This window comes from Apium graveolens, chromosome 2 (genome assembly GCF_009905375.1).
Source record: "Apium graveolens cultivar Ventura chromosome 2, ASM990537v1, whole genome shotgun sequence".
In the NCBI taxonomy this organism is placed as follows: domain Eukaryota; kingdom Viridiplantae; phylum Streptophyta; class Magnoliopsida; order Apiales; family Apiaceae; genus Apium; species Apium graveolens.
Window position 1 is genome coordinate 109,264,871 of NC_133648.1, and position 72,089 is coordinate 109,336,959.

Sequence of the window (72,089 nt, forward strand, 5' to 3'; positions counted from 1 at the left end):
CAAAAGATTAGAAGAAAGCTTGAAGTCTGTTTACAGGTCACTGAAAGAAGCTCATTAATATGTTCATGCCTCAGTGAAGAATAAAGCTTAAAGACTTTCAAGGTTTCAGAAATGTTGAAGATTCAGTGTATAAGTGCTACTAGAAGATTTCAGTGTGTTGGCATTGATTGAAGATAGACAGTGTATGAAGCATAGGAATCTGAAGAATTGAAGACAGGGTATAGACAGAGGTTAAAGAAGATAGCTACAGTATTGAAGTTATACTCACTGACAGGAGTTCATTTATATGTTCAAGCGTCGGTGAAGAACAGTGAATAAACTATTCAAGATTGTAGTAGCAATGAAGACATTGTCTAAAGTACCAGAAAGGATTTCAGTGAAAGTACAGCTGTTTATTGACAGTCAGTGTTTGAAGCGATAAAGTTGTTGCAAGCTTAACAATTAAATCAAGGCTATAATACAAAGACCTGAATCGGGGTTAGTCGTCTATGAACCAGACCGGTTGCACTAGGCGTCAATAGCTCGTGAAAGAAATCTGGGTATTATTTATAGAAGAATTGTTAAGTTGAGGAATGTACTTGGATTGAACGTTTATCTTTTAAAGTACGAGAAGAGATGTGCGGGGTATACAGCTAAGCGGCTCGAGGGACTAGCGAAGCTCAAAGTTTAATTGTTAATTAAATAAATTTATTTAATGGACTTTAATAAAATTTATTTAATAAACTTAAAATAATTTATTTTATAAACTTTAAATAAGTTTATTTTATAAATCTAAATCAGTTTATTTATATAAGTTATATTTAAGTTTATTTTATAAATTAATTTAGTTACAATTTAAACTTAATGAAGAAAGAAGAGAAAACAAAAAGAAAACAAAAAGAAAAAAAAGAAAAAGAAAAAAAGAAAAGAAAAGAAAAAAAGAAAAAAAGAAAAGAAAAAACAAATAAACAAAATAAAAAGTAACAGGCAACCTTCAAGGTCGCAGGTTAACTTAGTTTGTTTTGTTTTGTGTTGATGGTCGTAAGTTAGTTAATAAAGAAAGAAATCCATCTAGTCGCAAGTTATGGAATAAAAGAAAGAAATCAAAGTCCAAGTCGCCAGTTGAGTATTTGTAGTCGCAGGTTGCAAACTCTAGTCACATGTTACAATTTGTACTTGATCCAAACTCTCTCCTCAGCCACATATTTATTGGATATAAGACTACACAAACAGCAGATCAGATTGAGGAATTAAGATTTGTTCTGTTCATCTTCTCTCCCAAAGAGCTGGTGAAAATAGAAGCAAAGATTTTCAAAGGAGATCAAGCACATTGATTATCCGTTTAACTTCTCACCGGAGTAAAGTTATAATGCCCGATTTAACTCTTGTATATTCTTAAGGGCATTATAATCGTTACCCGGTAATAAAATCCTTAGACAAATAAAAGCTAGAACATTGCATAGGATTTAATTTGTTGATTTTTGTAGAAACTAGGAACTTCGTTGTTCTTAGATTGTAGTTGGTAAATTTATTTACCGGAATGTAGCAACACCCCTCGAGGATTTATATACAAATATATATTTCCCCGAATATCTTGTGTTCCTCATTTTATTGTTCCAAACACTATTCCTCTCAAGAACACGAAACCAATAACCGAGCACTGTAGCAAAAGTTAATTTTTGGGGGAACCAATTTCTGGATCGTTTATATATCACAGAACCCTAAAGAGGGAAGGCGCATTAAAATACATATTCATATCGATTAATATTTGCATGTAGTAAGCAGTAGACAAAAACGAATTCATTATTTTAAATGAAATCATCCCTATAACCTCATACTAATTAAACATCATAATCTTAGAGAACATTATTTTATAATACTATCATACACAATCAGAATTTTTACCTCTTACAATAGCTTTCTGGTCACCGGAAGTCTCAACTCACCCTTGCCCTATTATCCTCAACGCTCTCCAAGCTCCTTTGGATATTCTTGGCTGGATGCAGGAGTCCTCACACGGTCTCTTCCATATTGCTATTTCCCAAGGTATTATTTTCCTGATTGTATATGATACATATAAAATAATCTTTTCTATTATTATGATGTATTCTTAGTAGAGTTTATAGAGAGTGAAGAAGTTTAGCCAGACATATTCAAAGAGAGAATTGAACTTCAGAAAATTTTTTGATATCCTTTACATTTTATGTATGGACTTATTTATAGTAGTCTTTCTATATGGTTACAGATTACCGGGATAACCGGTTTCTTTTACATAATTACTAATAATTCTCTTTTGCAGGTTTTTTCCACGAATCTTTAATTTTCTTTGTCTGCCATTTCTTTGTCTGCCATTTCTTCTTTTATCGTCTCTTCATATTTTCTTCATCTTTATCTTCTGTGTCTGCCATGATATCTTGCAGGATCTGTCATCTTTTCCAGGGAATCTGCTTTTCCTTTTCTTCTTTTTCCATTTTTATCATTTTGCCTTGATATTTTGTTGTTGAAAGGAATCTTTTATCTTCTGATAATATAGCTCTTTCATATTTTTTGGTTTTCACCATTCAATTTACAGTGTTTTGGTGTATCACACCATTTTTGTATCATGCAAAGGGATCAGAATTCCCTTTATCATTATCTTTTAGACTGATAATAGGTCTCTTTCTAGGACCTGTTATTCTTTGATAATATTCAGTAGTATGTTTTGCATGATTATATTTCAGGTTTTCTATTTTATCAAGCATTATCTCTAATGTCATAGTACCTGAATTTTGTATAGTATTATCATAATATAAGGTTATTATGCTTTCGGTGAAACCTCCACCATGGCTTTCAGAAATGATTATAACTTTCCGAGCTCGTAGTATATCTTGTATTTTGGACCTGAGGGTAGCTAGACCAATGGCTCGTTTTTTACATAACCATTCTTGGAATTTGTTAATATCACAGGGATTTGGCAATTTCAAGCTTTTGGTTTCTCCCACAATATCTGCCATATTCCTTCCTAATTTGAATGTTGGCATATTACTATGGGTTTTCCAACCAGATCAGTTGATGCATCAAAAACTTGTATTCCGTATGAGCCTGCTCCCATTTCCCGTACCATAGCTTCCATGGATTTGACAATTATACTTGGTAGTTTTGATATACAATACATGGTTTCATTTGTTAAGATCTTGTCAACAAAACCCTGTATAAACAGGTTATAGACTATGTCAGGTTTTGCATTTTCACAACAAATATATCTGCGATATTTTGTAGATTTTGTCAGTCTGCAAACATCAGGGTTAGATTTATAATCATAATATTTCATCATTTGCTCATATGTTTTCACTATCTCAGGTGAGTGTTTCAGCCTATCACTCATTGATAAATTTGACAGAGTAGTTGATATGTTGGTTGAAGGTGATGGCATGGTTGCAAGCTTTGATGAAAATGTCATAGGTTTTATTGTAGGGATTGCAACTGAAGCTTGTAGAGTTGTTTTGTCTTTTATAGCTTCCATAATTTGTTTCAGAAAATGTTGGTTCTCCTGAACCAGGGTTTCTATCTCCTTTTGGAGTTTGGTGATTTTTTCATTATTGGTTGATATATGAGAAGTGACATCAGTGATATATTTCTCAAAATTTTCCATATCCTGCTAAGAACAACAAACAATTAAATTTTCCCTTTACAAAAACAAAATGCATGACATTCAATGGCATTTAATTTTCTAATAATTGATATTAATAAATCATCAATATACCTTCTATTAGGAGTGAAATAATAACCAATGTGTTTTTCTATTACTAGAAATCCTTTATATGCTTCTTCTAGTTTTTCTGTATTATTTTCATCTAATCCTTCGAGAGCAAAATTTTTTATGAATTCTACAGCTTCTAAAGTAGTAGTCCATATTATTAAAGATCCCGATATTATTTTCCATGGTTGAGCTTGTCTGCTAGTATATTCTATTTTCATTGTTTGTTTTCTCTACTAAGATAGTCAGCTAACACATTTTTTGTTCCTGATATATTTTTTATTACAAAATCATAACAACAGAAAAAAGATTGCCATTTTCTTCTTTTATTTAATTCTGGTAATAATTCTATTTTATTAGTAATAAAGGCTTTTACTTGAGTATTATCTGTTCTTACTACAAATTTAACAGGCAATAAATGATAATGAAACTTCTTAATCCCATATTTTACAGCTAATAGTTCTTTTTCATTTATGTGGTAGTTTGATTCATTAGGTTTCCAAGTTCCTCCTGCATATCCACATATATGTGGCTTTTCTTTATCTATGTCATCCTTCTCATATGCTATTAGGACTGCTCCCCATCCTATATCGCTAGCATCAGTATATAATTCTAAATGATCTGTTTCTATGGGTATTCTATGTTTTGGTAAATCTTTCACCTTTTCCTTAAGAATTTTTATACAATTTTCATGTTCTTTTGTCCATTCAAAAGGTTTATTTTTTGTTAGTTCCTGTAATGGTTTTCTTAATTTAGGTAAGTCTTTAATATGATCTGAGGCATAATTTACTATTCCTAAAAACTGTTGTACCTCTTTTTTGTTTTCTAATTTATCCTTAAAATTTACAATCTTTGTTACTATATGATCTTGTAATTGTATACCTTCTTTATCTATTTTGTATCCTAAATATTCTATCTTATTCTTAAAGATTTCAGATTTCTTTTCAGACAATAATATTCCATGCTGGTTTATTGTTTTTATAAATTGCTCTAAATGTTTTATATGCTCTTCTAGAGTTTCACTATATATTAATATATCGTCTACATAGACTATGCAGAAATCTTTTAATTTTCTAAAGATTTGGTCCATTCTTCTTTGAAATATTTGTGGCGCATTTTTTAATCCAAAGGGTAATACTATCCATTCATAATGTCCTTGCGGAGCACTAAAGGCTGTTAAAGGTCTTGATTCTTTGGTTAATTTTATTTGCCAAAATCCACTTTTACAATCGAATTTACTAAACCATTTCTTATTTCCTAGTCTATTTATAAGATTTCTTTTATATGGTAAGAAATATCCATCAAATATAGTTTTCTTATTTAATTCTCTATAGTCTATTACCATACGGGCTTTTCCCCTTTTCTGTTCATTATGTTTTCTTACAAGGAAAGTCGGACTGCTATGTGGACTTTTACTTTCTTGTATTAATTTTAGTTTTAATAATTCATTGGTTTGATTATCAAATTCTTTTTGGTCTGAAGGGCTATACCTTATAGGTTTAGATCTTATTATATCATTAGGGTTTAATAATTTTATTTCAGCATATATCTTTTCCTTATCCCATAAACTCATAGGATTTTCTCCGAAGTTGGATTTTAATAAATTATTATATTTTTCAGTTAATTCTTGTAGATTATTATTTCTTTCTATTCTTAGATTGTTTATTCTTATAGTATTTATAGTACTTATTGGCATAATTCTTTTTAATACTATCCACTTATTACACGGAGTTTGTAATGATAGGGTATTTGAAGTTACTATATGTGTTTTAAAATAATCTAAGAAGTTATTTCCTAATAATATAGATTGCTTCATCTTATTCTGATATACAATAGGTAGACTGAATAATGTTTTATTTAGCTTTATTCTCATGTTCTTTGCTATTACATCTAATTCCTTCTTTTGTTCATTAAATCCTGATACCCTAGTTCTATGTGCATTAGATTTTTCCCATCTATATGAAGCTAAAACTTCCTTTTTTACTAGACATAGATCTATCTATAAATATTTTTTATTTTAGGAATTTATATTTTTTATATTCTACATCTGCTTCTATGTATATTGCTACCATTCCTCCCAATTGCTTTCACTAGATGATTCATAATTTATAAAGTTTATTTCATTATCCGTTTCACTAATATAAAACTCTTCATATGCATACCATCTATTGTCATCTTCTTTAATTTGTTCTATTTCCATTATAAATTGTGATGTATTTATATATTTTACTTTCTTTTCTTTCAGTTTAGGACATTTATTAGCATAATGTCCTTTTTCATTACAATTCCAACATTTACATTCACTTATATCTTTCTTTTTAAAAGGTTTTCTTCTAAACTTTCTCTTATTTTTATATCTTCTCCTATTTTCTGGTGTATTTCTAAATTTCCTAAATCTTTTTCTCTTATATCTGTTATATTTATAGGGATAATTATTTCTATTTTGTTTGCTTCTGTACTTATCATATGATTTTTTCTTATTATACCTCTTCTTATAGTTCCTATAGGGTTTTTTATCTTCACATCCAAATACTAGTCTTCTTTCAGTGAATCCGCATATTTCTCTTAATCCTAGTTTTTTATCCTTTTTAACCTTCTGTTGTACCCTATATTCTTCACATTTTCTCATTAGATATCCTCTTAGTACTCTTATTCTTTCACCCAGAGTGTTCTCACGGGGTTCTAACTTATTATATTCCTTAGTTATCTCAGTATTATAAGGTTCTGGTAAATGATCATAATATAATTGTTGGTATATATGTCCTTCTTCGGGTAAGAATCTAGCTTCATAAAAGAATTTAGTAAAACTTATAGTATATTCTGGTAATTTGTTAATTTTACAGCATTTCATGTTATTTAGATTCATTATTATTTCTATTTTTCTTTCTATTAGAACTTGGTCTCTAGCTACTATCCAAGGTTCTCCTAAGAATTCTCTTTTTAATATCATATCAAATATTTGTAACATTGATTTCCAATCCGTTGCATACCTTAGTACTTCAGTTTTTAACTGATATTCTATGGATTCTATCCAATATGCTACCTTTCCAATTAACGTTTTTGAGATCAAGTTATAAGTATATTCTAACTCATCTGTATGAGTGGAATTCATTAATGCTATATACATTCCTAAATTCCAATCAGTTATTCTCCTGCTAATTTCTTGTTCTTCATATACATTATCTAAGTCTAAAAAGTATCCATTTAAGTTTACGCCTTGTGACATTGATCCTATGAATTCTTTAAATTCATTATGTTGTCCTATTGGTATGTGTTTTGGTATCGTGTTCCTATATCTTGTTATAACTTCCATATTATGGTCGGTTACTTCTTCTTCTGGATAGTTATCCATCTCCTCATTTTTTATTCCTTCAGTTTCTATATCAGTATAATTATTTTTATCTTCTTGGTCACTATTCAATTCTTGTTTTATTACTGCATTTACATTTTTCATTCTTTCTAAAGCTTCTATTATATTTTTATTTTCTATTTCCATTTCAGAATTTTCCTCATAACTACTGTTATATTCTTCTATTATATTCACCGTTTTTCCTAAATTATCTTGTTCCGATTCACTAGTGCTTGTATTATTATTTGTAGATACAGTACTAGAAACTTCACTTGTATCCTTTTTTTTGTCTTTTAACTTATTTAATTGCCTTTTCAATATTTCTATTTCTTTTTTATTTTCTTCTGTTTTTTCATTTAATTCCTTTTTTGTTTGTCTTAAATCTCTTTTTACCTCTTTTAGTTCCTTTTTAGTTTCTTTATATTTATTTTTATATTTTTTATATTTTTCTAACCATTCTTCATTAGTATTTAATCGTAGTTTTTTATTCTCTGTCCTTATTTCTTCTACTTCCTTTTGTTGTTCTAATTTTGACTTTAAATATTCTATCACAGTTGTATCAATCTTAAACTCAGCTTTGTTTTCACTAGTTGTTTCCTTTTTTAATGGTTCATACTTATATTTTTCTCTTTCTAAAATTTCTTTTCCATGATTCTTTAAAAATGTTATCACGTTATATTCTTTTTGTTCTTTAGTTTCCATTAGAACTTTCCTTTTTTACTAAGTTGTCCCAAATTATCTAATACCTTTCCTATTGGTTCAGATATATTAGGTTTCATTTTACTTATATCTATCATCATTGGCTCATTAACTCTTCTCCATGCATTTATGGCTTTTAGTTCTGGCTTATTTGTAATTTCTTTTTCTGGTATAATTTTTTGTTTTCCTTCTTCTAATTTTATTAACTTGTCTAGTATCATTTTTAAAGTAGGTATTTCAGAATTATTCCATAAGCTTGTTAATTCTTCTCTTATTATTTTGTCTCAAATTTTCTTGATTATCTTGTTTTTCTACCAATCTCATTATTGCATTTAGTTTTTCCTTAACTATTATTTCTTCCCATAAATTTTTTATAAATTCTGAGTCTGACATTTTATTATTTGGTGATTCGCTTCTTCCAACCATTTCCAACATCTATCCAATATTTACTAGTATTTTTACTCTGTTCTTCTAATTTCTTAATATCATTTTCTAACTTTGTTTGTCTTTCCTTATATTCTAAGTATTTTATTTGTGAATCTATTTCGCTTTCTAACATACTCTGTATTTTCTTTAACTTTTCTTTCTTATTCTTTAATTTTCCTTGTATATTCATAGTTTTTCTATAAATCTTCCTTTTCCTTGATCTACTATCTTTATTCCATTATTATTAATTTTATAATTTATCATTTTTAAGAAATCGCTTCCTAATAATAATTCACTCGAACTATCATATTCTATTACTCCTATATTTATATTGTATTCCAAGTCTAATATTTTAAACTTTAAATTAGTACATTTAGTAATAAATATTTCTCTATCATTTTCTGCATATCTGTAAGTCTGAGGTTCTATCCATTTACAATTTTCTTCATTTACCTTGCTTATATGAATAAAACTTTTGGTAGCTCCGGTATTAATTTCTGCTATACAGTCTCTTGTTATTGTTTCGTCAAATATTATTATTTTTATTTTCAAACTATCAGTATCTATTTTTATTAAATCTATCTTTCTACTCGTCATACTCATTGATCTAATTAATCTTATAGGATTTTGTTCTTTTCTAAAACTTAATCTAGATCCTTCTAATATTGGTTTAATTCTTTGCCTTGGAATCATTTGTCTATTACTAAAATCTATTGTAATTTCTTCTGGGATTGTTATTTGAGATTCTTCTTTATGTTCAATTTTTTCTAATATATCATTATATAACTTTGGTACTATTATTCCTAATTCCGTTTGTTTCTTTACGTGATGGTTTCCAGTCATAGCATAAACCATTTTGGTTTCTATACTAATAACTTTACTTCCTTTTTGCATTTTTATTCCATCTAACTTATAGTATAATGTTAAAGATCTTTCTTTATTTTCATCCCTTAGTGATATACTGAAATCGGGTTGTATTATAAATTTTAATTTCTGATATATCAAGTTTCCTTTTATTACCGCTATTAATGAATCTTGTATATTTCCTATTATTCTATCATCCAATACATATATCTGTATAGGAGTATCGATATTTTTCTGAAAATATGCTTTTATTGTAAATTCTATTGCTCCAAAATATATTTTTTAGTTTATTTGCTTCCTTTTGTTTTAATTTGGATAATTCTCTTTTTATTAATCCATCTGTTATTAAATTTATTCTTGTTTTTCCATTTATTGTATCTATATCTATTACATTCTCATGTTTTTGGGCTATATACCTAACTTCCTTATTTCTTTCAAAATATGATGTCTTGAATATCTTTTTTATTGTTAATTCTTCTGTTTCACTTTGAATTTGATTATATATATCTGGTTTAAAACTTAGGGTTTGTGATGTTCCTCCTTCGTATTCATCCATTTGATAATATATATCTTGTTTTTCACTTATTTCTTCTAATGACATTTTATCCATCTATATTTTATCCAGTTATATTATTTGTTAAAATTATTCTTTTAAGTCCTTGTATTCTTAGTTTATCATTTCTAAATGTTATTATCATATTTCCAAGTTGTTGGTAAATTCTCATAATTTCTTCGTTATTCTCTCTTATCCATGTTATTTTATTTTTTCTTTCTAGTAATTTTTCCAGATCTATTTCTAATTTTTCTTGATTTTTTATTAATTGCTTTAGTTTTCTATTATTTCTAGTTATTGCATTTGGATCTGTCCAATTCATTTTTTAATTTTTTGTCTTAAATCGTCTATTAGTCTATATTGTTCAGTTAATACTTCTTTTAAATCTTTTATTTCGATTTCTAAATTAGTTTCTTTAATAAATTTTTCTCGTTTTAATAAAAACTTTTCTTCCTCTAGTCTCCTAATTTTTTCATCTCTTTCTTCCAACATTGTTTATAATATAGCTATAATATCTAATTTTTCATTTATTATTTGCATGCTTATTTTACAACTTTCAATATGTTGATTTATTAGCCTATTATATGTTGGTTCTTTATCAGCTATATACTGAATTGATCGTATCCTTAAATCTTCCATAAGTCAGATTAATTGTCTGTATAAAATTTTCTTACACATCTGTTGTGTTACTTTGTTTTCTACTATAAATAAAATTAATAGAGTTGCTATTATTTTAGATTTATATCTTTTATTCCTTTCTCTATTTATTCTTGTCGGAGGTCTCATTTAACCTTCAAATTTTATTTCATTTTTACTATTCATGTACCTTCTACTATTCATTAGTTACTATTCACGACTACTTTTGCTACAGTGTTTTACTGTTCATTTTCCGCCTATTACTGGCTCTGATACCAATTTTTGGGGGAACCAATTTCTGGATACAGCAACCGCCCGTCGAGGTAGACGCGGCGGTGCACGAGCTGCTGCTGGTAGACGAGCTAGAGTTCTGGTTGACGATGATCTTGTTGCTACGGACCTTGTAGATGATCATCTTCTATTATATACTGATTCTCATGATGTGCCCGAGTCATCTACTCATGCTCGTACTGATCTTATGGCTACATATCTTGGGGATGATCGGGATCTTCCTATACGTGATCATGTTGCTGATACTATTTATGTTCATGTGTCGGGATCATCTAGTCACGTCCAGCACGATCCTCAGATTCTGGATAGGTATGGATATGTTCCCCTTTTTTATCTTGGCTTGACTCCTACTCCCGAGCCTCATATTGAGCAGCCTCGTACCGATGACCCTTCCACTGAGCAGCCTCCTCCTCTACATCATTCTCATCAGCCTATTAAGTGGCTACCTATGGATCTTTCTATTCCATCATTCAGTCTGCATGTTACACCTACACCTCCTACTGATCCTGATATCGGTACGGATGTCACTTCTTCACAGAGTACCCATGACCAGAGTTCCCAGGACCATAGTTCACAGGACCGTCCCGAGAAGTATGGACATCAGGGTAAACGACATTCAAAGAGAACTTGTAATCCTATAAATTATGGAATAGATGGGCAGAAGTGCGTGAATAAATTAGGGAAAGTGTAACTTTAAGTTTTTAAGTGTATGTGTTTAATTGTGTATGGTTAGTATGCATCTTAATTATAACTTTAAGTGTTTAAGTGTGTGTGACTAGTCAAATGTAATTCCTAATTCATACTATATTTTTATAAAAGTTATTTTTAATGCAGATGGTGGAGTGGATTGGATTATAAGCACTATGCAGATATTCGAAAATGCAGATGATAGAGTCGCTTCTGCTTAGTTTCTCTATTTTTAGGATTTTACTTTTGAAATCTTAAGTTTTTAGAATAAAAGACTTGGAGATATTGTGTTGCTTATTTGGATTCAAACTTTTTATTCATTTTCGTGGTTGTATTGTATTTCATTGTATTATATTTTGTTGGTTGTTTATTTGTATTTGTTGGTTGTATTCTTATTTGTTGGTTGTATCAAGTTTATGCTATTTGGGGATGATTTACATTTTAAGAAATTTATTTTTTTACAAAACAGGGGATAACAGAGTTAATGAAATGAACATGTGAAGACAAATGTAGAAAAACGGTATATTAAATAACGTTCTGACAAAAATGTTGTACCGTCTTCCGTTTTACAAGTTTTTAAAAAATAAATAACTAAATGGTATCTCGTCTTCTGTTTTACAGGTTTTTAAAAAATAAATAAAATTCAACGTTATCTCGTCTTCTATTTTATGTGTTTTAACAAAAATTAGTACTTGACGGTCTATCGTGTACCGTTTTACTTGTTTTTAGAATTTTATTAAAAAACAAACATAACAGCATAACCGTTAGTTCATGTTCCGTTTTACATTTTAATAAAAAAAATTATATAGTCCACAAAACGGTGGACGAAGTGACGTTTTTGTTATTTCTGTAAGTATCACCAGACGAACACAAACTCGGTCTTCTGCTTCTCAGTTTACAAACCTAAAAATCCCAATATCTAGAAAAAAATTACATTAATATTTATTAAAATTCTTAAATATTTAGTAATGGCTTCGGGTTCGGGATCGAGAGCACAATCGGTTACGGTGATTGCGTGGATTTATACCGATGGTAATATACGACAAACTCATTTAGAGGGTTACGTGTATGATAAACCGGATTCTAAGCAAGTAAGACTCGATTCTAGTATGAATTTTAATAATTTACGCGATGTATTATTTTTAAAATTGAAACTTGATAGGAGTTTGTATGATTTTAAGTTGTGTTATCGATGGAAAATTTTCAATGATATGAAATTTGGTATTATTCCGGTTGTTGTTGATGATGATGATGATGATGTTGAGATGATGTTTGGAATTATTGTTTCAAATGGACCTCCTTTCTTTGTTGAAATTTATTGACAAAAAATTTCAACTTGTGCATTGATTGAAACAAGTTCGAGAGTTGTGGAAACTAGGTCGAGAGTTTCTGAGAGGAGTGGTAGTTGGGGTTTTGATTGTCAAACTACTAGTAGTATGTATATTGGTGGTGATACGGTTAGTAGTAGAGGTTTGGATGCTTATGATGTTGTTGAGTCAGCTTTGATTACACGGGAGGAGACATTGGGGCCAATGGAGTTAAGGGAGGGGATGATATTTGACTCAAAAAAAGTGTTAATGCATACGGTTAGAGATTTTCAAATCCGGAATCATCAAGAGATTAAGGTGGTTAGATCAAGTGAGATGTATTGGAATGTGGTTTGTAAGAATAAGGATCGTGGTTGTGAATGGAGTTTAAAAGTTAGGTTGCAAAAATTACTTGGGAAATTCCAAATTATGGGAACTTCGGGACCACACACATGTTTGTGCACTACCGTTACCCAAGACCATCCTAATTTGACATCTCATGATATTCTTGAACTAGTTAGGGATCAAATCGTAGTCGATCCCACGGTTAAGGAAAAAGTGTTAATGGCCACGGTGAAAAGTATTTTGGTTACCAACCAGGAAGAAAGAAGATTAGAGATGCCAAAAAGCTAGCAATGGATGAAGAACATGGAACTTGGGAAGGATCATATGAAGACCTCCCTTTTTTTATGGAAGTGTTACAATGTTTTAATGTGGGAACCAAGGTTGATTGGATTTTTAAGGAGGATGAGATAGAAGATCGTGGGAGCTTAGAGGTATTCTATTTTTTTTAGACTAGTATCGTATACATTTTTATATGATTTTTCATATTTATATAATGTTTTGTAGTTAACGAGTATATTATGTCTTTATTTGGAACAGGAAATGACATTCAAGAGACTATTATGGGCTTTCAACCATGCATTGATGGATTTGATCATTGTAAGCCTGTCATACATATAGATGGGACTTACCTATACGACCATATCCGGGTGTACTATTGTTAGGAATATGTTGTGAACTTGATGATAAATTAATCAAAACACCTTAGTAGATTTAACTTAGTAAATTTGTAGCACTCGACGGATGATCAGATATAGTCCCGATGGATGATTCAATATAGTCCCGACAGATGATGATTTGACATCCATCGAGTGAGTAGCTTATGTAATAATAAGTATTATAGAACATTTCTGCAAACAACTTTGTGTAGATTCTGTAGGAGCATATGAGTCATGTTGACTACTAGTAGATATGCAGAATTGGTTGATTAATTGTAAATATGAGATGTCTTGTAATTCTGCATAAGTGAAATGAAGTCAAGTGACAAATAGCTACCCGACGGATAATCAACAAAGCTACCCGACGGATGATCAACAAAGCCACCTGACGGATGACAAGCATGTACCCGACGGATGATTAAATTCAAATATCTGTTGACAGTGACAACACAATCACATGCGTCGAGTGTTTGCAAAAAGAATGTGGCAGCCTGTTTAGCGGGGATTTGAGAACAAAGAAGCATTACAATTTCCATGCTATTATGAAGATATTCAAAGATGCTGGAATAGAGTAGTGAAGTAGCATGGAGTTAGACTAGATATGTTTTGTTTTATTATCTTGTCTTATCGTCATGTAAACTTGGTGATATATAAACCAAGTGTAGCAAGTAGAACAATTATCAAACTAAGCACACACATTTTCAGAGAAACATTTTGAAGCTGTATTTTGTAGCATTTCTCTGTAAGTTTAGTTATTCATACTTGTAAGTAGTTGTGAGCCATTCGAGCTTCACAGGGTTCTCACTCGATATATATATATATATATATATATCTGGTGGATAATGCATATACATATATACATCACAACAACAGTATAACGGGTAGAAAACTTGCCTGAGCGACTTGGGGTGGTAAAGGTCTTGGGATGAGTCTGGTAACCTATAAACCACATATAAGTTGGAATTAAACCAAAGTCGCTTATGAATCTATACTTTAACCAAATAGACTCCAACGTTCACTTTGCGCTCAACGATTCTCTTAAGTCGCTCGAGTACCCTCGGCTCCACCATTTTTAATAAATTAACCATTAAGAGTTTTAAGGCTATTCTTTCGCGAGTACCTTACCAACTGCCTAATACACTTAACATAATTGTTTCATACCCCAATTAGTCATTTAAAGTCCTTAACCAAGGTTTCAAAGTAAGGCGAGGGGTAATGGTTCGGTCGCGAAACACCGTTACTTAAAACGGTCTTTTCTCCTAAACCGTACATCGGATTCAAGCGAACCACATATCAAAACGAAGCTCGTAACATGAACTATCTAATCATGGCAATGGTCAAAACCTAACAGTGAGTTCATGGGTCCTGATGTTAAGAACAAAACAGTCTAAAGTAAATCGGGCATTACGACTGCTATGTTTACGCGATTACCAAATTTTATCCTACTCCAAATCAACCACAAATCGATCACAATTCAACCATACAACCAAACTCCATCCATACATCACTAAACATCCCCAACACCTCAAGTTTTCCAATTTATATTATTATCAAACATGAACTAAAACTATTCTTAAGTTCATTAACTAATAACCAAGATTTACAACTCCAAAAACATCACAAAATCAACTAATCTCTACATATTCAATCACCATGCTTCTCATGAACTATCCTACTCATAATAAGCTCTTAATATTCAATAACAATGCTAGGTTAAGAGATTATACCTTCCTTGGTGAGTAAGAGTGACTAAGGAGCTTGGAATCACCCTTGAAAGTCCTTACCAAAGCTTAATCTAACCAAAAACACAAGATCAAACAATTTAAATTTCTTGAAAACACTATTCACTCTCTTCTTAAATGATTTATTGAAAGAGATTGTGAAGTAATTTGGAGCTTAAACTCCTAGGATAGCCATAACTAATCATAAGGAACCTTGGATAATTACCTTGCAATTTAACAATGGTTGGATCTTGGATTTTGAAATTTTTCCCTTTGAAAAACCAGAAAAGCCGAGAGCTCTTGCTTGGAAATGAAAATTCAAGTTTGTGTTTATGATTTTCTTGGCTTAGTTGATGTTGTTTTGTTAATTGGATTATTACCATGGTAAATTTTGTGTGGTTCACAATCAACCAACAACACACTTCTCTTTTGGTCATGCTTAGGTCATCATGCTATGTCATCCTCCCATACTTGTCCTCTTCTTGTTGGTGAGATGACATCACTCCCCACTAACCCTTTGATTAACTCCTAATCACTTGGCTAATGACCGCTGATCTATTATACGGTTCGCTTAACTTTCGTTTTCGTTTATCGTTTGAGGGATCATACCCGGGATCTTATTACTTGGGTTCCCTTAACCTTTCTCAATACATTATATTCCTTTTATGATCCTCTCTTATAATCCTTGAATTTAAATCCTTTTTATCATGTTCCCTTATACTCAATTCTTTCGGTATCTGGTGGATTTTCGGAAAAAATCAAAGTGTTCGAATTTGGATTCTGACGATCTTTACATACACTTATATCCCATATAAAGTACTAATAAGATCTCAGAATAACAATAGAAGAACCCCTACATGGTGTGGCATGGAAATTTTTCTTATTCAGCATAATCAGCAAAACACTATTCATAAGAGTTATTAAAAGTTCAAAAATTTTGGGGTTATTACAAAATTGGACTTCAGTGATGAGGAAATGGAAGACTATATTCCCAAAAATCCTAAAACTTCAACTCATACATCAAAACCCTCAGTGGTATTTGAAGAATTCAAAGTGGTGGATCCAACTAGGAATATTCATGGTGAACCCATTATTCCTAAGGATGAGCCAGTAGACTGGGATAGTTTGCCAATTCCTGAGCTAAATTTTCCTATCTTCAACAAGCCAAGAAGACAAAGACTAGAGCAAGCAAGAAAGTGAAGCCTGTACTCTCTGATCCAAGACCCTAACCAAATCTCAATCTACAGTCAACAAAGGAGATTTGTTATACATCTGTGACATTAAGGAGTTCACTGACATAAACCTCTACTTAGATGAATTGTAAGAAGTAAGAGGAATTGATGCTCACAAACATCTTCCTGAAAGGCTGGTGTTTAAATATAAGGGAGGAAAAGAGATAATATGGCCACTTCAAAGGATTCTTCTAGAAAGCCAAGTTATTCTAATATAGATCTACTCATCTTTCAAAAAGAACTTTGGATACAATGTGACTGCAAGAAGATTAGTTCTAAAGAAGATTGAGGAGATGAGGATTAATAGAGCCAAAGATGCACTACCAAAAACTCTGCCAATTCCCTTCACAGGAAAGAGAGTGCATTTGAGGCCCTATTGGCTGATGGAATTCAGGGATGAAAAGGGAATAAGAAGATTCTTCAAATTGGAGGACCAGTTGAGTATCTCTAGCAATGAGACTCTATTGGAAATGCAAGAAATGCTGGATCTCTCAGAAGCTGATGAACTTGAGTTCCACAGAAAACTCCAAAATCAAATAGAAGAGAACAACAGGAGGCTTGGGAAGAAATCCAGACAATCAAGGAAATAGACTTATCTGCTCAGACTAGAGGAGCATCTTGATAATGATTGTGAGCAACTTCTTTGTATACTTTGCATTGTTCAATTTTCAGTAAATATTGTAGCACTTGTCAGTTTTATCTACTATTTCTATTCTGTATCTTTTGGATGTTTTGTTATCATCAAGTTTCTCTTAATTTATGGCTACAATTCCAGTAGACAAAAATTGGGGGAGATTGTTAGGAATATGTTGTGAACTTGATGATAAATTAATCAAAACACATTAGTAGATTTAACTTAATGAATTTGTAGCACTCAACGGATGATCAAATATAGTCCCGACGGATGATTCAATATAGTCCCGACGGATGATGATATGACATCCATCGAGTGAGTAGCTTATGTAATAATAAGTATTGTAGCACATTTCTGTAAACAACTTTGTGTAGATTCTGTAGGATCATATGAGTCATGTTGACTACTAGTAGATATACATAATAGGTTAATTAATTATAATTATGAGATGTCTTGTAATTCTGCATAACTGAAATGGAGTCAACTGACAAATAGATACTCTACGGATGATCAACAAAGCTACCCGACGGATGATCAACAAAGCCACCCGACGGATGACAAGCATGTACCCGACGGATGATCAAATTCAAATATATGTTGACAGTGACAACACGGTCACATGCGTCAAGTGTTTGCAAAAGGAATGTGGCAGCCAGTTTAACAGGGATTTGAGAACAAAGAAGCATTACCATTTTCATGCTATTATGAAGATATTCAAAGATGCTGGAATAGAGTAGTGAAGTAGCATGGAGTTAGACTAGATATGTTTTGTTTTATTATCCTGTCTTATTGTCATCTAAACTTGGTGATATTTAAACCAAGTGTAGCAAGTAGAACAATTATCAAACTAAGCACACACACTTTCAGAGAAATATTTTGAAGCTATATTCTGTAGCATTTCTCTGTAAGTTTAGTTGTTCATACTTGTAAGCAGCTGTGAGCCTTTCGAGCTTCACAGGTTCTCACTCGATATATATATATATATATATATATATATATATATATATATATATATATATATATAGTGGATACTTTCAAATCCACCAGAAAGTTTTGAAAACTTGTGTTTTTATTACTTTGTGTTTTGATTCATAAAAATCATTTATTATGCACTCTGCAAATCAAACACATATATATTATCAAGTAAGAACAGTTTTTAAAATCTTGAAAAAGAAGCCAGAATTATATTTAACCCCCCTTCTGTAATTCTTGTTGTATTGTTAGGGAATAACAACTATTGACTGTTGTGGAAGTGGATGACTTTAGCCATATTCTTCCACTTACATTTGCTATTGTTGAATCCGAGAATGTTTCTAGTTGGGGGTGGTTCATGGATAGATTGAGGAGATTTGTGGCAGGTAGGAGATATGGGATTTGTGTCATTTCTGATAGACATGCTGGGATTATTGCTGCTATGCAACAGATAGGATGGTGCGAGCCCCTTGACCATCATAGATTCTGCATTAGACACTTGGCTACAAATTTTGCTACTGCACATAGGAGAAAAGGATTGAAAAATAGGTTAGTTGAGTTGGCTTCTCAGGTGCAAGAGAAGAAGTTTGATTTTATATGGGAACAATTGTTGATTGAGGAGTCTAGGACGGCGAAATGGTTTGAGGATAAACCATTAAGTAAATGGTCTTTAGCATATGATGGAGGGAAACGTTTTGGCACGATGACCACCAACCATGCGAAAAGTTGGAACAACATGATCCTTGATGCTAGAAAGCTCCTGATTAGTTCATTGGTTAGAGCACTATTTTTTAAGACGGTTGAGTATATCGATGAAAGGCGTTTGAAAATTGCAACTGAATTAGCTAAAGGTCGATTGTTTACTAATCATGCAAGCAAGAGGTTGAGTCGGTCAATTGTGCGTGATAGGGGTCTTAGTGTTAAATTTTATGATCAAAATTCTTTGTTATTTAAAGTAGTCACTAGGAAAGTTGACCAAAAGGGGGGTAATAGGCATACCGGTAGGATTCCCGAGTACTTGTGTTCTTGTGGGAAATGGCAAATGTATCGTATTCCTTTTTCTCATGTTATTGCCTGTTGCGCGCATTTGAAATTGAGCCATGAATCGCAGGTTGATGATATCTATAAATTAGAGAATGTATCGATGGTTTACAATGGTGTTTTTGAACCCATTCCGAGAAAAGAAGATTCTCATTGGCTGACGGGTATTAACTTTCCAAACGTGATCCATGACAAAGATGTTGAGAAAAAGAAGGGAAGAAGGAAGTTGACGAGGTATCAAAATGCGATGGATTTTCAAGCACCCAAGGGGAAAAAATGAGTTTAGTGAAATTTGTGTAGTGATAACATTGGATAAAAAAATGTATTGAATTGGAAGATTTATATTGATCATTTTTATGTATATGTGCATTTTGTTGTTGTATACTGTAATTTCGGTAATTAGAAATATTTCATAGTGTTTTTCAGTATTTTAGCAAAAAATTAAAGAAATTCCAGTAGATAAGAAAAACAACAGAAACTTCTTAATCATAGAACAAAACGGAACTTCATTCCCCGTTTTGAGCAAAATTCGTGATATTTAATGTACAAAAAGGATCTTAAAACAACGTTTTGAGCCAAACGTATATTCGTCTGCCATTTTTTTAATTATTATTTTAAAAAACCGACAAAACGGTTTACTATCCTCGGTTTTACAAGTTAACACGTTTATTAATGTAACATTTTATTTGTTCAACAAATAACTAAATTTATTTTATTTTAATATAAAAATAACGGATTATTGTGTAGCGTTTTAATTTTTTTATTATTTGGAAAAACAGAAAAATGATTTACTCTTCTCCTTTTTGTTGAACAAGTTTCTTATTATACCGTTTATGTTCTTAATTTATTTTAATAAAATAAGTATAACGGTTTATAATGTACCGTTTTACCTATTTATATATATATATATATTTAAAGTAAAACGGTTTACGATCCAGCGTTTTCATGTTTCCTTGTGGCTCAAACATTTCACGAAGTCACATTTTAGTTTTTTAAAAAAAACGCTACACGAACTTCTGTTATGAGGTGACATATGGGGCCTTTATTTTCAAAAGCGATAATTTGAACCATAATTTGCAGTGAAGTGATACTTAAGGTCACCACCCATCACCTTTGCACGTCATTTTGTGAAAGTTTTTGTATCCTATTTTGTGGACGTAACTTTAGTCTATCCAAAATCATAATACAAGTGTACTTGAGCAAAAAGGCAATGTCACTATTGTCAAAAGCCACCACAACAATGCTACCATTGTTATGTTATATCATTATCTTGATAATAATGGATTGGTAATTTAACTGTAAATACCATACAATATTATTGAATTTACAATTACACTTAAGTGCGATCTAAATAAATTATTCAATGTAACATATGAACTAAAGAAGAAAGGGTTTTTTCCATAATCAAGCACACTAAAAATAACCCTTAATTTTAGGATTGAAATACAAGTATCAAAGGGTTTTAGCCCACGAGCATGCAGAACTAGAAAAAAGAGTATAATTAGTTTACGAGTGAGATAAACGAATCCAAGGGTTTCAGCCCACCATCACGCAAAAAAAAAAGGAAACTCTAATTCGTAAATGACAACACGTACACGTGATTTGCATACACAGACGTAACATAATATATAATTGTATTAGATAGAGAAGTTCGTTGCATGATCATACCTTAATTTGGTCCCAACTTCCCCATACTGCAATATTTCCAAGCATTCCAAGTAACCGGGAAATTAACAATTACCAGGAGGAGGCTTCCTGAAACACCAGAAACCATAATAAGTACCAAGTAAAAATTGCAAGTATATATGGCCAACAATGGAAATTACACCCAACCCACTTACTAGATGATCGTAATAAGCTTCTATATTGTGTTTAAATGATACCATTAGTTCAAGTACTTGCAATCTGGCAAGAGTTAAATCTTCCTGTCAACAATTTATAGTTGTCTATCAATGCATGGGGTTCTTATAAATGGCTCTATAGAAGATAAACACTCAAACAGATTAATTAATAACTAACAATCAAGTAACCTTATGGTCCTTGTCAAGATGAGAAAGATATCTAGTACGACAAATAGCTACCCAAAGCATGGATGTATATTCCACAATTTGAACTGTACGAGGTGCCAAAAGAACCCTTTTTTACACATTCTAAAACTTCGATCTTTAGTATATCTAGTATCTACTACTTGGGCAGAGCCTTCACTATATTCGTAAACGTGCACACATCCTGCAAATTTGAATTGAATCACCTATTAACTAACTACATATGCATGCTTTAATTGACCGATATGAGAAAACTGAGTATCTAATTTAATAATTATTACCGGAGGCGCCATTTCATTGCTATAAATACCAAAAACCTTCTTATTGTTAAAATATTTAAATAAATATAAAGTGATTGTCAAAGCGTATCGAGGAAGTCTCTCAAATCTTATTGAGGAAGACTTGCACAACTTCTTAAGAAAGAAACTTAATCAGGAAGGCTTGTAAAGCTTATCGAGGAAGACTTGTAAAGCTTATCGAGGAAGTTTTGTAATACTTAATGAAGAAGATTTGAATAGCTTACTTAGTAAGGCTTGTAAACCAACTACTATAAATAACTCATTTAGCTAATGAAATGAGATACAACTTTATCTCCATATCTTCTATCCTCCTATACTTCCTCTACATTAAACATAACTGAAGCTTTATTTTCGAAAGAGCTACGACTTATTCTCCCACGAGTCTCTGCCAACTAAAGCTTTATTCTCGAAAGAGCTACGACTTATTCTGACCCACGAGTCTCTATCAACTAAAACTATTTCATAAAAGAGGTACGATTTCTTTTACTTATTTTATTCTAATTATTATTACATATTTATTTATGTTACTGATTGAAATCTATAAAGATGGTTATACCGTCAAATAATATTATAAAGATGGCTTTGCTGTCATTTCTCAAGTAATACTACTATAAAGATGGCATTGTCGTCAAGTAATAATCAAAAGTTTTCTGGCCGGCTAGGACGTCGTAACTTTTGTATAAAGTTATTATTTCAACTTGTCTGTTTAAATATTATGTGACATATTATATCTTATTTAAAATTTATTCAGAATAACGAATCTTGCAAAATTAGAGTTTGTTGTCTTGGATGTTTCGGGGAATAATTATTTATCATGGGTCCTTGATGCGGAATTACACCTTAGTGCTAATGGCCTAAAAGATACTATTGACCCAGAAAAATTCCAACTGTTGAACAAAATATAAAAGCAATTATCTTTCTTAGGCATCACATCCACGAAGATCTAAAATCTGAATACCTCACTATCAAAAATCCACTCACCCTTTGGAATAATCTCAAGGATAGATTTGATCACCAGAAACTTGTTCACTTGCCATCTGCCCGATATAATTTGAGGTTACAAGATTTCAAATCTGTAGTTGAATATAATTCTTCTCTTTTCAAAATAAGCTCAAAATTAATTTTATGTGGTGAAAATATTACTGATGCTGAAATGATTGAAAAGACCCTCTCAACCTTTCACCCCAACACTATGATCCTGACTCAACAATATAGGGAGCGGAACTTTCAGAAATATGGTGAGCTGATATCTCTCCTTCTTGTGGCTGAAAAAAATAATGAGTTGCTACTGAAAAATCATCAGATACGTCCCACGGGCTCTGCCCAGTTACCTGAAGTACATAACATGTCATTCCTGAAGAATGAACGTGGAAAAGGGCATAGAGGAGAACAGGGTTATGGACGAAACCGTGGACGTGGAAATTTTTGTGGTCGGTTTCGCAATCAATATAATTCTGGCCACCTGAAGTGGAAATGTGATGGTTACAACTCTGGCCACCAGAAATGGCAACGTAAAGTGCCAAATAAAAGAAAGGCACCCCAAGAAGGAGAGAACCGAGGCATTTGTCATAGGTGCGGATCTGAGGGGCACTGGCAACGTACTTGTCGCACATCCAAACATCTTGTTGACCTCTACGAGTCATCCAAAAGGAATAATGGAAAGAGAGTAGAAACCAACTTCGCCAATTATAATCTAGTTAATGAACCAATCAATAAGGTCTCAAATGAAATAGACACTGGTGCTAATCTTTATTATGGTTTAGATGACTAAACTTCATATGTATTGTCTTGTTTTACTTATTTCCTTTGTGTTTTACTTATTTCCATTATATACTCATTTTATGTACTTGTTTCATGTTGTTGTTCTATGTACTCGGTGTGTTTTTAATAAAGATTTTTTTTCATTTATATATGTATAAAGATGGAAGATATATGCATTGTTGACTGCGCAACCACACACACTATTTTACAAAGACAGAAATACTTCTCACAGTTGACTAAAACCAACTCACATGTCTGGACGGTATCGGGTACATCAAATATAATAGAAGGTTTTGGGAAACCTAGTTTTCTTCTACCAAATAAGACACACACACACATACAAGAGGCTCTATACTCTAGCAAGTCAACTAGAAACCTACTGAGTTTTAAAGATATCCGTCTTAATGGGTTTCACGTTGAAATTACTAATGAGAATGAAAAAAGAATACCTTCTCATCACCTCAAACACCGTTGACAATAAAAGGGTCTTGGAAAAATTCCACTCGGTTTCTTCAGGATTATATGTTACGAGTATACGAGTTCTTGAATCTCATAGTCAACATCCCCAAAGTCATAGACCCAAAACTACTTTCCCTTTGACACAAAAGACTAGGTCATCCAGGATTATCTATGATGCGTCGTATTGTTGAAAATTCTGTGGGATATCCTCTTAAAACTCAAAAGATAATATCCCAAGATGAACTTCATTATTCAGCATGTTCCTTGGGAAAACTGATTGTCCGACCATCCCCAGTTAAGCTTCATACTGAGTCCCCGAAAATCTTAGAAAGAATTCAAGGTGACATTTGTGGTCTTATTCATCCATCTTCTAGCCCATTTAGGTATTTTATGGTTTTAATTGATGCGTCAGCTCGATGGTCTCAGGTATGTCTACTTACAACCCGAAATACAGGCTTTGCCAAATTACTTGCCCAAATAATTAAACTCCAAGCTCAATTTCCTGACCATCCCATTAAATCAATCCGACTAGATAATGCTGCTGAATTTACATCTGCAACTTTTAATGATTATTGTATGTCAGTAGGAATCTCGTCGAACACCCGGTAGCTCACGTACATACACAAAATGGTTTAGCAGAATCCTTAATTAAAAGACTTCAACTTATTTCCCATCCCTTACTCCTAAGAGCAAAGTTACCTATATCTATTTGGGGTCATGCAATACTTCATGCTGCAAATATAATTAGAATAAGGCCTTTTGCTTACCACAAACAATCCCCTCAAGAATTGGTTTTTGGTCAAGTACCTAATATATATCATTTAAAAGTATTTGGTTGTGCTGTGTATGATCCTATATCACCACCACAAAGAATTAAAATGGGACCTCAAAGAAGAATTGGTTTATATGTTGGTTTTGATTCTCCGTCTATTATAAGGTATCTGAAATCATTAACCGGTGATATTTTTACTGCTCGGTATGTTGATTGTCGTTTTGATGAATCTATGTTCCCTAAATTAATGGGAGATAAAATTTTGCATAAATTAAGTTCAGAAATATCATGAAATGCCTCAGGACTAAATTAGTGGATTACAAAGTATCCATTGCTTGAAGATTCCAGACTTTTATTAAATGAGAGAGAAATCCACCAGGGCAAAAATAATGTTATTGATCCGCGTACTAAACAATGTGAATCTGAGGTTCAAAGAATTATACATAGGAAAAATATTGCTAATGAAATGCCAGATGTATTTAATGATTCTAGAAATATTGTGAAATCATATATACCTGTTGTTAATGCTCTGGCCAGGATTGAAATCCCTGGCAATAAATCAATTTCAGCGGAATTGATTGGTGATTCAAAGCCACGCCAAAAGCGTGGTAGACCTATTGGTGCAAACGATATTGTACCACGAAAACGAAAATTGATTGGAATTGCCCCATAAGTGGCAAAAGTTTCAGAAAATACCCTAGAAATGGTATTGCCTCCTGAAGAGGTTCAAGCCCCTGAAGTGGCTGTAACAAAACTCCCAGACGTGGGATTGCCTCCAGAAGAGAATGTTGCCCCAGAAATGGCACATGCCCCAGAAGTGGAAAATGCTTCCATAGAAGCAAAGGTACCTGAAAACTATGAGATCTCAATAAATTATGTCCATAACGCGAAATTACTGGATCGTGGGAGTATTGAGGTTGATGATGTATATGCTTTTTTCGTGGCATCTGATATTATTATGAACTCCGATCCTGAACCACAAAGTGTGGAAGAGTGTCGACACCGAGATGATTGGCCAAAATGGAAAATTGTGATTCAAGAAGAATTGCAATCCTTGCGCAAGAGAAATGTATTTGAACCTGCAGTCCAAACACCAGTTGGTGTAGTACCCGTCGGGAATAGATGGGTATTTGTACGAAAATGAAATGAGAAAAATGAAATTGTGAGATATAAAGCCCGGCTTGTAGCCCAGGGATTCTCTCAAAGACCTGGTTTTGATTACCAGGAAACATAATCTCCTGTGATGGATGGAGTTACTTTTCGTTTTCTAATGGGTATGACTTGTATGGAAAAACTGGAAACACGTTTGATGGACGTTGTGACAGCATACCTATATGGATTACTTGATAGTGATATTTATATGAAAATTCCCTAAGGATTAAATATTGAGGACACTAAGCCTCGACATTTATATTCTGTTAAATTACAACGATCATTGTATGGTTTGAAACAATCTGGTCGTATGTGGTACAACAGACTTAGTGAATACTTATTGAATGATGGATATGTTAATAATCAAGTGTGTCCTTGCATTTTCATTAAACGATCATCAACTGGTTTTGTTATTATTGATGTATATGTGGATGATTTGAATATTATCGGTACTACTGAAAGATATTACTAATGCTGCTAACTATTTGAGAAATGAATTTGAAATGAAAGAGTTTGGAAGGATAAGATTTTGTTTAGGTATACAGGTGGAGAACTTATCTTCAGGAATATATGTTCATCAATCAAACTACACTGAAAAGATTCTTGATCGGTTCTACATGGACTAAGCTCATCCATTCCCCATACCAATGGTTGTTCGATCACTCGAGGTTGAAAATGATCCTTTCCGTCCTAGAAAACAAGATGAAAAGGTTCTTGAACCTGAAGTTCCAAATCTCAGTGCAATTGGCGCTCTCATGTATCTTACAAACAACACACGGCCTGATATTGCATTTGCAGTGAACCTGTTGGCAAGATTTAGTTCTGACCCAACTAAAAGGCATTGGGATGGAATCAAACATATATACAGATATCTTCGAGGGACAATCGATCTTGGACTATTCTTCCCAAACAATTCAAGATTACGGCTAGTTGGATATGCAGATGTTGGATACATGTCAGATCCTCACTTTGGGCGATCACAAACAGGTTACCTATTTACATATTGTGATACTGCTATCTCTTGGAAGTCTACAAAACAGACTATGGCTGCAACTTCATCAAACCACGCAGAGTTACTACCAATTCATGAAGCAAGCAGGGAATGTATTTGGTTAAGGTCGGTCATTCAACATATTCGAGAATCATGTGGATTATCAAGTATTTCAGACAGTCCTACAGTTTTATTTGAGGATAAATCGGCCTGCATCAAACAACTTGCGGAAGGATATATTAAAGGGGATCGAACAAAACGCATATTTTCAAAAAAATTCTACACTCATGAACTTCAAGAAAATGGTGATATTGATGTACAACAAGTTCGTTCATGCGATAATATGGCGGATATGCTTACAAAGTCACTACCTACATCGACATTTGAGAAACTGAGAAATAATATGGGTATACGCAGGTTAAAAAGTTTGCTACATCAAAATGTCAAAATGTGAGACATTTTATTCAGGGGGAGGTTGTACTCTTTTTCCTTCTTCAAGGTTTTTATCCCACTAGGTTTTTCCTTGCAAGGTTTTAATGAGGTAATCAATCTTTGCAATAACTCGCATTTGACAATCAAGGGGGAGTGTTAAAATATTTGAATAAATATAAACTAATTGTCAAAGCATATCGAGGAAGTCTTTCAAATCTTACTGAGAAAGACTTGCACAGCTTCTTAAGAAAGAAACTTAATCACGAAGACTTGTAAAGTTTATCGAGTAAGACTTGTAAAGCTTATCAAGGAAATTTTATAATACTTAATGAAAAAGATTAGAATAGCTTATTTAATAGGACTTGTAAACCAACTACTATAAATAACTCATTTTACTAATGAAATGAGATACAACTTTCTCTCCATATCTTCTATTCTCCTATACTTCGTCTACATTAAACATAACTAATATTTTTAGTTAAGGTTTATAACACTTATCAATAACCCTCGCATGTAGTTGAAAAATACCTCTTTTCAAGTTGGCTTTTAAAACCAAGTCTCTTTTTGGTTTTTACTAATTACACAAAAAATATTTTTAAAATTGGTCAAAAATCACTTTAAGCCGGTGCTCCAAACCCCAAACACCCTCCAACAATAACTCTTACAGATGATCGATCAGAAAAAGAACAGCATCTTCCTATGGCTTTGTCTAGATAAAAATTAAAATGAGGGGATCATAGTCCTTGCAAACCCAAGGAATAAATTATATGTAATCAAGAGAGAGTTGGATAATCCAGCCGGATAATTACAGAAGCTGCTTACAAATACAAATCACGAAAAAAATGAATAAAGGTCAAAAACCCATGACAAGTTTGAAAATTGTGATATAAATATATTACAACACATCTTTATTGCCAAAATTTAACCATTGCTGGCCAGGATCTCTTCAGTCAAGCTCAGCCTTTCTCTTCGGCCAAATACTTTTTCTCACCCCTATCACTGCCTCCTGTCAAAATTTTAATTTTTCGAAAACCAGCTGTGCTGGCTGGCTCGCTTAGATTTTCTCGTGTATCAAGAATTGGTGCTCTCCACATATTCCATTGCCTTTCTCTTCACATATTCAATACGTTCTTCATCACCAAAAGATTTTTCATACTCTAGATACTTTTTGAACAAAAACTGCATCAAAAAGATAAATGTAATTACTAAAGCAAAGTATAGATAGTAGCCATCATATTAGTTGATAAACATATCAAGAGGTTATGTAAAATGATAATTATACAAACCTTCATCTTTTTTGGGGGAAGGCTCAAACTTATCGCCCTCTCGAATAATGAACGAGTAACATCCACGTCACCCAGTCGAATTTCCTGTTAAGAAAAAACAAATTAGATGCTAGGTGGAGACAGTTTCAGCCAACCCGGAAAGAGCTAGCTTACTTGATCAAGATAAATGCTCCACAAGTCTGTCCTTTTCGGGTACTCCCTTAGCATTCCCTCAAACATGGAACGTCCTCTATCAGGTACACCACTTTTGAATTCAAGTATTGCTGCCTGTGAGATGAACTTTATATGCTTATGCTTAGGAAGACTCAAAAGAGCACGGTTTACAAGGGGCTGAACACCATCCTGTTTTTTCTTTAAGAGTATCTGAATTCGCCTTAGCCAAACCTATATTTCAAAAAAAGAAGTGAATATTCGATATTCTTTAAAGGCGGTCTACAGCAGTTGCTAAATAGCACTTACCTTGCAAGAATGTTTAAACTTCTTCACCATTTTGTCAATAAGTTCGTCAGCCAACTTCTGCTGCTCCGGTCTTTCAGTTCTCTCGTACATTCCAAGCAAAGCAAGATGCACTTTTTTAGGATCACAATACTGCAATGCTCTCTGGAAAATTTTTGCAACAGCATCCTAGGGACAATATAAAACCCAGTGAGTGTGTAGAAATATATGGTCTTGATAGTGGAATCAAGAAAGAATTATATAGCATACCTCTGGTGGATTTCCATACTCATTCTCAAGATTAAAAAAAGCTACCCAGATATTTAGCTTTTCAGATTCTTCACGGATGTTAATTGTTCTCAGGGCCCTTTAGAGTTATATTCCAAAAAGAAAAAAAAAGTTAGAACTCACATCCTGAAAGGTCACAAACTACAACAGTTCCTGTTGCAATCTTTGTATCAATGCATCTGGAAGTTTGCACCAAAGATTCTCATGTAATTGTTCTCAACAGATAGAGCTATAGAGGCTAAGGCCCAAAAATTAAGAATATAAATAAACTGAACATAATATACATAATAACAGAAAAGATATAAAGATATTTTACATATTTACATTCCATTAGCTAAGCTAAACAAGGACATTCCACTAAGTAAGCTAGACAAGGATTAATTTGTTTTAAAAACTTACGTATACAGGAAAATCCAACTATGGTAATTTTCATTAAAAATAGTTCCGGACCATAAATCCAGGGTTTAAGAGGAATAAAAAATTACATTTTTAAGAGCTGTGGACAACTGAATTTCATAATTTAGTTTTAATTTACAGATGTGTGTGTGTGTAGAGAGAGAGAGGGGCAGCAATCCAATTCTTTTAAAATCCGTTGTACATTAACGCCACACTTGGTAAGTTGGTGACAGAAAATAACAGAAGAAAGAAGTGAGCATTCATTTGTTAACGGAAAGAATAAACCCTTGTTATACAGAATTAGGAATAGAAATTATATTTATATGTTCATAAAACATATCATTTTAACTTTTGATTTAATGATTTAATCCACCCGCGATTCATTCCAATTAAGCAGACACAACAAAAGTTCATGTAGCTGTAAAACAAAACTGCTTGTGAATCAAAACTTTGTACCTCTCAGCTATTGACCGGGCCTTCTCAACATCAGATAGAGAAATCATAAACTCCATATATTTTATCCAAAGAAAGCTGTTATTGGGGGAATTTCTAATAAGCTTTTCAAATTCATCAGCAGTCCTCGGTATATCTTCCTCAATCAGTCTTTCCTCAGCAGCACTGATTTCTAGTTCCCTGCAAAACAGTTCGGTGTGAGAAATACTTGAAGCTTCGAAAGCTACATATCTAGTTAAAACTGATCAAACTCCGTGGATGATAGTAATACCTCTCCTTTGCTTTTTTCTTTGCTAGTTTTTTTCTTTGATCCATGGTGTCGGTTTTATCAACATGCTCAAGCCTTTGACCATCTGCATTGATACTTACAGGGGAGTTCTCTGCATCATCTAGGGTAACCTCAAGCGGAAGTACAGAAGCCCTTGATTCCACTTTAGAAAGGACTGATGCCCTGGGTTCCACTTCAGATAGAACAAGAGCTTTCCCAGAAGCATCGTCGGACATTATATGCTCACCTTCTACAATAAAGTTCTCCTCGGAAGCATCATCAGACATTTGGTCTAATGGTGTTTGGATATGTGTATCATCACTCAAGTCTGAATCTTTCATCCCAAGAGAAATCCTATCTCTATCCCCGTCCACCTGGTAATAAGATGTAAATATACAAAATTTAAGGTGTCATGGCCGAAATTTGGAGCCTAATCAAACAGCATATAAGACAATGCACCTAAAATTTAACAGCTTAGGTACTGTCAAAAAAGAGTTTATTATTTATGTGATTTACAGCATACCTTCAATATTTTCGCTGTGACTCTATCTCCAGCTTTGTACTTGGCTTCAATATTCTTAGTATGCTCCTCAGGAAGCTGCGAAAGGTGGCATAGTCCAACCTACGCAAGGGAAATAGTCAAGCATTACTTAAAAGGAAGGATGTGCGCATACATCTGAGTATTTTAAGCATGATGGAGAGAAAAATGTTAAACAATAAGGCTGACTTCAGAAGAAGACGATTAAAAATAATTGAATACGAAAAATATTTAATCCACTTTACACAAATTACAGTGTTAGATACATGCCAAGTAGCTGTTAAAAATAAGAAGGTAATAGTTACTTACAATGTTTGACTGATCGATAGAGATAAACAAGCCGTACGCCACAACACGCCTTATATTTCCAGAAATGATATCTCCAACTCTAAGACTACTCAAATTAGCTACGCCATTATTTGAGGCTTTCGGTGTGCTTGTTGTCCTAAGAGTGACTTCAATTCGCATTGACAGGGGCTCAACAGATATTACCCTGAAATGAATTGCTTTGGTAAATGATATAAAACAGTGTTGTACTTGCAAAAATAAGGTCATGCGGAAACTTACTTCCCATTCACAAGCTTCCCAATTGGGAACTGACGATCGGGGTTTTCAACAAATCCATCAGACAAATTCGAGAGAAGTATCCGTGCATCAAACTTTCGTGATAGCATGATGAAACATCCTCTGGGAGTTACATTCTTGACATACCCCTAATAACAATTGCATAGGCACAAACAGATAATAGTTGGGACATTATACTGCAGAAGGTACTGATTGAAGCTAAGCCCTTAGTCAAAACAACGGCGAGACATAATTAACCTAATAAAGTTAGGACCAATATGTAGAGTGAAATTGTTGATTTTACCACAAATAATCTTAACATCTCCGTAGATTTAAACCTTTTTTCCGTGATTGTTTTGCATGTTGACTATCCATTATTTTAGTGCATGATATCATCTAATTTAATATATAGTGTATGTCGTCTTTTATTGGGTTCTCTTATATCTGTGTTTTCTTACTGTTATTTTCTTGCGTTATATTATTTTACACCGTTTAAGATGGGATCATTGCAGAAAAAGCCTCTCCACTCTTACCAAGTATAGCGAAGATAAGCATACATTATAACCTTTCCGGAACCTGCTCTATGAGCAGAATACACTCAGTAATGGAAAACAAACTTAAATTTTGCCATTCAACATCAACCAAATATATCATAATGGCAATAATAGGCATTGATAGAACTGGTTTAACTGGATGGAGCACAACATAAAAGGTAAAACCCAACAAATTTGAAATGCATCAAGTCTGTGTAAGGTCAGAAGCAGAAGTAGATTTTTATATGCATGCATATCAAGTACTGGGATTAATTAGTTTTAATAGATGCATGAAAAACAATTTAACAGATATATACAGGACATCAGGAATAAAGATAGATTCCATATACATCAGCTCAAAACCTATAAATAAAGTGTCCATTTATAAAGTACCTGTACAACTTTATTAGGATGAAGATCCTCCAATTTCTCCACACGTCTAGATAGAGATGGCCTGAAATTTTTTTAGCTTATCATTCTCTCTTGGAGAATATTCCTCAATGACAAGTATACTTTTAAAAAGAAAAAAAAATACACTGATAAGATATTTAACTAAATAAAATAAGCCTATACTGCACGCGCTGCTCTTACTTGCCTTCTTGCTAAGCGGCTTTACTTTTCTCAGGGCCCTACATAATATTGGTTTTATATTTTAAATTTGAATTAAGTGGATTTACCCTTCAACTATTGTGGAACATGTACTCCTACACATAAGCATAATTGTTAATTACTACTCAATCATAAAGATGGGCCCTACAGAGTAAATGAAGCGCCAGAGAAAATATTGGTACTGGATTTTCTGTTGTTCATCCACCAGAGTTCTAACTTATTATCATTTTAGTTCATTAATCCACATTCTATCCTATCATCATTATAGTTCATAAATTCATTTTTCTATTGCGTGTCGTGCATTAAGAAGCTTAACTATTCCGTAATTAATGTAAACAAGAGCAAATTTCAGGTAATGACTTTAAAAGTTGGATCCTAAAACATAGGCCAAACATACAACTGCATTTCAGATTACGGCCAAATACATACGAAAATACACAATAAAGTAGACAGGATACCAAATAAGTAGTATACCCAATTTCGGCCGGTTGTTGACTCTGTGAGGCGGCTGAAGCTAGGCGTAGTGACAAATCGATGTGGGTAGTACCCGTAACTGAGCGGCTAACTTCTAGGACTTTGCATGTAACAAATTGCCCTTCGCGATACCCAGATAGTGGATCTGGTACCCAATCATCTGTCAGTTCTGTGTAATGAACCTTACCATATAGGTGAGGATCGACCTGCACAAGCAGGCCCCCAATACCCGGTAAAATTTTGAAAATCCTGCCTCCAACAGCCTGACCTTCACGTAAATGAGCTGTTGTAATCTCCTTCGAAATATGGTTTGACACATCCCCATTTTCACTCACAGGAAAAATAGCCAATTCTTGCAGCACCACACGTAACAGCTTCTTCTCCTTATTACTACTCAGAATGTAGCCAGTGAGAGCTTGACCCACATGAAAACGCTTTTGAAATTCCTCAAGTTCCTTTTGTTCATATGCACTGTCAAGAACATACAGTTGAGCCCTTGCATCACGAGATATTGATAACCAAACCCAGTCTGTATCCACCCTATACACAAATCCCTTGACACTTTGGCCAATCACATAATTGAATTCTTCAGCTGTAATTTGGGCCACTGTGTCAGCTGGTTCTGGATAGCCAAAAAAGACTCATGTTAAAATTTGTACTATGACTGTAATAATTTGACATAAGAAGTTCCTTAAAGAAAGTTCATCCTTTTGATATGTCCGTATTTCACTTATACTTTACACTTAAAATCATACCAAGTCATTTTTTTTACAAATGAATGTGCAAAATAATAGTACAACTTTGCAGGATATACTATAGAGGGAACAATTAATTACCTTTTATCAAGTTAAAAACGATGTAAAATACACCATCATAAAAAACTGTGTTCAAAACAAGTATCTTACAACACTTATAGAGGCATATACTAGCACCCAAAAAGTGAAACTTAAGGCAGATATAGTATTGAAAAAAGCTTTATAAAATGATGATATTACCCAAATGGTACAGGGGCATTCCGAAATTCTTGTGAACTTAAGATAGGTATGCATCTAATGGTTAGTTATCTAGCTTAGGCAAACCAATCACATATTTTACCTGCAAGTAATGAAGGTTTGATAGAGAGCTCCCAATTATGGAGTTTTTTAGAATTTTCCAACTTCTTAGGCTTGGAGACAATCTTTGTAGCCAGCATCTGCCCGATGCGAAAGTTACTGAAGGGATCTTCAACATTATCATCACTTGCCTGAAAATGAACTGCCCAAAATTACACACGACAAATGACAAGAAAATATAATTTCTTAACAAAATTAACCATGTAACGGCCAATATAACAATTTAACAACTCGTCTAGCCTATGATTACCTCGGTTATATGTACTCTCCCATGCCAACTAGGTCCAAATTTGACTCTTAACTCAAGAGGCTTTATCTCAGTAATCTGGAAACAATTAAAAATGAAGTCAGAAAAGTGCATCCTGACAAGAGAACTAACAGGTGTGCAAATGATAACTTTTACCTCTGCCTGAATAAGGGATCCAACATCATAACTCAACTTTTTTTTTGCCCTCTTTGAACTAGAAGTCTCCTTCAGTTGACATAGAGAGTTAAGAAGCAGGAGCAATCTTCCTGCTGTTGATTGACTTGGAAGAGCCACTACTGTAGCACTTAAACTACACCAAAAAACAAATATATTTTCAAGGCTAAAAAATAGTTACTACTGATTGAAAATTGTGTCTGCCAACCAATGCATGTTAGTGATCAAGCATTTTATTATTAGTATTCTTCCTTAACATACAAAAATGCAGATGAGAAAAAGAAAGGGTAAAAGCCAAAAACTAACAATTGCGAATGTTCTTACCTTTGTCCAGGAACAAAGTGTTTAGGAGGCAACAACTGAGTGTTGTAGTCCATTAGTGATGCATAACCTAGGGTAAAGTTATACTTAGGTATTGAAAGAACCTGAATCAAATAAAGTAAACAAAAGATTATTAAAAACAATCTGGACCATCCTTGCATTCAAAAGGGTATAGCCAGGTCATATTATTACAACAAAATAGAAGGAGACACGTACCAAATAATTCTCTTTTACAAGCTCAACTATGGCAGTTACAGCTTCTTGCACCTCCATGTCTGTATGTGCTTCCCTTTTGCGTTTCTGAAATCAGGAAAGATATAAGGGTTATGCATGATTCTCTGTACCAAGATGGAATGTTAATATACATTCACAACTATGTGTAACTCTCTAACCTGACCAATATAGAGATCATTATCACAAGAAAACTAAATTAACCAATGTAGAAATTACCTTCTTCTGAGACTTGATGCTAGAAGTGCCCTCTTTTAATCTATTAACAATATCTGGCTTTAAAGTTAGATCCACAAGGCGTTCCATCTTGGAGACATCAAGAACCACAGCTTGAATGATTGAACCAGTCTCCACGGACTGTCCACCCACTGCATAAGTTTGCCAAACCAAATATTATAAAAAGAAAAAAAACACTTGTGTACCTGATAATTTCCACACTTAAACAAGCGACTTACATTGATAAGGAGTTATAAAGCCAAGAACATCATCACAATTCTTAAAGCGGATAACAGCTCCAATGTTTTTTGTCTCTTGCACCTCCCCCTCAATAAGTCTACCAATACCAAATTCTTCGACCCATTTTAACTCCGAACCAGTTGAGCTCGATAATTGCAGCTTTGCAATCTGGGCCACAGAATCAAAAAAATGAATGTAAAAAGGATACAACTATTCAGAGAGGAACTGTAAAATTTAGATTGTGTGTATGCCCTTACGTACAACAAAAGACCAGGAAGAACACAATCTACGATATAATAGAAAGGTGTAAACACAGACAATGTGACATGTACAAAAGGTCTCATCTCTTTTTCAAAAATGAAAATCTCTTTTTCAAAGTTGGTTTAGTACTCTACACCCCCATCTTCACCCTCTCATACACAGCTCATGTATGAAGACGTTTTATCTGTCGGGGCTGATTCACATAGAATCAGAACAATATCGGAACCATGAGAACCACATACAACACAATCGTGCATTGAACTTTAGTCACATTCGTGTCAAGCCTTAGCGGTTTATATACTTTTATGGTTCCCAAAGGACAGTTGCATATTTTTTTACTTTTCTGTTTAATTCATAGACTAGAAAGGTGAACAGAAAGAACCTGGTGTCAGTCATTTGAAAATTCTTGGGAAGCAAATACTTTATTACCAACATAACGAATGACAAATATTACCTTTTCTTCCAAGATAAAATACTCCTGAATAAAGGACGCATCTGTCGACGAGCATATCGATTGCTTCAGAGATAGTGTCACTCTACCAGTTTCGCTATTTACCTGGATAGAAAACGGAAGTAAAACTGAATTTCTCAAACATAACTTAAGCCAACATTACACTGTCAGCCTTGTCACCTACCTCAAGTATGTTACTCCGTACAGATTGTCCAATGTAAAATACTTTCGACAAATCAACCCTCCAATCATCAGTGGACTACAAACAGGAGAATGAGTCAATGAATTAAGCATATATCTAAATGATATTGAACCTTTGTGTGTTCATACAAGATACAAAGAGATTAGCTCAATGAATTTTACCTTGCTTTTAGGAGCAAAACCGGTCAAACGCCCCAAAAAGCGGACAAAGCAACCAGTTTCAATTATGTTGCACACATATCCCTGTTTCAAAAGCATAGTTAGATCATCTAATTAAAACATAAAGAAAAAAACACACTAGCAAATGCAAAGAGACTTGAGTTCATTTATGTTACTAATAGCTCCAAGTTTTCAGAAACCGTTTTCCATTTTAAAGCAGGCCTACACTATTCTTTATCATTCTCATCCGAAAAGTCTGACACCAAAGAACAATATTCTGACCATGTATATTTTATATGGAGGTACCAGATCATCTTACATGAACCACTGAATGAGGGAGAATTTGACTGATATCCAGAGGAAGTTGGTCGCTCATATTAACAAGAGAATATTTGGCAGTGAGAATCAAGCAGCTGCTCTCAACATCTAAAGCGAACATAAAAGAATTTCAGAGTATATAAGCAGCAACTACAATTTAAGATATAATTTTGTTGCTACACTTGCAACAGAAAATTAATAGTTTTGTAAATCCAGACTGCAGAACGTGAAATCAATAAAGACTACAATGATCAGTGAGTTGAGCATGGCAAACACATCTTTATACACACTGATTCCACTGTGTTACTATGCGACAACTCATTTTTCTTTTAACATTCAAATATAGGTAAAAGTCAAGATTGGGTGTTGAAACATGATATATATTGTTTGCTCGTCCACTTATAGAATATGGACTTCAAGAAGTTCATGGCTTAGTGTTTTTTAATATTGTAAAGAAATGTATCGTTCTCCTAGGAATGTAAATATCGCATCCAGTCATCCTTTAAGTAATATATTCCAGTCTTTATCATGTTATTAACTTCCGACTACAAATCTTGACTGTGCAGGAATGTAGCCAACATTTACACAAAGCAAATCAATTTTAATCATCATAACTCGGTTACTTTCTGCAAATCAATTGCGAGAGAGAACTATAAGAATATAAAGCAAAAAAAGGAAAAATAAACAAAGAGAATACCAATGACCAAGAGTCGATCAAATTGGTATCCTGGCTTCAAAGTTAACTTCATCAAGGCAGCAAGCCCTGTAAAGCAAAACTACAGAAAATCTGAAATCCGACTAATTAATTGTACGCAGGGACCATCCAAAGCATACGAGCAAGAAGGCATACATCACCTTGGTTGTCAGCCAGATGTTCAGTAGAAAGAGTTCCTTTTGTGTAACCATTGACGTCAATACTAATTGTAATGGTATTAGGAGAAATCTGTTCAACAACGCCTGAAATGAGTTTTCCTGGTTTGACCACGTCATCTTCAGACATCCTATTAGTAGAAAAGAGTATGACCATATTAGATCCTTATTGGCCTGCTTATTCAAATGTGGTACGTGACTGAAATTAGGGGTGCTCGCAATAATGGAAAGACCAACATAACCATCTAGAATATATACATATGTGTGTGTGTGTGTTTAAAGGAATCAAACCTTGAAGACGACATAATAAAACTAAGGTTGATACGCCGTGAAGCGGGAAGAGAACTTATAACTCGACATTTCACCACCTCCTCAACATGATATACTGAGCTTATTTCACTCCCTTTATCCAGCCCAAGTTCAGATCTGGGTTCAAAATATAAAACTATCAGTTTTCAGATCTCAAATCTGATATTTCTGAAAAAGGAATTTGGAGCAATACTCTAAATACACTATAACATAATCTTATGCAGTAATCAAAGCAATAAACAATAACAATGAGGCATGATGTAAAATCGAAAGGGATATGAACCAACTTATATCATGTCAGCATTGTTCCCACATTTCAAAATCATCATTTAAACTAGAATTTCTTCGATCAGACAAAAAACAGAGATAAGAGAATATGTCAGCTAATCTTGACGTTGATAACTCGTCCTGCATTCATTTAGACAGCAGGAAAAAAACTCGGACTACATATGAAGGGCTTAGTATGAAAAATATACTTCACGTAGCATCATATAAATTTGCATTAACCCCTATATATGCCTAAACAGATTAGGCATAAATACTGTTCTTCATAGTAATTACAGAAGGTAAAAAACAGACCATGTCCATGACAAAAACTATAACACAGTAAAAAAATACACACAAATGAAATAGTCAGACTAACTGACTAAGTAATCAATCATAAGTCTCTTGCCAACCTGGGAGCAAACCCTTGCACTCCATTGTAAAATCTGACAAAACAACCATGTTTCTCAATCTTCGTTATCCATCCATGGGTTATTAATCCTTCAGTTGCATCAGCATAAGAGCTAAGAATCTCAAGCTTTGATTTCACCTAAAGTAACAAAAGAAACAATCCTAATTTAGCTCATAAACCACACAGATTGATAACATTAAAAAACATATAATACATTAGAGCAGTATATATACAACTATACTAGGAATGAGCAACAAAAAGCCGCAAGGTAAAGAAGCATAATGAATGTAGAGATAAGAACGAAAAAACAATTCCACTCACGTTGAAAATGGATGCTGAGAGAATAGCATTTAAAGTTTACTTGTCTTTAACAGAGAAGAAGCAGGAATTTCAATATAAGGAATAAAAACGAATACAAATAGAATTATAAATTCAAGAAAGGCATACAAGTGTTTTCTTGTGAGTAACAGTAATTCTTTTGGACTTGCAACCAAGAACACGGAAGATTAGTTCCGCTCCAACCTGAAAAAGTTGACCAAAAAAGACAAACATTACAAGGGTAATCCAAAATATAAAACTCAAAGCCATAAACTAATGCCTGCTACCAAGTCACCTGAAACTTTTTCCTAGGCTTAGCTATATCAAGTTCTGACATATGACGTATAGGACAAAGTGCCTTCACCCCGCTAGCAAGTTGTACGATGGCACCAAAACTATCAACGACGACAACTTTGCCCTTGACAATCATACCAGACTTAACATCGGAATGGGTGAAAACAGACCCTTCAAAAGCACTAGTCTGCAAGCATTGGAAAAATTGTAAAGAAATGAGTGGGACGAAGGGAGTATTTACATATCAGTAAATGACCATATCCAAAATTAACAAAAAAAAACATTTTATTATAATTTATACGATTAAAGTTCTATAGAAAAGAATTCACATGATTAAATCATGTTAATCTAGCTCTTGTTTAGTAACATAATATCAGGGTGAGATCTCTTGAAGTTTGTCAATATTATAACATGACACATAGCAGAAGTTTCCTCTTTTGGTAAATAAACCATCAGAATTATAATGTTATAGAATTAAAGAAACAAAAAGTAACCTTCAAAACACCAGTAGCTAAACCCTCCAGGTGCCTGAACCCAAGAATTCTAACACGAACATGACTCCCTTCCTTAAAACTTTTCTCTAATTTGCGAATTTCTTTGTCAGATGCATCAGACACCTGCAACCTTATTGTATCAGTGTCTCCCCTGCAATAATCAACTATTTTTGTGAACAATCAAACTGAAACATCTAAGATAAACTTACACTGACATATGCTGGAGTTGGGACTGGTGAGGAGGGAACTTCCAAAAGAAGGCCTAATCCTCTATCAATCCTGATTACCTTTGAATTATCAAAGATATCTCCTGCATTAAGAAGCTACTCGACAGATGTTATCAGCATGTTAAAAGAGAGAAACCATATTATGAATGTAGCAATCAACAGTGGTTAAATATGACATACAAAAGATGCAATTGCATAGTCATTCAGCAACCCTAAATGATATTTACACATTTGTATTGAATGAACCAGTAAAATTGTTTTCTCATTTAGAATATGTAATCCATGGTAAAAAGGTTAGGTACCCAAAGGATTTAGACATAACTTGTAGCCTACAACTACCATGTATAACAAAATTTATCCTTGTTTATTTGTCAAAAAAAGTTATCCTTGTTTCAAACCCATGTTTAAAAAAAGGTTATCATGGTCAAAATACTTACTGCAGGTGGAGCTTTATTTTGGACAAGATTGGGATTTAGTGTCAACCCAACAGCTCTTGTTGAAGGATCAACAAATAATATCCGAGCATTCACCTAAGCCAAGAAACAAAAGGTGGTTAAATAATTATAATAAATTGTACGGAAAATACGCGACAAGATGAAATTGGACCAAAATCCAAAAACAATGCACATAAATATTTAATTTTTAAATCTTAAAGTAATTATCCTGATTCTGATATTCTTTTAAGGCCTCGTTTGTTTCGTCAATCTTGTAGTTACACGGGGACTTGAACTTCATGGTAACTAAATTACAACAATAGGTTCCAACAAGATAATTAAAATGTTTGTATTCGGTTTATTAATATGTAACTAGAGGCTAAATAGTTAATTTTGGCAAGTAGTTAACAATTTTATATTAGATAGCTACATAATTTGTGATGGTCACGAGGGACCTTGGTAACTAAATTCCCCTAAATTCACATGTTGTGTAGTACCTTCAAAACCTTGGAATTTGGAATTTGTTGTCCAATTTAAAATACAACAAACAAAACACCATAACTCATTTATAATCCAAGGAACTTTAGGTTACAAAGTTGGGTTACATCGATAACAAACTAGACCTAAATCTATGACTCTCTCAAGACTCATATACTTGAGCTTTAAAATGAGTACTAATTTTCAGATGATGGCAAGTAATAAAATATAAGACAATATTTACAGCTCCATTCCACAATTACTTATGCTCCCTAATTTTTAAAATTTACAATTAATCCTGTAGAACAAAAAGGAGATACAATACTGCTATTTCTGATCCAAGACCAAGTGAGAAACATTACACAGAAGATTTATTGTTGGAAAAAAAATCGAATATTCATAATTAAGAGAGACTCCGTTGAAACTGTACCAAATATTAAGACTACCGTAAAATTGACATTCATACAAGTAGTCAATTCCAGATTCATACTTCAGTTTGTACCAAGTTATCTTCAATCGGCAGACAAACTATTTTATACTTTGAAAGGGGCCAAAACATAAGCAATTAAGAAAACTTATCAACAGCTAAGTAAAGATAAGCCAAAAATTACAGATGATGATATCAAGACAAACAAGTAGGACCATACCTTTTTATATTGATTGTACTCTTCTTTCCACTTTGAATTAGAGAATGGATTCTCCAAGTGAAACATATCGACCTACAAAGAGATAAGTGATGTCAGATTGAACATAAGCAACGTACAAATACTCCAGAAAATATTCGTTAACTTACTGTTCCTGAAAAATATGTAAGGAATGATAACAGGATGCCATTCTCAAGAGTTGATTTTACATGAGCATTGACCATCATCCCAGGAACGAGAAGATCAATTGAAATGCCCTTAATATCTCTAGTCTACAAGGAAATTAAATTTTCAATCTAAGTAAAACATTGCTCAAGCCAAAGTTGATAAATTAAAAACTGCAACGGGTAACTCAAGGCAACACAGTTTGACCGCTTCCAGAAGTGGCATACCAAACATTTAGACGTCAACTCACTATCTGAACAGAGATAAACTACTTTTCGAGTTCTATCAACACTCTTTACAACTCCTTGCAAGAGTTTCCCAGTGTGCATAATAGCCCTTCTACCTGCAAGGAGAATTCAGGATCAGATTGAAAATGTATCAAGATAACTTGCATCTTTAAGATAATTTATATGGAAGTTTTAACATGTATATACATGGCATACTCTGGTTCTCTCTGATCCACAACATACCTATCAATCAAAGCTTACTTATGTCAAATCTAGTTGCCAATGAAAGGAACCCTGTATGACTACTCACAAAACTGATTGTAGAGATCAATCTTAGTCATTCATGCATTCATCTAAACAGCGACATACAGATAAAAAGATACTGCCTAGATCATTACAATCCTCCATTAGTAAATCTTCAGAACTATTTTGTGAGTTTAAAATATTTTACTTGCTGAAGAAACAGTACTTCAAATAAGCTAAATGTTAGCAATTACCAGGCTGAATTTCCTCTGACATAAACCCTGTAAATGAAGGCAGCCCAAAATGAAGCATATAACCATGGTCTTCAATGCTTTTCACGTACGCGCTTAGAACCTTCAATAAGTAGACAATCATAAGAACCATAATATGAATTAAAATCCTGAGATAGACAATCATGTACCTCTTTTCTAGGTCGGAATCTACATATTACATAAAGGCGGGTCAATCAAAACGAAAGATTTTGTGCAGTCCTTTCCGTTTAACAAATGACAATATACAATTTTTGATATAATAAATCAACACTTGCCAGCTAGTAGCCGAGACGTTTCCGAACCATTTAACTATGAGTCTAAAAAAACTATATTTGAGAAAGTACATGAAAAGAAGATAATAAAATCAAATAATGGCGTACCATTCCATCTTGAATGGTATCTACTGTTAAACTCTTGTAAAGCAAAGACAGACGCAAGGATAGCCACAGCTTTCGTTTCCCTTTGTCTTTCTTATCATCGTCCAATTTCAACACAATGCATGGAACCAACTGTCCAATATTGTAAATAGTAGATAATACATGTCCTTCTGGTTCCTGCATTTAGGGAGGAATAAGGCATAATTCTATTAAAAAGGAAACGATGTACAGCAACCTCCTTCCATTTAACTTCTACTTCTTAAGTACACATTATGTCATAAATTAGAATGTTGAATAGAATAAAAATTGATTAGAATTACGGAACAGATATTAATCTGAGTACAGTATACCTCTCTTCCTTTGTTATCTGAAAAGGAATCAAGTGCTTCACAAGAACGAACTAACCCACGCAGTCCCCCCGGCAGACCAACCACAATATCTTTTTCATTCACCTCAGTAATTACACCCCAAAGCTTCATCCCAGGAGAAATATTCTGCAAAATTATGCAGAAGGTGACTAAGACATTAAAAAAAATAACCTGGGGCTATCGACACATTTAGGAAATTTTATAATCATGTTTACAAGAAGGGGTATTTACAACAAATACCTATATTTGCCAAAAGTGTCCCCTGTTACCATATTGTTGGATATTATGGATTCATTAAGATTCCATGTTTAAATCTAAGAGTAAGAACCAATGTGTTATATAAAACTCATAGCATGCATATAAACGTGTTGCATAATACTGTTCATCAAGAAGTAAACTTCTTTCAGCTGACATACTAAAAACTAATTTCTAAATGAGAATTTTGTGGAATACACAGGAAAACAATTATAGCCTGAGAAAGTACTCAGATAAATCAATGCATATGCAGCAAATACCATAAAGAGATAAACTCATTGCATGACATACAAATTTAATATCATGTGTTCAGCATTGTGGATATACAAATACTAATTAATTAATTAGATGCATTGCATTATAAGGGTGTGACATTCTACATACACCTCAAACCTTTGTAAGGATCGCGTACAGATAAATTTCAAGTATGAAGTTCACGTAGAATAATTCTAAACACAGATAAATCATAAAAAGAAAAGAGTTAGCTTCTTAATCACAATATACACCCTACTGATTACATTAGCATGGAAAGGCTTACTCGTGCTTATATAAGCATCTTCCAGCATCTTCCAAATTAAATAAATTTAAATTTAAAGGCGTGAGAACTTCTATTGAAGTCGCACATTATGCCCTCTGATTCTCTTTTTCTTCTTAGTCAATTTCCATGAACTAATTCCTCTGTCACCGCACTCCCAACACTATACAAGACTTCAGTTTCCTTCTTAAACTATACTCAGACAAATGATTGACTAACAATCTACAGAAAGTAACATCAACAAGGAAACGCAGCAACTAGTCATGGCCCATTTCAAATTCTGAAACGAAAGAAAGCCGCCAAATAACTTCATTTCTAACAAAACAAACAAATCCTCAACAAGTTCACTTATTTAGTAAAAAAACAGCTCAACTAAGTGTACACATCTACTCCAATTAAGTGGCAGCTAAATTGTTAGTCGCTACAATAAGATCATTTACCTATCAAACTCTTAGAAAACGCAAAAACCCTAGCAAGCTCACAAAATGTAATTCCATTACATATACACTTCTTAAATTAAAACTTAACAAAATGCCCTAATTAATCACACTAACTTATAATCAACAATATGATCTTACTAACAAAACTCGTACTAATCGAAACCAAACGTACCTTCAACGTAATCCTATTAGCAAACCTAGGCAATTTCCCGGAAATTCCCTCTCCGAATAACGATCCTAATTTATCATCTTCTGCTACGAAACTTCTACTCTGCACCTTATTCTTCTTCCTCTTCTTCAAATCGATCACCTCCGATTCGAACTCCTCGTCAACTTCTTCTCGAATTTCGTTCCGCTCCTCTCTCGTCAGCGCCCTCCCTCCGCCTACACCACCACAATTCAACCACACACACCAAAGACATATAAATAAATACAATATATACACACAATAAGTTAGTATGTTAAGAGGTGAAGAAGTGAAAAATGAACCTCTAGGGAAGTCAGGAACGTCGTCGTCTAGAGGAAGAGGGGCTGGTTTCGAAACGGCGTCGTTTGAGCGTTTAAAAGAAGGATTGTGAGGCTTTTTGAGGGCTTTTTCGGATTTATTGCCGTTATGTTTTTTAGCCGGAGGCGCCATTTTTTGGGTTTACAAAAAGCCGGAGGAGGCTTAACAAGGGTTTTAGAGACGGAGCGGTAGTTCTGTTTTGGGGTCGTTTTAACGGGTGGAAACCTACTGGACTTTTATTTATCGTTGTTTGGGCTATAGTTGGGCTTTTTTATTAGACTATCCACTTCAATTTTATATCTTTTTTGTTGTTACAAAAATACAGTGTAAACCCAGGCCATGTTTGTTTCATGGGATTATAATCCCGGGACAATAATCCGGGGATAACTAATCCTATCAAAATTAGTCCTACGGATTAAATAATCATATCTTATGTTTGTTTGAAAGGATTAAGTATAGGATTGAAATATAATCCTTTAAAATTTTATCCTATGTTTGTTTTGTGGGATAGTATTTGAAATTGGAATATAGTCCTTTAAATTTTCCAATCCTATGTTTGTTTCATATGGGATAACAATGAGGGGATTATAATCTTTTAAAAAATGACTTGTAGGAGGGGATAAAACAATACCTCCTCCCACCAAGCATTAGATGGGATTATAATCCTATCCTCTACTCCAACAAAACAAACATGGGATAAGATAATTTAAATGATTATAATCCTTGGATAACCCTTCACTAATTTTTTATAAAACAAACATGTGATTGGAAAATTTAAAGGACTATAATCCTATTCCCTACTTAATACCATTAAACAAACATGGCCCTAGTGTAAACCTATAAGAGGATCTTCGAACAAAAAATAAACCAAACCGTAAAACTCATCCTTTAACTGAGTCATTCGAAACCGAATTATTAATGGGTTTGTTTTAAATTAACCCGTATATGTTTGTTTAGGTTAGGATTTATTAAATATTAAACCTCATCAACCTAACTCAACCCAATTATAGTAAGTTCAGTCCAAATCCAATAATATTATACCTCAGTCCACTGAAAGGTCAGCCCAGCCCATAAAAATATTACGTTAATACTTGCATGTGTTCAGCTGAAGTTGTTGTTGTTGTGGAGTTCGGTGTTCTAAATTAGTTTTTCATTTTAAAATACAATAACTTATGATACTTGTGTCCTTTATAGCCGGAGAAGAGCAGTAAATACATCATTTCAATCATATTTTTGGTTTGCACTATTCAATATTGATAATGGAGCGTTAATATCTATTTTTTATGGAGCACTGGTTCACTTGGACAATTATTTAAATCTTTGACTGCTAAGAAATATACAAATAATTTTATACGAGTTTTGAACTAACCCAACCTGATCCAACCCAACCCGACATATAAAAGGTAGGATTGGGTTGGACATATATTTTTCGGTTAATGGATTAGTTTTTTTAAAAACTGAATTAAATGGGTTGGGTTGTTTTATTACCTCTAAACCGACCGACCTAACCCGAGTTCACCCCTAATCTCCAATTCTAACATTTAAAATTGTTGGCTATCATTTTGTAAAATTTTAACCAAGGGGTTTGATGTCTATTTCAATGATATTATCTATATATCTATCAATACTATATTATTATAACCAGAATACCCTCTATTTGGTAGTTGTTGGTCGGTTGTTCGGTACAGGTAGTTGATACGAAAAATAACAACCGTCAAATCTAAAGACAGGTAGATGGAAACCGTTGGATGTAATAATAAAATAATACTATAATAATATTTAAACTGCTCCCATAGGTTCAGGGTTCGAATCCCGTCAACGACTTATTATATTTAAACTTTCATATTTTTATTTTTAACAATTTCTACAGGTTTAACCACTACTCCATAAATGGCTTTCTGCAACAACTCAAAAATGTTGCAAGAGGTCGAAATAATATTGCTGGAGACTAATCAAAATCAACGAAAACACTTTTATGGTGTTAGTATTTTCGTCGTTGCCCTTACTATCAATGGCAACATTTTTTATACCTACCCCAACATCCAAAAATTTTGTTACAAAAAGATACACCTTGCTGTAAAAAATGGGTCCGACTACTAGGCTTCATTTTTTAGGCCCCCCACATAAAAATCATAATTACACAATTTATATATATACTCATTTTTCACAATAAAAATTGCAACATAATGACTAAAATATGTTCATTCATTTCACAAAATTTAATCATCAATTCCATTATAAAATTCATGATCCTCAACTTTAAAACAAAAAAAATGACATTACATGAAGGTTTACAAAACTCTGAAAATACCCTCGTCTTAGGAAAAATAAATACATAAACAATTTTCTAACGGGGGAGAGTCTATAAATCTATGTCAAAGTTCTTTTGCAGCTTGTAATACATTTTATCTTCGACCCTCAACATCATCAAGAATGTTTTTTCTTGCTTTAAAGCTCGAAGTTGCTGATACAAGAAAAGCTGATGATGTCCAGGAGTGAGATTATCATTAAAATTGATTCCTTGGTGAAGGTCGGATTCCATCAGCTCGAAAACAACATATATATTCTTAAATCTCTTCGACATAGAGGAATAGGTTTTATTTCCACAATATCAGGGTGTTAAAGCAACCGACGCAGCATGATTTCTCTGAGGATATGCATGGCATTTGAGACATGTTCAAAAACATCATTAATCTTTTTAATTGCCACCTTTTCCCCGGTATGAGTATCAACTGCAGCAGCAATAACACCATAACTTCCCTTTGCAACAACTTCTTGAATTTCAAATTCATTTTTAAACTTGCATTATATTGATAATTATGAAGTTTACAAGAAATTATGAAAAGCTCAAGGCTAGACTTCTGGATCCTCAAATTCAAGGTCCGTCATTTATGATTCACAATCCTTATGTAATATTGTGGCGAATCTTACAACTTCTAAACATCTACAACATCAAAGTGTAATCATTTACTTGTGTTGTTGCAAAAACTTTGCAATTTAGTATTAGGATCATGCAGTAGAAAACCAAACATTCTGGATACATACAGGCCATTCATCAAGTGGCATAACATTTGAGGATTAATCTGAAACATGTGACTTATTATAAATAATATTGCAAGAAAACTTAACATTTGACAATCCCGGCTATGAGGTATGCATATATCGATCTAAAGTTACATGAACCTCAATTGGATACAAAACCCTATTTTATCAGAAAATACTGTAATATCTGCAATCCAACCAAGCAAGCAAAACTGAATCATGCATGATTCAATGCTTTTAAGGTAGCAAAAAGAATAAGATTGATTGTCCATCTGCAAATAATTCAACAAGGACACTAGATCATACCACAAGACATATGTTATCACTAGAATGCAAAAATGATAATTATAATAAAGAGCACATTCAGTTTGCTGTTACCTAAACTTTTAAGACTAGTACAAAATAAATCAAAATTCAAACCATCAGTAACATAAAACAACTTGAACCCCAACAATGTTTGGGCTTAACAACATGGAATTCGTATCTACCAAAACTTAGGAAGTTGATAATTTTATTTTATTTTTTCTATCATCGGACAATTGTTTGGTTAACACTTTCTCTTAGTTGTCCTGTTTGTGCTATATTATTGTGTCACTAGCCTGTCACTGGCCTATTTTCTTGAGAGTACTTTTTTGTCACAAAGTTTATGTAATATCAGGAAAATATCATGTAATTATTTTTAATCAATAAATAATTGTTATGTGATTTATGTGATTTTTTGGAGAATTATTTGATAATTGAAAGTGATGTTTAGGTGTTTACGTATGATAAAATTAGGGATTTTAATTTTTAATTATCCAGAATAAAGTATAGATAATTTTGGTATTTTTATGGTAATTTTTGGATTGTTATATGACTTTATAAGGATTTCTAGAATTAATAATTGTTAATTTTTAAGTAATTATAAAACTATTTTATAAAATCGGAAATCATCCAACTTCAATCGTTTTACGATTTTACAACACGAAACTCTTCGGAAAACTCCTTCCTAACTTAATTTGATTATTCTGAACACTTGTCGTATTTTGACTTTTTTGATCCGGGGTACGGTTTGACCGTACGAGTCCCGGCGCAAAATTGTCAAATACAGTAGTCATTTTGGTAGATCAATAAAACCCGTATTCTCGAGAGACAGGATATTTTTACATTATTTTCTCATAGAGTATTTTGTAAGAATTCGGTTTTGATAATTATCCAAATCTGGTATCAAATTGTATCGTTTTTATAGTTACTTAGCGGCTAAATAATCTATTTTCGGATCCGATATATAAGTATAATTATGGAATTATTAAATAAATAAAATATGTTATGGTTCTGTCAGCTGTGCGTTGCCTTATTAATAATTGTGTGTGATTTGTTGGGTACGAAGATTATTTGTATAATTAATTATTGAGCCGTATTACTTTGTTTTTGCTTTTAAAAGTGATTTAATTGAAGATTTATTCTCATAAATACTGAAATTATTTCTAAAATTATTTTTATGTTTTTATAATTTCAATAATTATTTTTGGGAATTTATAAAATTTAGAAATCAATATTTCATCAATTATTTACCCCTAAATGATTTTCTGATTGTATTAAAGTGTAAATTCAATATTTAATTCCTGAATACTTCAAAAATTATGAAAATCATATTTTATTAAATTTGAAATATTTTGAGAATTTTAAAATTATTCCGGGAATTTTATGGATTTTATCCACCCGCACGTTTGTTTGCTAAATTGAAAAATGCGGGTATATCGTGTGATTTAGAAAGGGTTTCAAAGTTTCAGAAATTTTATTTTATTAATTTTAGTATATGTTGAGAATTTTAAGATTAATTTAGAATTATTTCGATTAATATTTATTTACAATATTGTATCGTTAATGAATTGGAAACGATATAAAACGACTTTGTTGGACACGTGTTATGGGAATAAAAATCCGTTTATTCAGTAATAAACACACAACAACACCACCGCCTATTTTTCATCTCTTTACTCTCCACTCTCTCTCTCTCTCGATCTTAATCTCTCTCAATTCTCTGCTCTCTCTACTCTCAATCTCTCCCGCTTCTCTCCTCTCTCTCGTCTTTCTCTCCCCCTTCCCCTGTGTTTCTCGAGTTCTTCTCCCCGTCGTCGCCCTCTTCGTTTCCGGCGAGGGAGTGGGGGCGCCTGGGGCAGGTTATATGTGTGTGTGAGTTGCGTGTGTGCGTGCGTTGTGTGTGCCTTTCTGTGTGTGGATTGTGTGGCAGTGTGGTTGTGGCTTTGGTGGGTGGTCTGCCGCCTATGTTTCCGGCTGTACTTTCCGGTTATTTCTTTTCCGATTGCTACTGCTTTTGCTTCGGTTGGATGTGTTGTTTTGATTAATTCGAACCTTAATTTTTTTGTTTGGGTCGAATTATTATGTGATTTGTTGTAAAAAGAAATTCGAAGAAACCTCTTTGAATTTGAATTTCTAAATTTCGATTGTTCCAAAAATAATCGGTAGAATTTATTTGGAAACCCAAATATTTTCGGGAACCAATAAATTTTACCGCCGTCGACAATAAGCCTCGGCGAGTCGACATTGCACGGTGATGATTTTAATCTGAGTCCTACTTTTATAAAATAAAAATAATAATATATAATTGAATATAAATAAAAATAGATAAATAAATTAGTTTGTACTATTATCTTTGAAACGAAAATAGTTATTTGTTGTATCGAAATTGAATTGCGAGGTTGGGATTGTGATTGTTGTGATTTGACGTCGATTATGTTTCGACGGGTAGGCTGATAAACAGAGGAGACGCTGCCCGATTTCCGAAAAATTAATTCAAAAAATACGGGAACTTAACCTACAATTATCGGAAACGTCGAACGATAATATATAATTATATTATACGAAACTTAATTACGTGTCGTGACAAGATATTTTGTAAATAATTGATTACCCTATTTTTCAAAATGACGGGTATACGTACTTTCCGAAAATAAGTACCGAATCGAATTTTGAAGACGTGAACCTTGATTGTTATGTGTATTTCAATAATACATATAAATATGAGTCGGGATTTTATATTGAATGGGTATATTTGATGGCAAGGATATGTCAAGCATAAACGATTGTCTAAATTATGGTATTTCGACTCTATAGGTTCTAGTTAGAAGACCCGAGGGTTGACGTCAGACTAAAAGTGTTCTAGTGGTCAGTCGTTAAGCTTAACAAGCTTCCAATCGAAGGACCTGAGTGTTGGAATCGTATCGATAATGCCGAACGACCAAGTCGATCCAAAGTCAACCAGTAATAATTATTAAAGTTGATCAAGGCAAGTATTCCTGAACTTTCTTGTGATATACTGCAAGTATTTCTTTCCTATTCTAAGTTCAGAATAGTTAACTATTTTATAGTTCGCTGCAATTACTCTTACTTATGCACGTACCTTTCATTATTGTTCCTTTATTATCGATTGATCTCTTGAGCAAATACCTATTATTTCGAGTAATTTGCGAACCCTGAATCGGGATGTTTTGAAATCAAAATGATTTGATATCAAAATACTCTACGGACTGGATGGTTACGATAGGGCCGGGAATGGACTGGACCCTAAAAGTCGTGGATGGACCGGACCCCTGCTATTGAGCCATAGTGCATGGGTACCTGAATGGACCTATACAGATAGGTATAGATATACACTATATCATGACTGATCAGCAGGGTATGAGTGTGAACGTTGATCTAATGTCTAGTCTAATTTATTGTTGATCGCCATTATCAGCATTTCTTCTTAAAAAGTTCTATGATTATAAAACCGGACAAAGATTGGATTTAAAAAGATGAATCAATAAATTATTCGTTGCTTTTGATTTATGATTGAGTGCTAATAAAGGCCGACGTTTTATTCGCTCAACTACTTCAAATAAATCAAAGTGTTTATAAATTATTTGAAGATTGAGTCCCGAGATTTTTTTTGATGTTAATACCTGGAAATTAGCTATGATACTTGCTGGGCATTTTTGGGCCCACTCTTACTTTGTGAATTCTTATTTATTTTACAATCAAATGAGGATAAAAGTGAATATCTCTTAATAGACAGCGGAAATTAAAGAGATCTCAGCTGCAAGAGTATGGAGATGTTAAAATGAATAAGACAAGGGAGTTAGTATAGAGGTAATAAATTTGTATTTTAGTTGTAGATTTTAGAAGATTATATTCTTATTTCATACCATAAACTATAAACGATCCGGAATTGAGGGGTCATTTGTATGTTATTTTATATTATGTAAAGATGGTTTAATGACACCCAATCTTGACCATGGATTTGGGAGTGTGACAAGTTGACATCAGAGCAACATGTTATTGGTCCCTGAAATAAGAATAGATGAAAGTAAGATAAGAGTGATAAGTCATATAAGATAGGAAAGACCCTAGGTATACTCATTTTGAGTTCAAATTGAGTGTGGATTACGATCAGTGGATCCGATACGGATTAGTAAGATTAGATATTGTTAGGAAAAATGTAAGGCGAATATGTAGACGCTATAAATGTATTGAGTTTTCAGATCTTACAGTTGTGAAAAGTTAATAGCTCGACGGGCACTGGGTGAATTACCCTACTTTTCATGTGGTTTTAAAGAAAAAGGGAGATTTATTCTTGTATGAACTTCGTATAAGGAAAGATAAATGAGTTTTAGTATGATTCAACTTAGAATTGCGTAGTGGGACAAGCTCCAGGCTGGAAGTGACGAGTTGATTAAAGCTGACGAAGAGCCAACGTCGCAAGTTTAAAGGCACCACTGTGGCGAGAAGTTTCTTATCACATTTCGGGCGATGCGCAAGGAATGACATCTACCATATTAGGTACACTTAAGACTATCAAGAGGTACGACCCTATCTACGGATAGAACGTCGAATGGCATCAATTGACTGTAACTATGACATCAAGGACAACGACGAGAATATAAAAAATAGTATTAGATGTCCGCATTGTAGATAAAGTTATAAATAGACTAGTATGAAATAGTAAGTGAAGTTCCGTCGACTAATAAATGTGAATAAAACCCAAGGAGAGATAGAAGATATGTCGAAGTGGAGGGACCCTTATGTGCTTGTTTCTTTAATTAGGTACCTCATTAGCGGATCATGAGAATAACAAACAACTTATATAGTAATGACGACCAGATATGTGGTTTTCAAAAAATATTTTCTTAATAAACTTTCAAAAGATCTTTACACAAAATGATTTTTTTAAAAAAAAAATTGGTTGTCAAATTACTACTTGAGTTCTTGTTAATATAAACAGTAGATTACCTGGAAGAATAGCTGATCAAGACTCAGTATTGTTAGTTCAGAGGACCAAAAAGACCCACTATTATAGAGAAGTTTAAAGTTTTCCCATGAAAGACAAATATAAACCTTGTTAATAATAATATCAACAATTAAATCAACATGCTAAAACATTATTTACCCAAATCATGAAATTATTGAAATTTAACAAGATTCGTTGATTCAAAAAGACAGGGGATGATTAAAGGAAACGGAAGAATCTTCCAGATGATTGGAGAAGAATAACATTCCTATCAACGGAGTCGAGGTGTTGCATGAATGATGGTTACGCGACATAGATAAAATTAGAAGCTATGGTTCTAAATTCCGTGAGAACGCGATTATGGTCGAACTATTAAAGTGATGAACGTGGATAACGACCAACGATATTTTTCTTTTCTATAACGTGATAGCATATGTTCTTCTTGATTCCTGAATACACATGATGTTTCTTTTATTAATAAATTATATGAAACAAGAAGGAAAGAAAATTTATTGTATTCCTTTGAAATCATCTCTCTTATCTAAATATTTTTTCTAATTGAGGCAAACAGTGTTATGGTGTGATATTTTGTCTAAACGATGAAAAATCTGGTGGGACGCCACCAAACCATGTGATGTATGCCATATAGTACGAAAGACTAGCCATCTTAAGTACAAATATGGTTGTCTCATTCATATCTAAATTATCACTCATTCTTCCTTCTTCAAGTATGATTTAATGACTTATGGATTCTTCCAATTGTTCATTGCAATGTTGTTATTTACAAAACTTTCCAATCAAAATCATATACACAAATTCTTTTCTTGAGTAAGATATATTCTCTAAAGATTTTAAAAGGATTGGAATAGTCCCGTGTAGCAGATGGAATTACATGTTGAGTATAGATATTATTGCAAGCCAATAAACGATGGATAATTACGTGCAAAGAGGAATCGATATGCAGATAGCGTGGTTGATGAAGTCATCAAATCAAAAATGGATACCTGATATATATATATATATATATATAATATTTTAAGTCTAAGATTTTGACATGAAAGGAATAGTTAGCAAACCGTAGTAAGTAAATTAATTATAAAATAAGAAAGTAAAACTATGTATATCAGACAAAGTAAATGAATGTCGGGACGACAACCGAAGACTAAGGAATTTTTAATAATGACTCAGGTAAGCGATTAATACGTGAAACATCCTTCCATCGGGGAAGATACTTGTCATGAAGGTTCAATATTGAAGAAATCTTAATTACGAACAAATTTCGAGTGTGTTCTTCAAGGAATTGTTAAGTTCTCCAACTTAAGTAAATCAGTTATTGTTAACGCTCAAAACTGATCCAGTGACGAAGGTTACGTATGGAAAGTCATGGGAAGAGATAAAGAAATGATAATCCAACTGTGAAATCTTTTAAGAAGTAATGTTTTAAAATCAATTGAATTTCCACCAGATTATGTTAATGTTGGTTGAGACCATGTGTTGATTATCGAAAGATGAACAAGTTAACTAATGAAAATGAGTGTATATCGTCAAGGATAGAGGATTTGTGTGGTTATTTGAAGGATATGACACAATTCTTAAAAAACAAATAACTATATACGAGTGTTAATGATGAAAAATAAGATTAAAAGATATCCTTAAGACAGATTTATGAAAAGGCATAAGTAATATGAACTATTAATTAGAGAGCTTGGATTTAAAAGATAAGTTAGAAGAATTGTGAAATAAAGTTTTGAGAAACAACAAGATAATTTTAAGTTCATTAGTTATATTCTGAAAGAATTGAGGAAAGTATGGTTATATTAGTAATTGTTTGTTTATAACCTTAGTTTGATAAAAAGATGTACACTATGTCAGTTAGTAGTATATGTGGTTATCAGCCTGATATGTTCAGAAGTATAGTGAAATGATGAGGTTGGTGAGAGATGGTGGATTGATAAGATGATGGATGGTTTGGTTGATTGATGGTGTCAGCTTCATTCCTACTGGTAGTCAATCATATAAGGGAAATGCTGCCCAAATTTTCAGAAAATACCCTACTTTTAAAGGTAGAAAGTAAGTATACCTCCGTGTGTTATTGAGATTCATATTGATACTCCAAATGATTGCGATCCCAGTTCTTGAAAAAGGTTGTTATGACCAAATCGACTCTATGTAATTGGATTTTGATTTCATTTAGCTGTGTCATCATTTGGTGCAATTGATCAAATAAAAGAGTTAATTGGTTAATTTTACCAACTTATGATCAATTAGGTGGAAATCAGTTCCAATTGGATTAAGTCAAATTCTAAGATGATTTCAGATCCGAAATCAAAACAATTAGAAATTTGGAGGAAGTAAAGACACCAGTAGAATTCCGAAATTACTGGAATTAGCGAGATATTACTGCAAGTGTGCAAAAATATATCTAGATGAATATGTCCTTTTTGCAATAGATAAGAGAAGGAAGAAAGAGAATGAAGAAGGAAAGTTGAATAAAGAAGAGATTGGAAACTACACCAATATGGAAGTTACTCTGAAGTACTAGAGAACTCGCGAATACCATTATCCAATGTAGGGTAAAAGTTAGTAGTACTAACATGTGAACTAGAGATGAGGAGGTAATGTCTATGCAGGAAAGAAGGTAGATAAATTGTACAGCCCCAATAATGTGAAACATATCTTTAATTCGAGAAAGCTAAATATGAGACATAAAATAGTCGGAGTTGATTGGAAATAAAAAGTTGTGCGATTAGTAATTATTTGAGTAAGGCTAAGGACGTAGCTGTCAATGGATTTTGATAATTCTGTTAGCAAGAATTTAAATATTTATGAATTAAAAGCTTTCATTCCAGTGTTAGCCACAGAAATGGCTTATCTAATGATGAGCAAATCAGTACTACTAAAAAGAAAAATCACTTATATTAAGAAGAGACAATAATTAATGAGAATGGAGAACTTAATTAAGAGGAGAAGTGATATCAAAAGGATGATAACGAAATTTAATAAGATGGTCCAGGATATAAGTGAGTTACAAACGTCAGATGTGCCAGATTTGAAGTCAAGGATGGAGTGAAACGCCTATGACTGGAGATAGGAAATTCATTCTGAGAATGCGATTAAATATGGAGAGTTAAACAAAGGGTATTGATTGGCATGGCATAAGAATAGTAATGGAAGGACATGTAAGTAAATGTCATATCTATCGAAGAATCAAAGCCAGCGTCAAAGGGTGAGCATAATATGGTAATGATTTTAAAAAAATGAGTATAGTTCATTAAGGGGTGATATAGTAGAATCACTTGAGAACCAAATTCGAAGGAAACGTTGTTTGAACTATCAGGGATAGGTTAATTAAACATAATCATTCTTTTAATAATGAATACTTTACCCGAGGAATAAGTTAGATATTGCTTCAAGAAGATGGTGGTATGTTATCAGATTTAGGTATGGATTTTAATTGATTGATATTATTATTTGATTTAATATGTTGGAAGAATTATGGGAAACACTATGAACCGTGCTGAATCAAAATAAGATATACCATTCATGAGTAAATAGGTATGAGGTAAGACATGATTAAGAAATTAGAGTTGGCTAAATCTCGATAACTCAAGAGATTCAAGTTACCCCAAGAATATGATACAAGACGTAAATGTAAGAAGAAGACTTTCTGATAATATGACGTGAAGACAGGAGTAAGTAGTATAGGTGACAGAACGTCAGAAGAGAGCATTGCATTAGATTTTTATATCAAGACTCCCTAGAACCAAATAATAATAATACGGGTTAAATTATATGAGAAAGGTATCCATAATAGTATATTTTCTTCTAAATAGTAAAAGATTGTCACTTGGCGAATATATTTGATTGTGATTCAAAGAAATTAGAGTATAATAATAAGTTGTGAGTCAAACGCATCTGTCAAGATTTTCTCCTAAATTCTAAATTATGGAATTGATTTAAGACATTTAGAAACAGAAGGCTCCATGATCACAGTATATCATTCATAGATGGATGAAAAATGTAGGAAAGCGATTAAAGAGCCTCGAGTACGATGGGAAGCAATTACAAGCTAGGCTAATTCAACAAAGGAATGTGCGGGAAATGAAGTGGAACAATCAGTGAAGGTTGGAAGCGTTCATGAACACGAATTATTAGAATTAGAAAGAAAAGAAGACTAGTATAAGTTAAGTTAGTCCTTTTGAAACCGTAAGATAGGCAAGAAAGATTATGGGTGAGTTAGCCTTACTGCCACACGTGCAGCAAATTCATAAGATATTTATATGTATACCCAAGAAGACTAAGTTAGCTCCAAAATGGAGACTAAAGTTAGATTGTGTGAGCAACCGGTAGAATATGATATCAGCAATGTCTGTTGAGTAATGATTGATGTTGTGAGCTAAAGTTTATGAAAAAGTTGTTCGGGTAAGAGATTAACCTGATAAATGATAAGTGAGATACTTGAAAAGTATCATTAATTGTTCCTTATTATGATTTTGAGGACATAATCCTTTTAAGGGGGAGAGGATGTAATATTCGGGAAATATCGTGTAATTATTTTTAATCAATAAATAATTATGATGTGATTTTATGTGAATTTTTGAAGAATTATTTGATAATTGGAAGTGATGTTTGGGTGTTTATATATGATAAAATTAGGGTATTTTAATTTTTAATTATCCAGAATAAAGTATAGATAATTTTGGTATTTTTCTGGTAATTTTTGGATTGTTATATGACTTTATAAGGATTTCTAGAATTAATAATTATTATTTTTAAGTAATTATAAAACTATTTTATAAAATCGAGAATCATCCAACTTCAACCGTTTTTACGATTTTACAACCCGAAACTCTTCGGAAAACTCCTTCCTATCCTAATCTGATTATTTTGAACATTTTGACTTTTTCGACCCGGGGTACGGTTTGACCGTACGAGTCCTGACGCAAAATTATCAATACAATAGTCATTTCGGTAGATCAATAAAACCAGTATTCTCGAGAGATGAGATATTTTACATTATTTTCTCATAGGGTGTTTTGTAAGAAGTTGGTTTTGATAATTATCCAAATCTGGTATAAAATTGTATCATTTTTATAGTTACTTAGCGTTTAAGTAATCTATTTTCGGATCCGATATATAAGTGTAATTATGGAATTATTAAATAAATAAAATATGTGATGGTCCTGTCAGCTGTGCGTTACCTTATTATTAATTGCGTGTAATTTGTTGGGTACGAAGATTATTTGTATAATTAATTATTGAGCTGTATGGTTTTGTTTTTATTTTTAAAAGTGATTTAATTGAAGATTTATTCTCATAAATACTGAAATTATTTCTAAAATTATTTTTATGGTTTTATAATTTCAATAATTATTTTTGGAAATTTATAAAATTTAGAAATCAATATTTTATCAATTATTTACCCCTAAATGATTTTCTGATTGTATTAAAGTGTAAATTCAATATTAAATTCTAGAATAAAATATTATGAAACTCATATTTTATTGAATTTGAATTTTTTTGAGAATTTTAAAATTATTCTGGGAATTTTCTGGATTTTATCCACCCGCACGTTTGTTCGCTAAATTGTAAAATGCGGGTATATCGCGTGATTTAGAAAGGGTTTCAAAGTTATAGAAATTTTATTTTATTAATTTTAGTATATTTTGAGAATTTTAAGATTACTTTAGAATTATTTCTATTAATATTTATTTACAATATTGTATCGTTAATGAATTGGAAACGATATGAAATGTCTTTGTTGGACACATGTTGTAAAGAATAAAAATCAGTTTATTCAGTAATAAAAACACAACAACACCACCGCCTATTTTTCATCTCTTTACTCTCCTCTCTCTCTCAGTCTGGATCTTAATCTCTCTCAATTCTCAACTCTCTCTACTCTCAATCTCTCTCTCACTTATCTCCTCTCTCTCGTCTTTCTCTCCCCTGTGTTTCTCGGGTTCTTCTCCCCGTCGCCACCCTCTCCGTTTCCGGCGAGGGAGTGTTGGCGCGTGGGAAAGGTTATATGTTAGTGTGAGTTGCGTGTGTGCGTGCGTTATGTGTGCCTTTGTGTGTGTCAATAGTGTGGATGTGGCTTTGGTGGGTGGTCTGCCGCCTGCGTTTCCGGTTGTACTTTCCGGTTATTTCTTTTCCGATTACAACTGCTTTTGCTTCGGTTGGCTGTGTTATTTTGTTAATTCGATCCTTATTTTTTTTGTTTGGGTCGAATTATTATGTGATTTGTTGTAAAAAGCAATTTGAAGAAACCTCCTTGAATTAGAATTTCTAATTTCGATTGTTCCGAAAATAATCGATAGAATTTACTTGGAAACCCGAATATTTTCGGGCACCAATAAATTTTTTCGCCGTCGACAATGAGCCTCGGCGAGTCGACGTTGGACGGTGATGATTTTAATCTGAGTCCTACCTTTATAATAAAAATAACAATATATAATAGAATATAAATATAAATAAATAAATTAATAAATTAATAAATTAGTTTGTACAATTATCTTTGAAACGAAAATAGTTATTTGTTGTATCGAAATTGAATTGCGATTGGGATTGTGATTGTTCTGATTTGACGTCGATTATATTTTGACGGGTATGCCATAAACAGAGGAGATGTTGCCCTATTTCCGGGAAATTAATTCCGAAGATACGGGAACGTAACCTACAATTATCGGAAATGTCAAACGATAATATATAATTATATTATACATAACTTAATTATGTGTTGTGACAAGATAATTTATAAATAATCGATTACCCTATTTTTTAAAAAGACGGGTATACGTACTTTCCGGAAATAAGTACCTAGCCGAATTTCGAAGACGTGAACCTTGATTATTATGTGTATTTCAATAATACATATAAATACGAGTCGGGATTCTATATTGAATGGGTAGATTTGATGGCAAGGATATGTCAAGCATAAGCGATTGTCTAAATTAGGGTATTTCGACTCTGTAGGTTCTAGTCAGAAGACCCGAGGGTTGACGTCGGACTAAAAGTGGCCTAATGGTCACTCGTTAAGCTCAACAAGGTTCCAATCGAAGGACCTGAGTGTTGTAATCGTATCCAGGATAGTCTAGTGGTTAGACGATAAAGCCGAACGACCAAGTCGATCCAAAGTCAACCAGTAATAATGATTAAAGCTTATCAAGGCAAGTATTCCTGAACTTTCTTTTGATATACTGCAAGTATTTCTTTCCTATTCTAAGTTCAGAATAGTTAACTATTTTATAGTTCGCTGCAATTACTCTTAATTATGCACGTACCTTTCATTATTGCTCATTTATTATCGATTGATCTCTTGAGCAAATACCTATTATTCCAGGTTATTTGCGAACCCCGAATCAGGATGTTTTGAAATCAAAATGATTTGATATCAAAATACTCTACAGACTGGATGGTTACGATAGGGCCAGGAATGGACTGGACCTTAAGGGCCGGGAATGGACCGGACCCCTGCTATTGGGCCATAGTGCCTAGGTACCTGAATGGATCTATACAGGTAGGTACAAATCTATACTATATCCTGACTGATCAGTAGGGTATGAGTGTGGACGTTGATCTAATGTCCACTCTAATTTATTGTTGATCGCCATTAACAACATTCCTTCTTGGAAAGTTCTATGATTATAAAACCGGACAAATATTGGATTTAAAAAGATGAATCAATAAATTACTCATTGCTTTTGAATAATGATTGAGGGCTAAAAAAGGCCAACATTTTATTCGCTCAACTACTTCAAATAAATCAAAAATGTTTATAAATTATTTAAAGATTGTGTCCGGAGATTTCTTTTGATGTTAATACCTGGAAATTAGCTATGATACTTACTGGGCATTTTTGGGGCCACTCTTGCTTTGTGAATTTTTATTTCTTTCAGAATCAAATGAGGATAAAAGTGAATAACTCTTAATAGACAACGGAAATTAGAGAGATCTCAGATGCAAGAGGATGGAGATGTTAAAATGAATAAGAGAAGGGAGTTAGTATAGAGGTAATGAATTTATATTTTAGTTGTTAAGAGAAGGGAGTTAGTATAGAGGTAATGAATTTATATTTTAGTTGTTGTAGATTTTAGAAGATTAGATTCTTATTTCAGACCATAACATGTAAACGATCCGGAATTGAGGGGTCATTTGTATGTTATTTTATATTATGTAAAGATGGTTTAATGACTCCCAATCTTAACCCCGGATTTGGGAGTGTGACAGTTTAGCCAAGAAAGATAAGAAAATAATGAGATATATGATGTTAGGTATTAGTCTGATGAGAATTGCTAGTGTTTTTGGCATTTCATCGTAATATCATTATAGTCATGAGAGTCTATGAACAGAGTTATGTAATATCGATAATTATTAAATATGTTACGAGCTCTTAAATTTGTAGTTAACATGGCTAACTCTGTTGAAATCATTATTTATGATTTCTAGCTGCTAGTAACCACTCAATTGAAATCACTCAAGATCAATGTTTGGTACATGATCATAAAGTGTGTACTCTCTATTTGCTACATTATGAACTTTATAAAAACTTTTTCTTGAAAAACAAGAACAATGATGCCTACATTTGAATATTTTGCATATATGACAGCAAGTCATTAATTGATCTAATGGTAAATACCAAATAACAATTCTACGTAAATACCAAATAACAATTCTACTTTTTAAAACTATGTAGGAGTTAATAATTGAATCACTTAAGAGAACTAGTTCAGTCTAACAATTAACTTCAAGCATCTATAATAACAATATATTATACTTTCCTTAAAACAGTACATTTTACTTTATGATCACTTGCAGAATAACAGCTACATATAAGAACGATAAAAACAACCAATAATTTTAATAAGTTACAAAATAATAAGCATTATTAGCAAACCTAAACAGAAACTGACGATTCAAATTAGAAATATCAATTCTTAAACCCCGAAAAGGACAAATCTTTAAGCAACTCACGACCCAATCCACCTGCTCCAACAACCAAAACTTTAGCATACTCTTGAGGATCGTCTCTTAACTAAAAAACCCAACAATAAAAAAAATCAACCTTTGAAGCACAAAACAAGAGCATAAAAGTACAATTCACACAAGGTGTATGCCAAAAGACCTCATAGAGAAACAAGTGAAAATAGCTTACGTCAGTGCCGAGATCGAAGGCGAGCCTCATGAGATTACCGGAACGGGGGGAGGAGTTTGTCGAGGTCACGTGATATGCTACTGATAAGTTGCTTCTCAATTGGAGAGTATTAGTTGGAGCTGAATAGAAGATACCATCTAATAAGAGAGAGGGGGGGGGGGAATAGAAAGAGAGCGAGTGACGGAGATATAAAGAGAACAAATACTTTATTCCCTAATTAAACCTATCTAAAACCTTATTTGAACAACCCTAATTGAAGAACCCTAACCGAACCTATTTGTCGCTGTTAAGGAGTAGGTGATTAAATTGTTCAGTGTGTAGTGTGTTTTCCCATCTTTTCTTTTTCCCGTTTATTTTTTCCCAAAACAAAGCGCGGTCAATCTCCCGTTCAGACAAAATCATCAAGATTTTTTGCTGAAATTCTTTCCTTTTATTAATGTTAGTTTTAATTATTGTAATAATCTTATTGTTGTAAACATGCATAAGTTACCTTCCTTAAAATAATTATTTTTTGAATAAAATAATAATTATTATTTTTGAAACTGTTATTTTATTAAAAATTAATAAATTTGCACAATTCTAATAATAAACTATAAACATATGAAGTTTAATTTAATTTAATTTTAACTTTAATGTTACTTTTATTATTGTAATATTACAATTCATTTTTAGAATTATATAATTTTTTTAAAATATTAATTTAATTTTCTTTTTCATTCTAAGATGTATAATATTGTTTAGTTATCTACTGCAACATTTTTTCTACCTAAGATATCACCCAAAAGCTAATGTTGTACTATGCATGATTTGAATAGCTACCACAACATATTTCTACGGCAACATTACACCATTATATTGTATAAGGTCATCTATGGAGTAGTGAGGGTTCGAGTTCCGTGAACAATATATTACATATTATGTTATTTATTTTCAGTCAAGTCTCAAATTATCAAATATATATTATTATAATTTATTGTGTTCTGTAATTTATTTTTCAGCTATTGAAAATCTATATTAAAATATTAATAATTTAAAGATAAAATATATTATTAAAAATATTCGAGTGTTAAAAGCAATCTATGCATCGCACGAGTTATAGGCTAGTATTTACTATTTTGATTATATAAATTATACTTATGGGTTTTTTTGGTGGAACAAATATAGCCAACTAAAAATGGTTTTCTATAAATTTTGCTAAGGGGATATTAGGTTGGATTGCAAGAAGTTTTACATGTAATCTAAAAATGCCACATATTTGACACCTATATGCCACCTAAATTATTTAGCTAATAGTTTTCTATCATTGAAAATGCTCCGAGGTTGGTCCCTTACCACTTCCGGAATACGAGAAGAGATCGACCTCTAGGTATGTTTAAGTTTACTTAGCAAAAAAAATACATTATATTGGAGTAACTTTTAGGATTGTTTTCTCTAACTTAATAGAAGAATTATGTGAGTTTTTATAATTGTGAAAATTTACATTATTTATGTTGTAAAATTATATAATTGTTAAGTGTAGTGTTTAAGAAATAATGAATTATTAAACTTTACCTACAAGGGAGAGAGGTTTGAGACTAGAAAAGGGGTTTCAATTATAGTATGAATAAACATATTTTGTGTCCTTTTACATTGAATTTTCAGTACTATCTATATGCATTTTTAGTACAATCTACACCACGTAAACATTGAAAGAGATATGTCCTAAGTCCAATCATGTATGAGGATTTAGGAATAACTTTTATGTAATCTGTTTTGATTTCATTGATATTAATAAAAGACTTGTTTTATTTTTATTGCGGGCTCTATCTATTTAAATGTTTAAATAAGATATACCACAGTTTAGAGTAAAGCTTTTTATGGATTGTGATGAGATCATAATAATGAGACCTAAAAGATGATAACTCTAAACTTAAATAGTTCCTAGTCGTAGGATTACTAACTGGTAATTAATAATCCGCAAAGATCGGTACATACTATGCTTGATTCATTATGAAGGATGTCTATTCTCATAGACATTTGTGTGGTGACACTATAGCTAGTATGTAGGTGCTTATTATAGAATAAGTTCACTGAACATGACTCACACAGCTGAACAACTGATGAAGTTCACTCATGTGTCAGCAGTTGTTCACATAGTGATAGTTGTACAAGTATCCTTAGACTTGAGGTCATCATAGTCATCTTGTGTACACTGAACTATACTTTGGTTTAGTTTTTAGTCGCAAGGGACAATTATAAGGGCTCTACTGGGTATAGGAATTTGTACACGAAAATAGTGTATGATCAATAAAGGATCTACCCCTTCCAGTGTAGGAAGAGAATGCTCAATGCTGATCCACTTATGTTAGTTCAGGATTCTCTGGCCAGAGTGAATGAAATTAGAAAGGAGTTTCTAATTTACATTAAATAGAACTAAGCATAGTGAAGGGAAAGCAAGTGATTAAATAAGATAGGCTTGACACAAGTTCCATGCCTTTTATTTAATCGTGACATTGCAGGGTAGAAGAAGGAATTAATTGTACGGTAACTACTCACTGAATAGGTTCTTGGTATTCTAAGCAGTGAATTCGTATTATCCGGATAGTCGCGATATGTTGAGAAGTATCCCTCACGATGTAGAATAAATATGATTAATTAATTAATCATATTTAATAAATTAGAGAATTTATATAAATAATGATAAAATAGTTTTATTATTATTTATTTCTACTACGGGCTTAATATTGAACCTATAGGGTCACACCATAAAAGAGAATGATTTAATGGTGGAGAAATTAATTAATAATGGCTGATAATTATTTATTTATGAAATAAATAATTAATTGGAAAATTTAATAATTGATTAAATGAGATTTAATTGATTATAAATTAATTAAGAAAAAATTCTTAATATTATTAATTAAGAATTTAATTTTTGGAAATTAAATCAAGTGAGAGAATTATTTCTAAAGTGTTTAGAAAAAGGATTAATAATTAAAAGGTGTTTTAATAATTAGTGAGAATAATAAAGGGTTAATAATAATAATATTTTATGGGAAAATTTTCAGTTGAAAATTTTGCCTTTAAATATACTATTATGGACCCTATTTTTGCCTCAACCAAAAAGATTTACAAACCCTAATTCTCTCCATCTCCTCCTCCTTCATTACATCGTTTTCTTGGTGGATACCGGTGGAGTGCTTCACACTTGAGGAGCAGCTGCTAAGGATCTCCGTTCATCGTTTTTGGATCGCCATTAAAGACCTCCATCTTTCCATTAATGTAAAGCTTCTTAAGGTAAACATACTGAACTACGAATTAAATATTATTTTTCACATGGATCCTGCGGAGGGTTTCGTTTTTTTTAAGATTTCTTTCTTTTTTTTTAAATCAAGTGATAGAATTATTTCTAAAGTATTTAAAAAAAGGATTAATAATTAAAAGGTGTTTTAATTATTAGTGAGAATAATAAAGGGTTAATAATAATAATATTTTATGGGAAAATTTTCAGCTGAAAATTTTGCCTATAAATATACTATTATAGACCCTATTTTTGCCTCAACCAAAAAGATTTACAAAACCCTAATTCTCTCCATCTCCTCCTCCTTCATTACATCGTTTTCTTGGTGGATACCGGTGGAGTGCTTCACACTTGAGGAGCAGCTGCTAAGGATCTCCGTTCATCATTTTTGGATCGTCATTAAAGACCTCCATCTTTCCATTAACGTAAAGCTTCTTAAGGTAAACATACTGAACTACGAATTAAATATTATTTTTTGCATGGATCCTGCGGAGGGTTCCATTTTTTTTTAAGATTTTAATTTATGTTTTCGCTGCGTTTATGTGCTAAAAACCCTTCAAACATGAGTACCTGACCTACAAATTTATTCATGCATTAACAGTTCACGCCGAAAATAATATGTAACATATTGACCTTAAATAGATGATAATCACGTGCATATACAACTTGTTATGACATAAAATCGACATAAATATTTTTATCAGGTTTAAATTAACATGGATCGGATAATTAACGAAGAAACAGTAAATGAAGCTCCAGAGAACGCATACCCGAAGCCTCGGGCGTGAGGGCGTGCGAGCCCTCGAGCGGCGGCCGTTTGCATTGACTACTTACGTCGACTACTAGTGAGAAGAATCGACAACAAGTGTTTATGATGATCATAATGAGAAGTTTACAAAAGAAGATGATTTATAACTGAGAAGGAACAAATATGATCATTGAAGAACAAAGAATGGCTCGGGCTCCGGAGAACTTGTCTCCATACCACCTAGGGCCGCGGGGCTTTTTACCGCACGGGGTGGTCGTTTTACAACGAGAAAAGAATTGCATTAAGAGAAATGTGAATAAGGTTGTTCGAACAACTCAATGGGAGAAAAATTGAACCAAGATAATTAAATAAGCATTGGAGAAGAGCAAAATTAAATAAGCAACGGAGAAGAGCACAAATTTGATCGAACCAACAAGATTTTTGTTGGATACGTTGTGGTCCCAAATTATCTTTTAAAATTAATCACCTATTGGGATCAAATGTTAAGAACTTGACTCCATTTGAACAACCACTCTTTTATATTTTTATTTTATTTGTTAAAGCTGCTAGACCCAATTTCTTTAGTTAGTAAATGATTCTCAAGTTTACTCTATTCCTGCAAAAATTGCATCCATAAAAACTAGTGATAGAAGTACATTTACATATGTGCATGATGGGAATTTCAATTAGTTAGAATAAGAAATAAAGTAACTGGGCAGACCTCAACTGCGGATGTAAATATATTTATCAAGGTTGCATGTCATAACGATTTTTAAAACGAGATTTGTAATAGCTTATAGAATTTTATTATTTACATTTTTAACAATATGTATATGTTATCAATATTATATTACGTATATCCATGTGCCTACATATAATCCAATAATCAAGACTGTATAAACTTTCATCAATAGACTGAATACCAGGTCAATTTAGTTTCAATTAAATACTCTATATGAAGTTACTCATGTAAAAAATAATTTTATTTTGTATCAACAAGAACTATGTAAGAAAATACGGTAAATAACAAGGTTTTTATACTCCTAATATGCACATCAAGCTTTTTTAGTCAATCAAGTACCTCTCTAGCAAGTTGAATGCCTAAGAAGATTGACATCATTTCTTCACAAACTCAGGTACTTTATTATTACCCTCAACAAGTTTCATCAACGAATATCGAGACAATTTACAATTGACAAACGTTATGGTTGATCGCGACATGGCAAGTAACTTCGTATAATATGGGTAATGGAGTGGCATATCGTAGTTAATAAGATCAAAATAAAAAGAGAATTTCTTTTGGAGGAGCTTGATAGCCGTCACTGTTAGGTAATGAATCACACACATGGGGGTGAATGTGTTTTTTTTTCTGATTTTAGGCTTTTCTTGAAAGTTAATGGTTGAACAAAGTAAATTAAATCTTATAGAAAAATGATCATGTAGAATTTAAACTTGCAGAAAATAAAGAACACAAATCTTCAAAACTCACTTAATTTTTATATTAAAAATTAAGACTGTCTTGCTATAAAATTTCTAAGCTCTTTGATGTTAAAGAGCTCAGCTTCTTCTTGAGAGTGATACAAGAGATTTGATCTAAATTGTTACTTCTAACTAGAGGACCAGTGTTAACTTTATAACTCAGTTAACTGCTGGTTTACACAGCGGATAATAAACATGCTATTAGCTTTTCTAAACTGTCACTTGGAATTTCTATTTATAGAAAAGCAAATCTTCATTTCTGGCTTAGCATATCTTTAGCATCCCGTGTTTAATTTAATCTTCCTCTGTCAGTTAATCTTTTCCATTGATCTTGTACACTCTTCAAGCTGCTTTTTGTAGACTTGTCAATCCAGCTGTTGGATTGTTTGTTGATTGTTTATCTTGGATATTGAACTGATATACAATTCTGTACTTTGAGACTGTACTTCGAGATCTCCAGTTTGAATTAATGAGACACTTGACATCTTGATAAGTACATAGGCTTATCGAGATCTCTAGCACTCCATATTGAGTTTGACTTGTAGAGGTCTTCAGCTTGTCGAGATCTCTAGTCTTCATATCTTCACTTTGACTTATCGATAACTCTGAGTTCTCTAGTGAAGGAATGACTTGTCGATATCTCCAATCTTCAGTTCTTTAAATTGGCTTGTCGATATCTTCTTGAGTTCTTGAGTAGCTTTCCTGACTTCTCCACTTTCGGTGGATATTGCTCATCCGTCGAGTAGATATATAGCTCATCCGTCGAGTAGATATATAGCTCATCCGTCGAGTAGATATTGCTCATTTGTCGAGTAGATATTGCTCATCCATTTAGTAGATATTGCTCATCCATCGAGTAGATATTGTTTATCCATCGAGTAGATATTGCTCATATATCAAGTATATATTGTTTATCCATCGGTACTCTCTGGAGTTCTCGAATGACTTCTCTATAACATTAAATCCATGACTTGTAGAGATCTTGACTTAGAATATTTTTCTCCAAATAAATTTATTTAACTCCAAGATTCTTCAAAATCCTTCGGAGGCATGATCTTCTTGATCTTCTTCCAGATAGAATCCTTAGGCTTGATATTGTTTTAGGAAAAAGACTCTAGTATGCTCCTTTGTATTTTTACGGACTTTAATTATTACAAGTACAAAATACAGATTTAGATAACCATACAACTTACTTAAGGTTGACCCCAAGCTTAACAGATTACTGAAAATAACTGTTTATTAATCTTCTACTCAGATCAGATGTCCATTTAATTTGCTTCATACTATGATTAGAGATGCTAATGACATTGTTAGCTCCAGTAATCTTTGACATCATCTATTATATATTACAATCTCCCCCAACTTGTTCATTATGAAATTATACACAAGTTCTGATTGATGATGTCAAAACTTGAACTATATGCAGAAACCAATCTTCCCATCCGATCTTCTTTTGTTGAGTTGCATTTAGACTTATTATTCTCTCCCTTATCTGGCAACATCCATTAGCTGTTTTGGCAGGCATTTAGATATATTCTCCCCCTTTTTGACATTATCTCAAGGTAGAAAGATCCAACTAGATGGACATTGTTCAAGCTACTGTCATTGTCCATTTAGAACACTATCTGCAGCTTCAAGCTTCAGTACAATCTGTGGAGATGAGTTTATCACATAGAATAGAGGTTTCACTTAGATCTGCAGAAAAAGTCTGTAAAAAAAATCTTAAGCTCTCTGTTCTTTTGAATAATTAGTCTCACTACTTCTCACTGCACTAGTCTCATGACTTTTGAGAGTCAGAGTTCCCTTCCAAGGATTATTAAATCCACACACTCATCTACCTCACCTTTTGCCAGGAATGATCCTGCTTTTCTTATTCTCTGTTTTTCTCTCAATCTTTTCTCTTATTCTCACATGAAAGGCTCATTTGTTTTTGACTTACAGAAATAAGAGGTGGCCGAGAAGAGTTGTCTGTGATCATATTATTAGGGGTGATCCATATAGGTCTAATCATACTCATTTCATCAGAAAGAGAATGCTGGTTTGAAGTTGTGAGGTGAATGAATCATAAAGAACACCTATGACTAGAGTCATAGTTTGACTCACAGATTGCTCTGTGGTTTTGATAGTGTGTTGTTCCTCACTTGTAGTAGGAACCTCCAACTGAATTGGAGGGGATTCGACTAGGTTACTATCATGTACACCGGCCTCAAACCCTTATGTGTCTTGCAACACACTGGCACTTGAATGTGCTATGCTTGCCTCCCCTATGACAGGATCATGGGCAATTGTACTCCTAGCTTCAACCGCAGAGGCAATTTCTGCTAGGGTTGTGAGGGGAGTTATTCCTATATGAGGAACCTCCAACTGAATTGGAGAGGATTTAGATAGCTCCCCCTCAGGAGTACTACCCTCAAACCTTTCAGTCTGTGAAGACTATTTTGCACATGAAGGTGCATTAGGAATACTCATGGAATATTCAGTAAACTGATAAATTTTCCATGTTTGGTGGTTTTTCTTCTCAAACAACAAGGAAATCTGAAGAACATTATGAGGTTGCTGTCCTTTTGTAAAATAAGTTTCTTTTGAGAGTCACCTGAGTGGGATTGTGTTTGAGTTTGTGTCTGTGTTACTGTATTTGGGAGAGCTGCAGTTTGGTTTAGATGTTTTAGCTGCATTTTAACACAAATACCCGTTGATTGAAAATTTGAATTTCCTGTTGTTGTCTGAGTGAATTGTGTTGAACCAGTAATGCAGTGAACATATCTGAAGTTTTGATTAGGCATAAGCATTGAGCTATACAGTTGCAAGCATTATGACAAGAAAACTAATAATTAATTAATTTGTAGACACAAGGCAATCATGACATAAACAATCAAGCAACCAAAAACATGTTGATAGAGAAGAAGAGTATTTTCATTAATATTAACCACAGAGTACATTAAGATTCAGATCACATCAAGTAAATCCTAATCCTAACTACTCTAATTTGGGCTTCTTCTTCTCAGCCTCCAACCTCCTTGCCCTGCGCTGGTAAGCTCTGGACATGGAGTGTGCAAGAGAAATGATCCTCTCCTGCAACTCCAGAGCAGCAAGGCGTTGCTGCTCAGCTACCCTAACACGTCTCTCCTGCTCCAGAGAGACTTCCATCTCAAAGAAAAGAATGCTGAGTTGATCATCCCACGAGAGTTCGTCAACGATCTCTTGTGGAATATCAAAGGGGCTGCAAACAACCCCCCTGAGACGGACACGTAGTCCGAAAGGATCAAAGTAAATTTGGTCTTCATCCAGATGATGGACAGGCTGGTAAGCTCCATGAATAAGTCTTTAGAAGACTGGGGCATCCATTTGAGTGAGAGAGAGAGAGATGAACATGAGGTGAGTTTGAAATTAGATGTTTGTTGAGAATAAGAGTAGTGATGAATGATGAAGGGTGAAGCATTTTAATTTATAGAGGGAGTAAATATAGAAACCAAGAGACTCTTGAGTTGCCTGGAAAATAAGAGTAATAATCACATAAGCATATTTGATAGTTAGAAATGACTAGTTACTATTCCACATGCAAGTACTCGAGAATCTTAGTTCACTATTTAGAATAACTATTCCCCATGCAAATATACAAGTACTCCCTACACAAAACGTAACTCCTCCTATCAGCATATAGTCAAATAATTTAACCATTATCAGCTTTCTCAAAACATCAGATATAAAGTACTAGTCTACTTACATTAGACTAACATATTTCCACAAAAAAACATAAGCACGTAAATATGCCAAAAAGTCAGAGTAATTATAGACAAAGTATGCCAAAAGTATTTTGCTGAACATAATTTATGAATTAAATTATTTCAGTTTTTCATACTTTTCGCTTCTTTTGATCTGTTATTTATTAACTTCATATTTATAATATGAATTTATAAATATTCAGTTTGCTTAGAATTTCGAGAAATTCCAAGTTTAAATATTCGAGATGTCTGGGTATTTATATTAAAAGTAGATGACTCGTCGAGAACTCAAAAATAAACATTTGGAGTTCGTTTATCGAGAAGTCATTTTGAGAAGTGAAGTACATGTCGAGAAATCATTTTAAATTACTCTTATAGAGAACTCAAACTTGACTTATCGAAATGTCAAATACATACCCAGTTTGTCCAAAAAGTGGACTGAACTAATTCT

General features: G+C 33.0%; 3 protein-coding genes across 4 annotated transcripts; 2 read left to right on the forward strand and 1 right to left on the reverse strand.

Annotated features, from left to right (window-relative positions):
• The first annotated feature begins 13,162 nt into the window (after positions 1–13,162).
• On the forward strand, positions 13,163–19,408 carry LOC141692137 (uncharacterized). Its single transcript, XM_074496876.1, has 3 exons — positions 13,163–13,289; positions 13,377–13,469; positions 18,369–19,408. Exons 1-3 carry the CDS (start codon positions 13,163–13,165, stop codon positions 19,406–19,408), a joined length of 1,260 nt encoding a protein of 419 aa, XP_074352977.1.
• Positions 19,409–22,625: 3,217 nt separating this feature from the next.
• LOC141692138 (uncharacterized) lies at positions 22,626–23,243 on the forward strand. Its single transcript, XM_074496878.1, has one exon. The coding sequence runs from the start codon at positions 22,626–22,628 to the stop codon at positions 23,241–23,243; it is 618 nt and encodes a 205-aa protein (XP_074352979.1).
• A 4,535-nt stretch (positions 23,244–27,778) lies between these two features.
• On the reverse strand, positions 27,779–45,156 carry LOC141707741 (rRNA biogenesis protein RRP5). Of its 2 annotated transcripts, XM_074511084.1 has the most exons (41): positions 44,929–45,156; positions 44,612–44,823; positions 43,192–43,335; positions 42,845–43,018; positions 42,447–42,546; positions 42,157–42,192; positions 41,950–42,065; positions 41,707–41,829; positions 41,561–41,632; positions 40,440–40,532; positions 39,985–40,098; positions 39,776–39,898; positions 39,283–39,468; positions 39,117–39,191; positions 38,671–38,807; positions 37,976–38,110; positions 37,670–37,815; positions 37,512–37,577; positions 36,816–36,922; positions 36,500–36,580; positions 36,321–36,395; positions 36,140–36,241; positions 35,424–35,592; positions 35,188–35,336; positions 34,954–35,037; positions 34,741–34,841; positions 34,399–34,552; positions 34,246–34,320; positions 33,979–34,126; positions 32,884–33,505; positions 32,194–32,254; positions 31,271–31,416; positions 31,013–31,196; positions 30,689–30,787; positions 30,169–30,539; positions 29,901–30,077; positions 29,031–29,127; positions 28,785–28,949; positions 28,479–28,709; positions 28,326–28,409; positions 27,779–28,218 (listed from the first exon to the last, which is right to left on the reverse strand). In XM_074511084.1, the coding sequence occupies exons 1-41, from the start codon at positions 45,074–45,076 to the stop codon at positions 28,111–28,113; spliced, it is 5,790 nt and encodes a 1,929-aa protein (XP_074367185.1). In that variant the 5' UTR covers positions 45,077–45,156; the 3' UTR covers positions 27,779–28,110. The 2 variants fall into 2 exon arrangements, with proteins under 2 accessions (XP_074367185.1, XP_074367186.1); XM_074511085.1 differs by lacking the exon at positions 42,157–42,192.
• Positions 45,157–72,089: the final 26,933 nt, after the last annotated feature.

Bases quoted from the DNA above. Each gene is read 5' to 3' on its own strand.
- LOC141692137 (XM_074496876.1), top strand. From the start codon at position 13,163: ATGGATGAAGAACATGGAACTTGGGAAGGATCATATGAAGACCTCCCT. The intron at 13,290-13,376 runs GTGGGAGCTTAG...AATGTTTTGTAG, and splicing joins GGAGGATGAGATAGAAGATC to TTAACGAGTATATTATGTCT. The intron at 13,470-18,368 runs GTAAGCCTGTCA...CTGTTGTGGAAG, and splicing joins CATTGATGGATTTGATCATT to TGGATGACTTTAGCCATATT.
- LOC141692138 (XM_074496878.1), top strand. From the start codon at position 22,626: ATGATTGAAAAGACCCTCTCAACCTTTCACCCCAACACTATGATCCTG.
- LOC141707741 (XM_074511084.1), bottom strand. From the start codon at position 45,076: ATGGCGCCTCCGGCTAAAAAACATAACGGCAATAAATCCGAAAAAGCC. The intron at 37,578-37,669 runs GTGATGTATGCC...TTTGCTTTACAG, and splicing joins ACATCTGGCTGACAACCAAG to GGCTTGCTGCCTTGATGAAG. The intron at 28,710-28,784 runs GTAAGTGCTATT...TTTGAAATATAG, and splicing joins AGTTTAAACATTCTTGCAAG to GTTTGGCTAAGGCGAATTCA.